This window comes from Somniosus microcephalus, chromosome 4 (genome assembly GCF_052327205.1).
Source record: "Somniosus microcephalus isolate GS21.2 chromosome 4, FLI_Smic_1.0, whole genome shotgun sequence".
NCBI lineage: Eukaryota > Metazoa > Chordata > Chondrichthyes > Squaliformes > Somniosidae > Somniosus > Somniosus microcephalus.
In genome coordinates, this window is record NC_140990.1 from 309,536,756 (window position 1) to 309,608,844 (window position 72,089).

The 72,089-nt window shown below is 44.7% G+C and overlaps 1 protein-coding gene across 1 annotated transcript; it reads right to left on the reverse strand.

Annotated features, from left to right (window-relative positions):
• Positions 1-28,356: 28,356 nt before the first annotated feature.
• On the reverse strand, positions 28,357-46,168 carry LOC147120585 (rho-related GTP-binding protein RhoE). The gene is made up of 5 exons (XM_085986709.1): positions 45,737-46,168; positions 45,309-45,396; positions 35,996-36,105; positions 32,062-32,196; positions 28,357-29,678 (listed from the first exon to the last, which is right to left on the reverse strand). The coding sequence occupies exons 1-5, from the start codon at positions 45,878-45,880 to the stop codon at positions 29,427-29,429; spliced, it is 729 nt and encodes a 242-aa protein (XP_085842835.1). The 5' UTR covers positions 45,881-46,168; the 3' UTR covers positions 28,357-29,426.
• Between the last annotated feature and the right edge of the window lie 25,921 nt (positions 46,169-72,089).

Consider the following 72,089-nt stretch of genomic DNA (forward strand, 5'->3'; position numbering starts at 1 on the left):
CACAGACCACGATGACAGTATTTGAACTGTTTCCTCTGCTATTTAGTAAGTTATAATTCTTGTGTCTCTGATAAATCTACCATTGTTTCCCACTAATTAGAAACATTACAATTAAGAAATTAAAGTTAATTTTGGCCCAATAGCTCATGCAGTTCTGCATTTTATTGTCAATCAGAAGATCACAATGTCAAGAGGAGAGTTTGCTAGACACACAACCCTACTTGCTTCAGTTAGCTGAGTTCCAACAATTCTCACCCAGCCTGTTGGGTGGTAGTCTCATGTGATAGACAGGAAAAGTTTACCTCAATCAGAAGACAGGAGGAAAAACTGACACGCCTGCTATTTGATCCCAGAGCACCACTGACGCAGACTTTCAGACTTGTCTGACTCACACTATCCAGCTTCTCCATTGAAAGTTAATTTTGTGGTAATGAGTAGCTTGTAAAGGGAGAAAAAAATGTGTAGGGAGAGGAATGAAACATGTTTATGTTCTAAGCAATCACACAAAGCATTGACTCCAGAAAAATATACCCTCTTGCATAGTTCCAGCACTGTGCTGAGACATCCACACTAATCACAGTAATTACAACTGGTCTATTTAAACATTAATGGCAGTTCAGGACATCGACTGTGGAATTTGGCAAAGAGAGTATCAATTTTTACTATGTTGTATAGGACCAGTACAGTATATTAGTTTTATTGACATCACTCCAGCAAAAATATTTTTGAGTCTACGCAATTCATTATTGAACACATGTATGGCATGTGGTCTTGCCTTCTGCTGGTTTTATTATTAGTCCAATTATGTGGTGCTGCATACTTCCGTTTCTATGGTACTATAATCTTTATTATCCTTTCATCTATATATTAACTCTACTGCGCTCTGCTTTACCGCCATATAATAATGAGAAAAGTTAAATCAAAACAGAATGTATTTAAATGAAACTACATATTGCAAAGAGTATTAACCATTTGGCTGGGCGTTTAACACAATAATTCATTCTGTGGTTAAAAAGCTTTTGAATTTGACTTATCCCTAGTGACGCCAGGAAGAACACTCAATTGCGTTCCCACTTATTAACTTACCCCAAATACCATCCCCAAATATTTAATCCGTGAGTATGCACCACTTTGTCAGCAGGAGACCTTTTAATCATCACTGACAGCAATATGTAAGTGAAAAGTATGAATTTCAATGACCCGGCATCATTGCAGCCTGAGTCACAGCCAGCAGTGCCTCAAAGCACCCCCCCCCCCCCCCCCCCAGCAGTGTCATGTCATATAGACTGTAGGTCGTCCAGATGGAGGGAGTGTGAGAAACCTCCCTTATCAGGCTGCCAAGTCAGGGCCAGTATCTGTGGTTCCTTCTCACTAGGCAGCTGGCTATGAGCGTTAATTACACACGGGACTTGTATGGAAAACTCAGCTCTTGCTGGGCATGAGGTGAACATTTTAGGCTTGTGCCAGTGTATCAGTATATTGTCTGCAAAACATATCCAACAATAAGTAAAACAAAAAAGATACAACGGTAAAAATATTGAATATAATGCTTCTACCAGAGTTGGAGTCATCCCTGCCTATAAGATCATTAGAAATGCTTTGTGGGCCACAACTAAACCACAGAGTTTCTTTCAGAAGCTGCTACAGTGTCACCAAACAAACTGGTGGGATTGTTCTGCCTGTGGTAATCTTAGCACCCATTTAGGTTTATAGAAGAATGGTTACTTTCGTGTTAAGCCTACTTTTGCTATTATTACAGCAAACTCGTGTTTCGTGCTGTTAGTTAATCACAGGGAGAACGCATTAATGGGCAAGCTGAAAATTACCAACAAAACCAATTATTAAGGGAGGGATTTGCTAAAGTAAGTCAGCGATTTTCTATCTCAAACGCCAGCATTATATGTGTGTACTATACGTCGCACTTGACGTAGAATGAAACAGTGTTTACACACAAAGCATCTTCTCGCCATGTTACAAAGCAGCAATATCTCATGTTTGTGGAATCTTCATTTTGGCAGCAGCTGTTTTTAAAAGTAGCAGAAGGAGAATACAGAGCATTATTCTTTTCAAAGAATGTACTGGCAAACAACCAACTGTTTGGGTTTAACCAACAGCAGTGTCTGCATTATATTTATGCTCAGTAAAAATGATAGTCCCATCAGTTGTTACAGCCTCAAGCTCATCCTCTGTCATTCTAACTGCATTACTTATAGCCGCAGCCATCAGCTTCATCAACTTGGCTACTATGGGGCTTCATGGGGTGATTTTGTAGATATCCTTTCTTAATAAGAGTTGGTGCTTAAGAACACCTTAGCTTAAACCTCTGAACTGTTCCCAATATTCAATATGCAATGGAACCAATGCGAATAATATATCAACATTCTTAATGCTTTTTGCTTTGCATCAGTTCAAGAGAGGTTGGATTGCATAATTTTAGTATGTTACTAAAAGTAGAAAAAACACAATATTTGGTGCAATTGTGTTTATTTAATACATTTTATTTGTATGAAATGCTCTAACGAGTGTTTTAGTGTCCCTACCTCCAAGTTCACATGGTCCTTTTAAGTGGCTCTGTTTATGCCATAAGGCGTTATAATTGGTGGCAGGACCAGGGGAAGGGAATGATATATTAACTTCACCAAGTTGCCGAAGGAAATGATTGCCAACATGTATTCACTCAATGGTTTAACTTACCACCGGTAGGACTGAAGGGCTGCAGTTGAATGCCATCATTAGCCTCTGAATTTATTGGCCAGTATACCATTTCACAGAATCACAGAATCTACAGTGCAGATAGAGGCCATTTCGGCCCATCGAGCCTGCACCGACACATATCCCACCCTATCCCCGTAACCCCACGTATTTAATCCCCTAACACTAAGGGTCAATTTATCATAGCCAAATCAACCTAACCTGCACATCTTTGGACTGTGGGAGGAAACCAGAGCACCCGGAGGAAACCCACACAGACACAGGGAGAATGTGCAAACTCCACACAGACAGTCGCCCGAGGCCAGATTTGAACCCGGGTCCCTGGCGCTGTGAGGCAACAGTGCTAACCACTATGCCACCGTGCCCCCCCAGGAGATTCAACTATTTTGCCATGGAAGATCTAGGTATAATTTATATTGAAATATATATTTTGATTACATTGAGCTGACAAGGGTTTAAAAAGCCAACCTGCAGTGAAGGTGAGGGGAGGAGGTGTACATTAAAGCAGGTGGGCTAGTCTGTAGAATGTTGCCTGTCTTCAGATCAGACAACGGGAGTCCATCCAGACCCATTTACCAATTATTTCCACATGAGTTCTCCTAACCATCTGGTCCATACATGTTGGCAATCATTTCCTTAAGCAACTTGGTGAAGTTAATATATCAACCCCTTCCCCTGGTCCTGCCGTTACTTCCACATAAGATCTGCGGAAACCCTGGAGGAGTGTAAATTACATTTGCACAATTTCTCAAAGGTTTCCACAGATCTTCCATTGATAATGGGAACCCCCATGGAAATTCAATCCCATTGTGTTGAGATGACCCTATTTATTTTGAAAGCAGTAGGAGCTAGCTGCCATGGGTCTTCATCTTGGGGAGGGGTTGGGTGGTTGGCTGTTGATAAGTTCTGCTGAGAGAGGCCACCATGAAGAAGAGAGTCAACCAGACCCGGAATAAATCGTAATCTGATTCAGTGATATGGCTGACCAAAAGAAAGTGTTACTTAGACAACTAATCAGGACAGTGTGACATCGTTTATTATTTTTTCTTACGAAGAAGGACTGTAATTAAGTTAAAAGTAAAATGTGATCTGCTATAAAAGTTATGCTGAACGTTCACTGGCTGACAGTAACATAAAACAGCTTAATAATTCATATCTGGCCTCGTATCACTAAAGTGTTAGGCAGTCCTCCTCTCAGAAGATTGCAAAGCAAACATGAGTGCATGTGTAGGTTTACAGTGACCAGTTCATGTTATATTGTTATGCCCTTTGGTCACGCTATTGGATAATGAGATATTGGGCCATACAGAAAAACTCCTGATTGTAAGGGATGCGAGGTCCACTTACAGAAGATACCAATGAGCTGAGAAAATATTTAGGGCAGACCCAAAATTTGTTAAAGCCAGGGAAATAATTCCAATGGGGACCCTCCATACCTGAGCATTTCAGAGGAGGAAAATGGAGGAATGTCAGGCCACTGATGTTTCAACATATGAGGACTGTGCCTATGCACCGTTACTCTCCTGCCAAATAATGCCAGCAAGGTGCACTTACATGGATTTGTCCAAGGACCGCTGTGTGGACAAGCTCTGATTCACCTGCGAGGCAGTGGTAGAATTGTATCACCTGCTGCAATTTTACCTGCATCCAAAGAGAAGCACAGGACTTCCAATGATTGTAAGGGTAACGGCAGCCTTTTATGCCTGAGGCTTATTGCAGGCATGTTGCACTACCACCCTGTGCGTTGGGTATCTTGGTGTTCAATGTAGGTAACCTTTCTCACATCCACCTTGAGCAGCATAATATCTGCTTCACCAGCCACCAAATGTCAGAACATAAGAACATAAGATGTAGGAGCAGGAGTCGGTCATTCGGCCCTTCGAGCCTGCTCCATCATTCAATGAGATCATGGCTGATCTTCTACCTCAACTCCACTTTCCTGCACTATCCCTAGATCCCTTGATTCCCTTAATATTCAAAAATCTATCGATCTCTGTCTTGAATATATTCAATGACTGAGCCTCCACAGCCCTCTGGGGTAGAGAATTCCAAAATATTCACCACCCGCTGAGTGAAGAAATTTCTCCTCATCTCAGCTTCTGGTGCATTCCATCATCTGCACACTGATTGAAGGTGGTGACTCCACATTGGGTTTCCATTTTGTCTGTCACTTCTTTTCCCCTCACCTCTCTCTTCAGCTTCGCCAAAGGATTTCATCAGGCTGAAGTTCCATTCATACTTTTCCAAAAGGTTTAAGAATTTCTGCCCACCAATGTTGTGACTTCCCTTTAAGTAGCCACATCCTTTGAACTGTACCTATGCTGCAATAGAAACATAGAAACATAGAAGATAGGAGCAGGAGTAGGCCATTCGGCCCCTCGAGCCTGCTCCGCCATTCAATGCGATCATGGCTGATCATCCAAATTCAGTACCCTGTCCCTGCTTTCTCCCCGTATCCCTTGATCCCCTTAGCCTTAAGAAATATATCTAACTCCTTCTTGAATATTCTTAATGAATTGGCCTCAACTGTCTTTTGTGGTAGAGAATTCCACAGGTTCACCACTCTCTGGGTGAAGAAATTCCTCCTCATCTCAGTCCCAAATGGCTTACCCCTTATCCTTAGGCTGTGACCCCTGGTTCTGGACTCCCCCACCAACGGCAACAGCCTTCCTGCACCTAGACTGTCTAGTCCTGTTAGAATTTTATAAATTTCAATGAGATCCCCTCTCATTCTTCTAAACTCTAGCGAATATAAGCCTAATCGACCCAATCTCTCTTCATACGTCATTCCTGCCATCCCAGGTATCAGTCCGGTGCATCTTTGCTGCACTCCCTCCATGGCAAGAACATCCTTCCTCAGATAAGGCGACCAAAACTGCACACAATACTCAAGGTGTGGTCTCACCAAGGCCCTGTACAACTGCAGCAAGACATCCTTGTTCCTGTACTCAAACCCTCTCGCTATGAAGGCTAACATACCATTTGCCTTCTTAACCGCCTGCTGCACCTGCATGCTTACCTTCAGCGACTGGTGCACAAGGACACCCAGGTCTCGTTGCACTTCCCCTTCTCCCAATCTATTGCTGTTCAGATAATAATCTGCCTTCCTGTTTTTGCCACCAAAGTGGATAACCTCGCATTTATCCACATTATACTGCATCTGCCATGCATCTGCCCAATCGCCCAACCTGTCCAAATCATACTGGAGTTTCTCTGCATCCTCCTCACAGCACACACATCCACCCAGCTTTGTGTCATCTGCAAACTTGGAGATATTACATCTAGTTCCCTTGTCTAGATCATTAATATATATTGTGAATAACTGGGGTCCTAGCACCGATCCCTGCGGTACCCCACTAGTCACTGCCTTCCACTTGGAAAAAGACCTGTTTATTCCAACTCTTTGCTTCCTGTCTGCCAACCAGTTCTCGATCCAAGTCAGTACCTTATCCCCAATCCCATGTGCTTTACCTTTGCACGCTAGTCTCTTATGCAGGGTCTTATCAAAAGCCTTCTGAAAGTCCAAATACACCACATCCACTGGTTCTCCCTTATCTATTCTACCAGTTACATCCTCAAAAAATTCCAGTACATTAGTCAAGCATGATTTACCTTTTGTAAATGCATGTTGACTTTGTCCGATCCTGTCACTGTTTTCCTAGTGCTCTGCTATTACATCTTTTATAATGGACTCTAGCATTTTCCCCAATACCGATGTCAGGCTTACCGGTCTATAATTCCCCATTTTTTCTCTATACGACCTTTTTTAAATAGTGGGGTTACATTAGCTACCCTGCAATCCATGGGAACTGTTCCAGAGTCTATAGAATTTTGGAAGATGACCAGCAATGCATCAACTATTTCTAGGGCCACTTCCTTAAGTACCCTAGGATGTAGATTATCAGGCCCTGGGGATTTATCGGCCTTCAATTCCTTCAATTTCCCTAACACCATTTCCCTACAAATACTGATTTCATTCAGTTCCTCCCTCTCATTAGAACCTATGTTCCCCGACATCTCTGGGAGTGTATTTGTGTCCTCCTTTGTGAAGGCAGAACCAAAGTATGTATTTAATTGGTCTGCCATGTCTTTATACCCCATTATAAATTCCCCTGATTCTGACGGCAAGGGACCTATGCTTGACTTTACCTTGGGAGACCAAACGCAGATTTGGTGACCGCTTTGCGGAACACCTCCGTCCAGTCCGTAAGGGGGACCCCGAGCTCCCGGTGGCCTGTCACTTTAATTCACCGCCCCATTCCCACTCAGACCTCACCATCCTCAGCCTCTTGCACTGTTCCACGGAAGCTCAGTGTAAGCTCAAGGAACAGCACCTCATCTTTCGATTAGGCACTCAACAGCCCTCTGGACTCAACATAGAGTTCAACAATTTCAGATCATTACCTCGGCCCCTATCACATATATATATTTTCTTTTTTTCTCCTTCCCTCCCACATGGCAGCTGTCCTTCATTCTGCCAGCGCAATTCACACCCCATCTAGAGCCATCCTTTGTTTCTTAACCTGTCCCATTACCATCTCCCCTTGCCTTGAATATCTCTTATTGTCTCTCAATGTCTCTTAATCTCTCCTGCTTTCTATCCTATCACTGATCTTCCCTTTTGTTCTTTCATCCCCTCCCCCTTATCTCAGCCCCTAAACTTGCTTTCCATTTCCTACTTTTTTCCAGTTCTGACGAAAGGTCATCGACCTGAAACCTTGGGCTGGATTTTATCAATGGAGGCGAGTAGGAGGTGGGACTACAACTTTCGGGGTTGTAGTCCCACCTCCATCGAGTTGTGGCCAACCCACTCGATTTTCCCTTGATTGACCTTGTTGAGCCCGCCCAGCGGGCTCAGCAGGCCAATTAATGGCCACCCGGCAACAGGTGACGTCACAGATTGACATTTCATCTGTCAAGAGCTTTTGACTGATGAAATATCAGCGTTTGACAGCTCTTTGAAGCTGTCAACACTGACAATCTGTACACTAAGTTAATTCCTTCCTCTCAGGCTGATTTAGAGATCTCTCCAGAACAGAAATCAGAGGCTGCAACTTTTGACAGCTTGCGGCCATTCTGCTTCCTGTGCCGGTGAGATGAGGGACTCCTGAGACCTGAAGGAAGGAAGCCTGTATTAGTAAGTAAAGGTAAGTAAAACTTATTTAAACACTTTACACACTCCAAACACACTTACCTCTGCACTCATGCACCAATCACTCATCTGAACACCGGACATCTCGAACCCTCCAAGCCCTTCAGCCCGACGGTCCGCCTCGCTAACTTGGCGTGGTTTGGAGCCATTGGGAAGCCCACACTTCAGGGATAAAAATAGGGATTAGACCAAAAACTGCCTGTTAACTATCTGTTAATGGGCAGTTAATTGGCACTAATCCCCTTCCCGCCTCGGTGAGGCGGCTCCCAGCACAGGTCAGGTACCCGCCTCCTGGGAAACGGGCATGGAGGTGGGTTGGGGCGGGATGGGTTCGTGCCCCCCAATTCTGCAATTTTAACACCCCACGCGCCTCCATTCCCGCCTCCACGGCCCAGGGAAATTCGAGCCCGTTAACTCTGTTTCTCTCTCCATGGATGCTGCCCTGGCCTGCTGAGTTTTTCCAGCGTTTTCTTTTGTTATTTTGTATCAGTTCATAACCATTCAGGATTGAATTACATTAGTACCCAGAAACCTGCCCGTGACATCTTCTAGCCTGCGATTGAATTTAATTGTTCCTTGAAGGTATTGGTCTTCTGAGGTCTCGCAAGGTTTTCTGCATAAAGGCCTTAACTAAAGAAAGAGGAAATCATATTATGAAATATGATGCATTTTGAAGACATTTCATTTCTTTTTCCCAAGACCTGAGATTGGGAAATGTGTGTTTTGTACTTTCACAGTGCTGACCTCTGTTCTGCAACCCTCACTCCTCGCTCTATAATTAGCAGTGAGTCGGGAGTAAACAGCCGAGGTCAGTTTACATGTGCGTAAACGAAATAAATCTCAAGTTTATAAGTCCAACTGCATAGAAAAATAAGCAGCTTCAAAATGTGATTTTCAACAGACTGGCTGCATTGCTAAAAAACCCTTCAACTGAAAAAAAAAATCTGCAGCACCTTCCGTGGCAGACATTGCTTGGATAGACCGGCAGATCAGTTTGAAGTTAAATTTGGGAAACAGATATATTACAGATAGGAGCCTGACCTGACCTAGGTACAGTGAAACACAAGAGTGAGAGCCGAAAATAAACTACCATTGTTTTCTCACTCTACTCATTCAAGCTATTTTGACTTATTATTTTGATTACGTCTTGAGTTTCTGAAAGGTACTCAATAATGATTAGGTCTTAACACTGTCTTGACATAATCATTATAAACATAATCATTACTTATTGTGTTATATTTGGAACAATTTCTTTTTGTACTGCATTTTAAGATCATGGTGAGATCATTATCTACTTAAAAGAAACAAACAGGACCTAATGACAATGAAATCAAAACATGTGAGTAGACATGCCAAACCTTGCATGGTAATTCCCAAATATAAGAAAAAACTTGCAATTATATAGTGCCTTACCACATCTCACAAGAGCACTGGGGTAAAAAAAGGAAAAAAGAAAGACTTGCATTTATATAGCGCCTTTCACAACCTCAGGACGTTCCAAAGTGCTTCACAGCCAATGAAGTACTTTTTGAAGTGTAGTCACTGTGGTAATTTAGGAAACGCGACAGCCAATTTGTTCACAACAAGCTCCCACAAACAGCAATGTGATAATTGTTAGATCCGTGATTCTGAGAGTATGATGTTTTTCAATAACCACACAGATGCTGTAACTTAACAATCAACAGGTATTTATTTACTGGAGGAGAGTAGTCTCAAGACTGGGGGTACAGAGGCATGCGCAAGGCTTATATACAGGTGTGGTCACTGCCAGTACTACAGTATACAGGAGCTGTAAAAGTAGTTCTGTCTTAAAGGTACATACACTACAATTCCTCCCCTTTTAGATTAGTAGTACCCCTAATATTCAAATAACAATTAACACTTTAACATGTACATTAAACAACAATAGTCCATTTATAGATTCAGTCTTTGGGGCGGCTTCCTGATCCTTTCGGGATAGCACCTTTCCTGAGGTTCTTGTTCTTGGTGCGGAGGCGATTCTGGCCCCTTTTCATCGGGTAGTTCATCGGTTTCCACTGCTACTGGTTCTGAGGTAGATGCTACCGGTATGTCGGGTTCATCCCCAGGTACTTGAGACATGGGGTTGACTCGTTCCTGTGACGCTAAGATCTGATCGGCGTGGCGTCTCACAATGTTCTCCCCGACATCCACTGTGTACATTAATGGCCCCTGCCTTGTACATATCGTTCCGGGTTGCCATTTCTCTGTTCGATAGTCCCGCGCCAAGACTGGTTGCCCTACATTGAAGCTCCTTGTTGGCTTCTCATTGATGTGCTGGAATTGTTTATCCTCAACATTTCTTCGCACATTTGGTCTGAGCAAGTCCAGACGAGATCTCAAACTTTGGTTGAAGAACATCATGGCCGGGGTCTGGTTGGTAACTGCATGTGTCGCGTTTCGGTAGGCTAATAAGAAATTGTCCACCTTATGCAGCAGTGGAATTTCATCGTCGCACATGGCCTTTATCGCCTTCTTAAAGGTTTGTACGAACCTCTCAGCCAATCCATTTGTGGCTGGATGATACGGGGCGGATGTATAATGCCTTACCCCATTCCTTCGCATAAATTTTCGAAACTCTTCGGACACAAACTGTGGTCCATTATCAGAGCAAATCTGCTCTGGCAAGCCGTTTCTGGCAAATATGGTCCGTAGGACTGCAATCGTTTTTTCTGTAGTGGTTGAGGACATTTTTATCACCTCAGGCCACTTTGAATGAGCATCCACTGCTGTTAAGAACATTGAGTCCATGAATGGACCAGCGAAATCAATATGCACCCGTTGCCATGGAGAGGAGGGCCACTCCCATGGGTGTAGAGGGGCATGTGGTGGTGCATTTTGGACCTTCTGGCATCCTAAGCAGCTCTTAGATTTGTTGATCGATTCCCGCCCACCACACATAAGCCCTAACAAGGCTTTTCATTTTCACTTCCCCCAGATGACCTTCATGTAGCTCATTTAGCACTCTCTCCCTTAACTTGGGTGGAATCACCACTCTGGATCCACACATGACTGTCCCCTGGCATACTGACAGCTGTTCTCTTCTGGATGAGAATGCTGGCAACAGTGAGTCGCCATGTGTTGGCCATCCCCTCACCGTCAAATCATATACCCGAGACAGCGTCGGATCATTGCGGGTCTCCTTCTCTATATCCGCGTTCGTTACTGGCAATCGTTCAATTATTGATGAATAAAATATCTCGATAGGGTCCACTGCTGGTGCTTCCTCCACAGTAGGCAGTGGCAGGCGCGATAGCCCATCAGCGTTTCCATGTTGTTTCGTGCCTTTATATTCTATTTCATATTGATTCGCCCCTAGAAACAGGGACCATCTTTGTAACCGTTGTGCAGTCATCACTGGAACGCCCTTCTTAGGATTAAAGATGGAGACAAGTGGTTGGTGGTCAGTCAGCAAGGTGAACTTCTGCCCATGCAGATAGTGGTTGAATTTTTTTACTCCCCATACTAGGCTGAGGGCCTCCCTGTCAATCTGGGCGTAGTTGCGCTCGGCTGAGGTTAGTGACCGAGACACAAAGGCTACTGGCCTCTCCAACCCGTCTGGGAATTTGTGTGACAGCACCGCTCCAATACCATAGGGTGATGCATCACATGCCAAATGAATTGGTAGTGCTGGGTTGAAATGGGCCAACACCTCTTTTGATGTGATCAATTCTTTACACTTCTGGAAAGCTCGTCTACGTTCGTCATTCCACTTCCATGGTACCCCTGTTTGCAGTAGGGTGTTCAGTGGGTGTAATACCGTCGACAAATTTGGTAAGAACTTATGGTAGTAGTTTATCAGCCCGAGGAACGACCTCAGTTGTGACACATTTTCCGGTGCTGGAGCCTTGACTACTGCCTCAATCTTTTCAGGGGACTTATGTAACCCCTCTTCATCGATGACGTGGCCACAATACGAGACCTGTTTCTGGAAAAACTCGCACTTGTGGCGATTAGCTCGTAGCCCATTCTCCTTTAATCTGGTGAGCACCTTCTCCAAGTTGGCGAGGTGATCACTGTCATTTTCGCCCGTGACCAGGATGTCGTCCAAATAACACTGGGTCCCTGGAATCCCTTGCAAGACTTGATCCATTGCCCTTTGTCAAACAGCCGGAGCCGATGCTACCCTGAACACCAACCGGTTATATTGATAGAGTCCTTTATGAGTGTTAATCGTAAGGTATTGTTTCGAAGCTTTTTCTACCTCCATTTGCAAGTACACCTGGGCTAGATCAATTTTGGTGAAGCGTTTACCTCCAGATAGCGAGGCGAAAATATCCTCAATTCGTGGAAGCGGATATTGTACCGTGTGAAGGACTGGGTTCCCTGTCACCTTAAAATCCCCACAGCTGCGGACCTTCTTTGGTTCCCCAGGCGTATTACTCAACGACCTCTTCATTACAGGAACGATGGGTGTAGCCCACTCACTCCAGTCTACTTTGGACAGTATTCCTGAACATTCCAACCCTTCCAGCTCTGCTTCGACAGCTGGTCTGATCGCATAAGGCACTGGTCTGGCCTTAAGAAACTTTGGGCTTGCATTTTCCTCTATTTTAATCATTGCTGTTATGCCTTTTAGTGTTCCGAGTCCCTCCTGGAACACTTCTTTTGCATCAGTTAGCATTTTTGACAGTCGTCCAGGTGTGACGTCGTCATCCTTTTTGGCCTCAACCTTCAGTGCCTGTATGGAATGCCAATCTAATTGTATCTTCCGGATCCATTCACGTCCTAGCAGTGGTGGTCCTCCATCTGGCAATACATATATATCCATTTTAGGTATTTCCTGGCCTTTATATATTACTTTCACCCTTATTTTTCCTTTGGGGTAGACTTTTTGCCCCGTGTACATCTTCAAGACAATCTCTGTAGCTTTCAAGGGTATATGTGAAAATAGCCGCTTATGGTCCCTTTGGTTTATGACTGTTAGGGCTGATCCTGTGTCCAATTCCATTTTCACTTGGACTCCGTCTATCTTGAGTGTAACCCAGATAGTCTGGTGATCCTCCATTTGGGTTACCTTATGTAGTTTCAGACAATCCAGCTCCTTGCTTCCGGAGTCTGTATCACTTTTCTGTTCATCTGAACTACTGTCCATCACCTGGTGTACCTTTTTGTACTTCTCCTGTGGAGATTTCTTACTGTTGGTTTTCTTCCCAGACCTGCAGACTCTTGCTATGTGTCCTGCTTTTCCACACTGTCTGCACACTTGGTCCTTGAACCAACAATCCTTCTGGTCATGTGTTGTTCTGCCACAGCGATAGCACTTCCCTGTTCCATAGGACATTTCATTGGTGCCATATTCTTGCGGTCTCCGTTGTATCTCTGCAGCGCCCCTTGCGGCTGCTTCGTGTGATACTGCCGTACTGAAAGCCTTGTCCAGCGTAAGATCCTTTTCTGAAAGAAGCCGTTTCTGGGTTCCTTCACTTTGCAGCCCACACACAAACTTGTCCCTTAACGTATCTGCTAGCCCCGCTCCAAACTGGCAGTGTTTCGATAGCTTGCGCAGTTCCGTTAGGTACTCAGCATTGCTTTCGTCTTTGTGTTGGTTCCTTTTATGGAACTTAAATCGTTCTGCTATCAGCAGCGGTGTGGGGTTTAAGTGGTCCTGTAGGATCTCTACTATGCTTTCGAAATTCTTGTTCACCGGCTTCTCTGGGGTTATTGGGTTTCGCAGTAACCCATAAGTTTTTGCACCCATGGAATTTAACAAAACCAGTGCTTTCCTAGCATCTGGCACTTCATTCGCCCTGCAGTACACCTCAATACGTTCCACATATGTCGCCCAATCTTCGACTTCATTGTCGAACGTAGAGATACTGCCACTCTTCGGCATCCCTGGGTGTGATTTAACTGTCAAAAATGGCATCTCCCGCGCTTCCCCTTCTTCTCCGCTGGCACAAAATGGCGTCTCCCGCGCTTTCCTTCCTTCCCGTGCTCGCCCTTCTTCTCCGCTGCGGCTTCTAAAAATGGCGTCTCCCACGCTCTTCCTTCTTCTCCGCAGCTCAATGGCGTCTCCCGCGCCCTCCCTTCTTCTCCCCACGGACACTGTTCAGCCATGGAGCCCTGGCCGTGCTCTGCGTGTTTTTTTCGTTTTTTTTTCATTTCCGCCGCTCGGTCCTGAACCTGGCTGTTGCTTTACCCTCTCTCTCTCCTTTTTTTTTTTCTCCCGACGCTGCTCGGTTTTCAACCCCCGGCTGCGCCCTGTGCGCTTCACCCTCTGTCTTACCCCGCTGCTCGGCTTTGTCTCCGCCGTCGGTCTGCTCTAGCCACCGCTGTCTGGGAAGTGTCTGCGCTGTACCTGTCGTCAGTCTCTTGCTGATCGTCGTGGCTGGGGAACCAAGCCCAGCTCTCCACAGCCTCCCCTGCGATGTTCACTCTCTGCCTGACGACTGGGCGGTTGCTCGTGATCGACGCCCGTGTTTCTGGCCTCGACTTTCTTCCACTGCCCTCCCGGAGCGAATCCTCGAAGGGAAATGCAGAGTTGCAGGTAGATTCGAATCGACACTCGTCGCCACTGTTAGATCCGTGATTCTGAGAGTATGATGTTTTTCAATAACCACACGGATGCTGTAACTTAACAATCAACAGGTATTTACTGGAGGAGGGTAGTCTCAAGACTGGGGGTACAGAGGCATGCGCAAGGCTTATATACAGGTGCAGTTACTGCCAGTACTACAGTATACAGGAGCTGTAAAAGTAGTTCTGTCTTAAAGGTACATACACTACAACAATGACCAGATAATCTGTTTCAGTTATGTTGGTTGAGGGATAAATATTGCCAGGACACCGGGTATAACTCCCCTGCTCTTCTTCGTAACAGGTTGTAATCTCTGGATTACTCCCGGTGCCACATGCTAGTAAGTATAGGAATAGGAAGATAGAACAGATGAATGCGTGGCTAAAGGGATGGTGCAGGGGGGAGGGCTTTAGTTTCCTGGATCACTGGGTCTGCTTCTGGGAAAGGTGGGACTTGTACAAGTCGGACGGTTTACACCTGAACCAGGGGGGAACCAATATCCTTGCGGGGAGGTTTGCTAGCACTGCTGGGGAGGGTTTAAACTAACTTGGCAGGGGGTTGGGGTACAGAGTGGAGCTATAGTAGGGGGTGATTTACGGCCAAATACAGAGGGAAAAACAAGTCAGCTGGGAAGGCAGAGCAAATATGTGAAGGCAAAAGAGAATATGGCAGGGCTGGAAGGCATTTATTTTAATGCAAGGAGTCTTGCAAATAAGGTGGATGAACTGAAGTTGTTGTTGAACACATGGGAGTACGATATTGTTGCTATCACGGAGACATGGTTGAGGGAGGGTCCGGACTGGCAGCTCAATATTCCGGGGTATAGAATCTTCAGGCGAGACAGAGGGGGGTGTAAAAGGGGAGGGGGTGTTGCAATATTAATTAAGGAGTCAATTACTGCTGTAAGGAGGGATGATATATTAGCGGGTTCCTCTAATGAGGCCATATGGGTAGAACTTAAAAACAAAAAGGGGGCAAGCACTTTGCTGGGAGTGTACTATAGGCCCCCAAACAGTCAGGGGGAGATAGAGGAACAGATATGTAGGCAAATCTCAGAGAAGTGCGAAAATAATAGGGTAATAATAGTGGGGGATTTCAACTTCCCCAATATAAATTGGGACAGTCAGAGTGTGAAAGGCTTAGAGGGTGCAGAATTCTTAAAGTGCATCCAGGAGAGCTTTTTGAGCCAACATGTAGAAAGTCCTACAAGAGAGGGGGCGGTACTGGACCTAATTCTGGGGAATGTAGCCGGGCAAGTGGTGGAAGTGTCAGTAGGAGAGCATTTTGGCGACAGTGACCATAATTCGGTGAGATTTAAGGTGGTCATGGAAAAAGACAAAGACGGCCCGGAAATAAGGGTTCTAAATTGGGGGAAGGCCGATTTTAATATGATAAGGCAGGATCTGGCCAAAGTGGACTGGGAGCAGCTGCTTATAGGAAAATCCACATCAAAACAGTGGGAGACTTTCAGAAGGGAAATAGAGAGAGTACAACGCCAACATGTTCCTGTAAAGGTCAAGGGTGGGACCAACAAGCAAAGGGAACCTTGGATGACAAGGGATATACAAAAATGCATTAGAAATAAAAGGGGGGCTTTTGGCAGTTACAAAAGACTAAAGACAGAAGAAGCCCTAGAGGAGTATAAAAAGTGCAGGGGCATACTTAAAAAAGAAATTAGGAGGGCGAGGAGGGGCCATGAAATAACACAGGCGAGCAAAATAAAGGAAAATCCTAAGATGTTTTATAAGTATATTAAGGGCAAGAGGATAACCAGGGAAAGGGTAGGGCCCATTAGGGACCAAAGTGGCAATCTGTGTGTAGAGCCAGAGGATGTAGGCGGGGTTTTAAATGAATTTTTTGCATCTGTGTTCACTATGGAGAAAGACGATGCAGACATAGAAATCGGGCAAGGGGACTGTGACATACTTGAACATATTAGCATCGAGAGGGAGGAGGTGCTAGCGGTTTTAGCGGGCCAAAAAGTGGATAAATCCCCAGGCCCGGACGAGATGTATCCCAGGCTGCTGTGGGAGGCAAGGGAGGAGATTGCAGGGGCTCTGACACTAATTTTCAGAACCTCTCTGGCCACAGGGGATGTACCAGAGGACTGGAGAACAGCTAACGTAGTACCATTATTCAAGAAGGGTAGCAGGGATAAACCAGGGAATTACAGGCCAGTGAGTCTAACATCTGTGGTGGGAAAATTATTGGAAAAAATTCTGAGGGACAAAATTAATCTCCACTTGGAGAGGCAAGGATTAATCGGGGATAGTCAGCATGGCTTTGTCAAGGGTAAATCATGTCTAACAAATCTGATCGAATTTTTCGAGGGGGTGACTAGTGGGGTGGATGAGGGAAATGCTGTGGATGTGGTTTACATGGACTTCAGTAAAGCTTTTGACAAAGTCCCGCATAGGAGACTGGTCAAGAAGGTAAGAGCCCATGGGATCCAGGGTGCCTTGGCGCGTTGGATCCTAAACTGGCTGAGTGGCAGGAGGCAGAGGGTGATGGTCGAAGGTTGCTTTTGTGACTGGAAGCCTGTGTCCAGTGGGGTACCTCAGGGATCGGTGCTGGGTCCCTTATTGTTTGTGATCTACATAAATGATTTGGATGAGAATGTAAAAGGTATGATCAGTAAGTTCGCAGATGACACGAAAATTGGTGGGGTGGTAAATTGCGAGGAGGAAAGCCTCCGGCTACAGGACGATATAAACGGGTTGGTCAGATGGGAGGAAAAGTGGCAAATGGAATTTAACCCTGAAAAGTGCGAGGTGATGCATTTTGGACGGACAAATAAGGCAAGGGAATACACAATGAGTGGTAGGACCCTAGGAAGTACAGAGGGTCAGAGGGACCTTGGTGTACATGTACATAGATCCCTGAAGGCAGCGGAGCAGGTAGATAAGGTGGTTAAAAAGGCATATGGGATACTTGCCTTCATTAGCCGAGGCATAGAATATAAGAGCAGGGAGGTTATGATGGAGCTGTACAAAACGCTGGTGAGGCCACAGCTGGAGTAGTGTGTGCAGTTCTGGTTGCCTCACTATAGGAAGGATGTGATTGCTTTGGAGAGGGTGCAGAGAAGATTCACCAGGATGTTACCTGGGATGGAGCGCCTCAGCTATGAAGAGAGGCTGGACAGGCTGGAGTTGTTTTCCTTGGAGCAGAGAAGGCTGAGGGGGGACCTGATTGAGGTGTACAAAATAATGAGGGGCATAGATAGGGTAGATAAAGAGGAACTTTTCCCCTTAGTGGGGGGGTCAATAACAAGGGGGCATAGATTCAGGGTAAGGGGCAGGAGATTTAGAGGGGATTTGAGGAGGAACTTTTTCACCCAGAGGGTGGTTGGAATGTGGAACTCAATGCCTGAAAGGGTGGTGGAGGCAGGAACCCTCACAACATTCAAGAAGCATTTGGATGAGCACTTGAAATGCCATTGCATACAAGGCTATGGACCAAATGCTGGAAAATGGGATTAGACTGGACAGGGATGGATGGGCGGCGCAGACACGATGGGCCGAAGGGCCTCTTTCTGTGCTGTAAAACTCTATGACTCTATGACTCTATGACTCTGAGTGCCATGAGATGTTTTATGTCCACCTGAGAGAGCAGACGGGGCCTCGGTTTAACGTCTCATCTGAAGGACGGCACCTCCAACAGTGCAGCACTCCTTCAGTATTGCACTGGAGTGTCAGCTTAGATTGTTGTGCTCAACTCTGTGGTAGTGTAGTTGTTGTTACTCGTAATCCAAAGGCATGGAGTGTAAGTTCAAATCCACTGTGAGAGTTTAGAATTTGAATTCAGTTTAAAAACTCTGGAAATAAAAAGCTGGTATCAATAAAATGTGACCAGGAAACTGTCGGATTGTCGTAAAACCCCAACTAGTTCACCAATGTCCTTTAGGGAAGGAAACCTGCCATCTTTATCTGTCCTATATGTGACTCCAAACCTAAACCAATGTGGCTGACTCATAACTGTCCACTGAAGTGGCCTAACAAGCCACTCAGCTGCATACCACCGTCAACAGATTATCTGGTCATTATCACATTGCTGTGCGCAATTTGGCTGCCGTGTTTCCCACATTACAACAGTGACTACACTCCAAAAGTACTTCATTGGCTGTAAAGCGCTTTGAGACATCTGGTGGTTGTGAAAGGCACTTGTGCTGCCTCTCCCTCTAACTTAACCTCACTGTATGTATTTAACTTACTTATATATGTATAACCTACCTGTTGGGGCCGTTGCCCCTTTAACTTACCTTTTAGGGCCATTGCCCCTTTAAGACGCGCCTTAGCGTGCTGACGTCACGTCACGTACGACGTAGCGTGCTGACGTCACGGCACGTACGACGTGACGTGCGTGGGGCGGCTGCCGGCCCGACTCGGCCTTCCAGAAAGGCCGCCGGCACAGCCCGGCCTAGCGTCTTCGGCCGCATCGACCAGCCGCCGGGAGCGACGCGATCTTCCGCTCCCGCGGCAAGCACCGGCTCAGCCTGGCCTCCAGTTCCCGCTCCCGACTGCGGCCTCAATGGCCAGAAACACGGCCAGCGACGCAACTACGCAGTCACGGGATGCCCCAAGCGCGGGCAAATGCGACCGAGCGTGATGAGGTCATCACGCTCCCCACAGGACTGCGAACCCAGTCCTCGTGGAGTCGCCGCTGGAACAGGACCTACACCACGGTGCTCCTACAGCAGCACAGGCTCCTCAGTTGTATTGTCCCCATGCTTGAGTCTTGGAAATTATTTGTCTGTAAGTATTTTAGAATGCTATAGATGATTAGTGTGCACTGCATGTTGTAGAAAAGGTTTAGTTGTAACTTTTCTCTGTCTAGCTGGTTAACTAGTAGCTGTATTTTGATACACCATGTACAGGGCTAATTTAAAGAGAATGCCTCCCAGTTTGCTAAATGTATATTTACAGTAAGCTGTGTTTCCACGTGTTTGGTAATTTACATGCTAAATGTACTGCGTTGCTCAGGCGTACCTAAATTTGTGTATACATATCAGTTATGCGCTTGTATACTAATGTGTGCTTCCATTTCTGTGTTGTATTTCAGTTTTACAATAATAAGAATCTTTCAGTAAAGTTTTACAAGAAAAGTCAAGCCTTGTGATTTTTATGGGAAGATATCAAGTTGTTCGCTATCTGTCTAGCTCTGCATAGGATCGCGTTGCGAGGGCAGAATAGTAAAAAGACAACAGCACAGTGGGCTCAGGCACAGGAAGATACCACTCAGCTACCATGAGTCTACGCTCAGGAAGACAATATACCATAGAGGACGTCGACCAGCCAATCGAGAAGCATGAGCCTTTCCGAGCAAACGATGCCAAGTCACAGTCCTCTAAAGTATCCTTTAGGTCATCTCGGCGGTCCAGCAGACCGTCGTCATCGACAGCTTCTGCAGCCGCCAAAGCATGTGCCAAGGCAAAAGCTGCCCAGGCTCAATTGTCCTTCGCTGAAAAAGAAGCTGACCTTATGAAGCAGAGAGCCGACCTCGACGCTAGTGTGATGAAGCAGACAGCACAGTCCTCTGAAGTATCCACTAGATCATCTCGGCAGTCCAGCAGACCGTCGTCATCGACAGCTTCTGCAGTCGCCAAAGCACGTGCCAAGGCAGAAGCTGCCCAGGCTCAATTGGCCCTTGCTGAAAAAGAAGCTAGTGTGATGAAGCAGAAAGCTGACCTCGACGCTAGTGTTACGAAGCAGAGAGCTGACCTCGCTGCCAGTCTCCACATTCTCCAAAGCCAGAGAGCTGCCGCTGCCACTAAAGCTAAAGCCGCAGCTTATGAAAAAGGTGAGGAGAACGAAGGCGGGGAGCCCAGCCAGGAAACATATGTTCTGGGACAGCCCCTCAGTCCAGTGCAACGTACAAGTGAGTATGTCCAACAACACTCCAAATTGTTCTCCAAGGAAACATCCAACTATCTTGACGCAGAACCAGCTACTCACCACAGTAGCAAACAGCCTGTTTTTGGAGACACTGAGCTTAAAGGAGAAGAAACAAGCAAGACTTACCTACAGAGACCTCCACAGCACTCGGCCAATCCAGCCAAGCAGTCCTCACCCGAGCCACAGGGCACACAGGACCTCGCTGGGTGCCTTATCCGCCGAGAGTTGTTGAGTTCGGGCCTTCTGGAGTTAGATGGCCGTCCTGAAAGTTGTTGGCCATGGAAAGAGTCCAACCTGAGACTACACAAGGTAACATCGAACAGTGGACAGGTGATGGAAGCCTTCCCTGCAGAGGACCATGCCAAGGATCTGAAGGATTTGCACCTTGGAGTGGATCCTCCCCCCCCTTCAACGGAGCCTGGGACTCTCCTGGAACCTGGAAACAGACAGCGTCACATTCCTGGTGTCCCGTGAAGAAAGGCCATTCACACGGAGAGGCGTCCTGTCCACAGTCAACAGTTTGTACGACCCTTTGGGGTTCGTAGCTCCCATAACAATGCAAGGAAAAGCATTAGTACGGGAACTCTCATCGGATCAGAGTGAGTGGGATGCTCCACTCCTCCCAGAAAAAGAAGCAAAAGGGAACCTACGGTTGATCAGAGACGAGATTGACATCGACGTGGGCACCGTCAAGTTCTTCACGGACAGCAAGATTGTACTTGGCTACATCCACAACTCCACAAGAAGGTTTTATGTGTATGTCTCCAACCGGGTGACTCGTATCAGACGATCCACTCACCCTGACCAGTGGTGCTATGTCTCCACAGACCTGAACCCTGCAGACCATGCTACCAGGTCTATACCAGCAGCACACCTACAGCAAAGCGGTTGGTTCTTGGGCCCCTCTTTCCTGTCTAACGTCAACACAGAGGAGACTCCTGAGTCCAATCCCTTCACCCTTGTGGAGCCTGAAGCTGATACTGAGATTCGGCCCGAAGTTACGACCCTGGTCACCAAAGCCTCAGAATCTCAGTTGGGCTCACAACGCTTCGAGCGATTCTCAAGCTGGAGAACACTCTGCCGAACCACAGCCCGACTCATTCATGTAGCAGCATCCTTCAAGGGGAATTCGGACAACATAGAACGCAAAGGATGGAAATGTTCTAAAGAAGTATCCAGCACAAGTGAACTTTCACAAGCCAAAGGTGTGATCATTCGCTCTGTCCAGCATGATGTCTTCAAGGAGGAATTCAAATGTCTTGAAGAGGGACAGACATTCCCCAAGCAAAGAGGAGAGTATTTGTCCACCCTACAGAGCCGTAGGAAATGGACAGAAGACAAGCCAAATGTCAAAGTGAGAGATGTTGTCTTGCTGAAAGACAGCCAAGCACGCAGAAATGAATGGCCAGTGGGACTGGTTGTCAAAACTCTGCCGACCAGGGACAAGAGGGTCCGCAAGGTGGAGGTGAAGATTGTCAAGGAGGGGCCTGTCAAAGTGTTTCTGAGGCCAGTCTCAGAGATCGTAGTCCTCCTTTCTGAAGTAACCTAGAGAACGGACTCTGAGTATGTTGCAGCCAAAGGACGTTTTCTTTAGGTTTATTTTGTATCTGTAGTGGTACAATGGAATTGTACCAAGCGGGGAGTGTGCTGCCTCTCCCTCTAACTTAACCTCACTGTATGTATTTAACTTACTTATATATGTATAACCTACCTGTTGGGGCCGTTGCCCCTTTAACTTATCTTTTAGGGCCATTGCCCCTTTAAGACGCGCCTTAGCGTGCTGACGTCACGTCACGTACAACGTAGCGTGCTGACGTCACGGCACGTACGACGTGACGTGCGTGGGGCGGCTGCCGGCCCAACTCGGCCTTCCAGAAAGGCCGCCGGCACAGCCCGGCCTAGCGTCTTCGGCCGCATCGACCAGCCGCCGGGAGCGACGCGATCTTCCGCTCCCGCGGCAAGCACCGGCTCAGCCTGGCCTCCAGTTCCCGCTCCCGACTGCGGCCTCAACGGCCAGAAACACGGCCAGCGACGCAACTACGCAGTCACGGGACGCCCCAAGCACGGGCAAACGCGACCGAGCGTGATGAGGTCATCACGCTCCCCACAGGACTGCGAACCCAGTCCTCGTGGAGTCGCCGCTGGAACAGGACCTACACCACGGTGCTCCTACAGCAGCACAGGCTCCTCAGTTGTATTGTCACCATGCTTGAGTCTTGGAAATTATTTGTCTGTAAGTATTTTAGAATGCTATAGATGATTAGTGTGCACTGCATGTTGTAGAAAAGCTTTAGTTGTAACTTTTCTCTGTCTAGCTGGTTAACTAGTAGCTGTATTTTGATACACCATGTACAGGGCTAATTTAAAGAGAATGCCTCCCAGTTTGCTAAATGTGTATTTACAGTAAGCTGTGTTTCCACGTGTTTGGTAATTTACATGCTAAATGTACTGCGTTGCTCAGGCGTACCTAAATTTGTGTATACATATCAGTTATGCGCTTGTATACTAATGTGTGCTTCCATTTCTGTGTTGTATTTCAGTTTTACAATAATAAGAATCTTTCAGTAAAGTTTTACAAGAAAAGTCAAGCCTTGTGATTTTTATGGGAAGATATCAAGTTGTTCGCTATCTGTCTAGCTCTGCATAGGATCGCGTTGCGAGGGCAGAATAGCACTATATAAATGCAAGTCTTTTTTTTCTTTCAGGGTAACTAGGGATGGGCAATAAATAGCAGCCTCACCAGCAATGCCCATATTCCAAGAACGAAAAAAATAGATGACACAGATAAGGGAGATTATTCAGCCCATCTTGGATCAGACAAAAAAACAACTTTTCCCCATACCCATTATTTAAGTAGACTTTTTAATGTGTCTAAGGTTTCACCTTGGCTCCTCTTCCAGGAAGACCATTTAGGATTTAAATCACTCTTTGCATGAAGAAGATCCACTTGACGTCTCCTAAACTCTTATTTCTCCAGTATTAATTTATGTCCCCTTGTTCTAATATCCTGGCTCACCTTGCAGTATTATTCTGGAATAACCTTGTCAATGCCATTTGATATTTTGCATACGTCTACAAGATTCCCTCAATGGTCCAGTTCTTTTGTAACCTATTCAGCAGTTCTTCTGTAACTTATTGCACTTACTGAGGGCAATTTTCACTGTGGGTGTCAGTGAGATACTGGCAGTTGCAGTTGGCCGCCCGTAATGGACCCCCGCCCAATTTTCCTTTCCATTGACAAAGTCAAAATTACCCCCATTAAGCATAAAGAGCTCCAGTTCCTCCAATATGTCTTTATACCTAAATACTTCGATACGAAGGATCAGCCCAACTGTTCTTCTCTGCACCTCCTCCATGGCTTGAATTGTTTCCCTTCTGTCTTAAAACCTACAATAATTACTTTAAAGTGCAGTCACTATTATTGGCCCAGAAATTCGGGTCGGGGGCTTCCCGTGGGTGCAAGCCTCCGACCTGCACTTACCTAGTGCGCCGGCCGTTGAGCTGTGGGCCTGCGTGGGATTCCGGTCCTGGGCCTCCTCCAACTGCCGGCGCGCAGTGCTTGCGTATCCCAGGGGCGCAGTTAGTTCGATGCGTCCCCTGGGATCACATGGGCCATGGAGAGCCAATGGTAGCAGGGAATGCTTCATTCATAAGTTTGACAGGAAGAGCTGTCAAACCTATAAATACTATAAGCCCCAAAACATCACAAACTTCAAATAATTTTTTTTTAATCACATTTTTAAAATAACTATAAATTACATGAAATAACTATTTTAAACAATAATTTAAATTTTTGAAAAAATTAATTACATTTTCTAACGGGGCTAAAAATAAACTTACCTTTCTTTAAAGTATTTAAAAATAATAAACCTGTGGAAAAAATGTTTTCATTTTAATTAATTCACCACTTACCTTGTTAAAAGCAGGCCTTGCGCCTGCTTTTTAAAAGTGTAACTGCTGGAGACTTACCCTCCCAAAGAAACCTGGAAAAAAAATGTAAGTTTGATGGGCACGCGCTGCCTCTCCAGCGCACGCGTTTGACCTCTGAACCCCTTCTTTCAGGGGAACGGACGTGCTGGCTTCCCGCGCATACGCAGTGCATGCACGAAACCGGCACTTTCGTTGGGCCTACGGGTGAGTACCCCGTGCGTACTCACCCGTGGAGACCCGAATTTCTGGGCCATTATGTAGGTGACCGCAACTGCCACTTTGCTCACAAACAACAAAGAAAGAAATGATCAGTTAATTGAGTTTTTGGCTGTGTTGGCTCAGGGCAAAATGTTGACCAAGAGAACTCCTTAATCCTCCATGGGATTGTTTAATATCTGCTTAAACCACTCGAATAGCCATACAGGGCCTCGTTTTAATGTCTCATCCAAAAGATAGCATCTCTGACAATCACTCTTCCAGTATCATACTGAAGCAGTGACCTAGAATACATACTCAAGCCTTGATTTGGAGCTTAAAATATCAACCTTCTGACTCAGAGGCAGGAGAGCTACCAACCAAGACAAGCTGACACTTAGCAATTACTATTGCCTAAAAATAGTAAAGTCATGATGAATTTATACAAAACATCGGTTAGGCCACAGTTAGAGTACAGTGTACAGTTGTAGGTGCTTGACTATAGAAGGTCATTAAAGCCATATAGAGTGTATAGCATTGATTCACCAGGATAATGACTGGGACAGGAAACTATAGTTATGAGGGGAGACTATTTACAATCTACATTAATGACTTGGATGAAGGGATCGAGTGTAATGTAGCCAAGTTTGCAGATGATACAAAGATGGGTGGGAAAGCAAGTTGTGCAGAGGACTCAAAGAATCTGCAAAGGGATATAGACAGGCTAGGTGAGTGGGCAAACATTTGGCAGATGGAATATAATTTGGGAAAGTGCAAGGTTAGCCACTTTGGTAGGAAAAATAAAAAAGCAAATTATTATTTAAATGGAGAGAGATTACAAAATGCTACAGTTCAGAGGGACCTGGGGGTCCTTGTGTATGAAACACAAAAAGTTAGCATGCAGGTACAGCAAGTAATCAAAAAGGCAAATGGAATGTTGGCCTTTATTTCAAGGGGGTTGGAGTATAAAAGCAGGGAAGTCCTGCTACAACTGTACAGGGTATTGGTGAGACCACACCTTGAGTACTGCGTACAGTTTTGGTCTCCTTATTTAAGGAAGGATATACTTGCATTGGAGGCAGTTCAGAGATGATTCACTTGGTTAATTCCAGAGATGAGGGGTTTGACTTATGAGGAAAGGTTGAGAATGCTGGGCTCTAAACTCATTGGAATTTAGAAGTATGAGAGGTGATCTTATTGAAACATATAAGGTACTGAGGGGGCTTGACAGGGTAGATGCAGAGAGGATGTTTCCTCTCATGGGGAAATCTAGAACTCGGGGGCACAGTCTTAGAATAAAGCATCATCCTTTTAGAACTGAGATGAGGAGGAACTTCTTCTCTCAGTGGGTCATAAATTTGTGGAATTCTCTGCCCCAGAAAGCTGTGGAGGCTGGGTCATTAAATACATTTAAAGTGGAGATAGACAAATTTTTGCAAGATAAGGGAGTGAAGGGTTGGGAAGTGGCTTTGAGCCCAAGATCAACCATGATCTTATTGAATGGCGGAGCAGGCTCGAGGGGCCAAGTGGCCTATTCCTGCTCCTTTTTCTTATGTTCTTATGACTTTAGATACTGGGACTATTTCCACTAGAGCAGAGAAGGATGAGGTGATTTAATAGAGTTTTTCAAAAATTACAAAGAATTTTGATAAGAGTTAATCAAGAAACACTATTTCCTCTGGCTTGGAAGAGTGAGGAGGGTCGAGAAAAATTCTTTACACAGATTATAGGAGCGTTTGAAAATGAAGGACAGGAAAAGATTGTCTGGCCCATGAGACCAGTCTCATGCTATCATGGTGCGACTTAAGCACTCATGGTTCCTATGCACTCTTCCCCCCTGATCAACCAGTTATGCAATCTCCTGGGAGAAGCAAAAAATCAAAGGAAAACCGTAGGCCAATTTAGGGAAAACATACTTTGGGAAATTCCTCTCCAACCCCTGAAAGTGATCAAGCACCAGGAGACTAGTGACTGGGAGACACACCCCTCCATACCCCACTTATCTTCCACATATCCATACTTACTGAATGAGCCAGACACACATTCCATAGTTCAATGACTGTGAAAGAAATACCTCCTAACGTCTAACCTAGTTCCATGTTTGTGTAACTTACACTCATGGTCCTCCCTAACCTATCCAAATGGACCAAATCTAATCATTTTATTATTTTAAAGACCTCAATCATACCTCTTGAAGTTTAGGCTTTGCTAGAGTAAAAATCCCCAGCTCCCAAAGTCGATCATGATAACTAAGGGCCATTAAACTAGGTATCAATCTAGTGGCCCTCCTCAGCCTTTTCCAGGGCCACTATCACCCACCATATGAAGGGACTAAAACTGGACACAGTATTCTAAATGAGGCCTAATCAAGGTCTTATGTAAGGAAAGAACAATAGGTTTTCTTTTATATTTACTTATCTTGGCAATACATTATAGTATATTTGTTTTTGCAATAGCCTCTCGGCAGTGGTCATGGACCCTTAGAGATCCATATATTACAACATTTAGGTCTTTCTCCTGCTCAACAGTGAATAGCAGAGCTTTGAGATGTGAAGTTTAGGAGGGGGGGGTAGTAAAAGACAATTTTAAGGATGAGCGGGATTGGTACTGGCGGGGGGGGGGGGTCGAGTGAACAGGAAGCCGCCCAGCCCTCGCTGCGTGAGTCCTGGAAGATTTTAACGCATATCAGGCTCCTGCCTGAACCCAACAGCTTCCTCACACAGGCCTCAATGCAGTCGGACCTCAATGACACAATCAGACCCCATTGCTTTCCAAATGGTGCCCTGCTCACCAGCTAAAAAGAGATGAGTCCCACTCCAGGGACTGGAGTACAAAATCTAGGCTGACATTCCAGTGCATTCTTTCGGATGAGAAGTTAAACCGAGTCCCTGTATGCTCTCAGGTGGACGCAAAAAATCCCATGTCACTATTTCAAACAACAGGGGAGCCATCCCCAGCGTCCAGGCCAATATTTCTCTGTCGATCAACAGCACTATAGCAGATTATCTGGTCATTATCACTTTGCTGTTTGTGGGAGCTTGCTGTGCACAAATTAACTGCTGGGTTTCCTAGAACAGTGCCTACACTCCAAAAGTACTTCATTGGCTGTAAAGCACTTTGGGTTGTGAAAGGCGCTATATAAATGAAAGTCTTTCTTTCGGCATCAGAATCGGAGGAGGCATTTTAACTGCCCGTTGAGGTGGTGGTGTTAAAAATCTCCCTCCTAGGTACTTAGCTTGGCTCAGTTGATAGTACTCTTACCCTCAAGTTAGAAAGTTGCAGATATAAGTCCTTCTCAAATGCAGGAGCTGGTCTTGACACTAGTGGAATACTAAGGAAATGCTGCATTGTCAGAGCCCTCTCTTCCACTGAAGTCCCACATCTAAATCATCAAGTGGATTATCCAGGCAGTAATGGCAAGATGGTAGAGGTTGATATTTTGGCAGGATGAGATCAAATGAGCTCCAAAAGCCTAGAATCATAGAATCTTACAGCATAGAAGGCCATTTGACCCATCGTGCCTGTACCGGCTCTTTCAAAGAGTATTCCAATTAGTCCCACCCCCTTGCTCTTTTCCCATAGCTCTGCAATTTTTAAAAAACTTTTCGTGTATTCAATTCCCTTTTGGAAAAACTTACTTACTCTGCTTCCACCACCCTTTCAGGTAGTGCATTCCAGATCATAACTCAACGTAAAAAAAAATTCCACATCTTGCCTCCGGTTCTTTTGTCAATCACCTTAAATCTGTGTCCTGTGGTTAGAGGCCCTTCTGCCACCGGAAACCGTTTCTCTTATTTACTATATCAAAAGCCTTTGTAATTTTGAACACCATTATCAAATCACCTCTTAACCTTCTCTGCTCTCAGGAGAGCAATCCCAGCTTCTCTAGTCTCTCCACATAACTGCGGCCTAGTTGAGCTAAACCTATCTTATGAGCATAAGTGTTTGTATTACTCAACATATTCTACCTGCATACCAAGAAATAATGTTCAAAGCTGCGATCAACAGAGTTTTTTTTTTTTTTTTTATTTGGCAAAGAAATACGTATTCTTTGTAATAGATCATAAGCTTTAATAAGCTCAGATTAAAAATACAGTTTAGTGATCAGGTACAGAATAGTCTGCTCATTATAAACAGCTTGAATAACTCTAATTGGTGGTTTTTAAACAAAGAATTATTGCAATAATTTACATCAATACTGGATTACAGTTTCCAAGAAAAAATACTATACTTCAATAAATACTGCCAAAACATTAGAATGGACTTACAAACTTCAACATTCAAAAAAAATTGTAAGACGCTCTACAGTTTTTGAAAACATTTTATAATTTAAGTTTACAATACCTAATACAGAGAAGCTTTAGCCAGCCATTATATAATACCACCCTAAAGCATCATGATGCACCAATGATAAAGCATTGTTTAGTGAAGAAACCAACTGTTCAGTGGTGTAGAAACACTGGAATGACCTCATTTTTGCAATGATGATGGACAAAGTGCAACTACAGCGCTCATTATATGTTCAATATTATTTGGACAATATTGCCCCACCACAAGTCCTTATGAATACAGCATCCCCGAAAACTTCCAAGAATGAAGTATAATTGTTATTTTGCTTGCTGGTTTAAATTATTTTTTTTCCTTGCTCGCCCTCCCCCTCCTAACAAGCTCTTGTGCCTTCTATTACTGGTACGAGGCCCTCGCAAGTCTTTGACCTGGCATCCCTTAGGAGTTCCAGGGATTCATAAGATTATCTTTCTCACATATTCCGATGACAGCATCTACACCCAGCTTTTTCAGGCCAAGTCATTCCACTTGCTGAACCCCAAGGTCCCACACATTTAAAAAAAGGTGAAGGATAGCTTTTCAAAGGCTATTTGAGACACGTCGGTATGTAAATGATGCTGTGCACTGCACGTAGTCCTTTCCTTTTTTGTCAAAAAAGCCTTTCATTCCACGTCATTGTAACTTCATCTGACTGTCTCAATCTGTTCCCCCAACCCCACCATCCTCACATCACAGTACAGCTTCGTGCCTTGTCCTTCCGCAAATCGGGAGACACTGTGGATAGTTCGGGTCTGCTGGGCACATGTGAAATCCTTTTTGTGGCTCGCTTTGATTGGTTGCGTTTGACGTTTTTGTTTGGCTTGTTTACGCAAGCCAGCGTAGCCACGTGAAAAATGTCTCTCACGCTGTTCTCTGATGACAACGATGAGCACTCAATATACGTTGCCGCGCCAATCTGCTTGGCCATGTTGGTGCCCTGAAGAGACAACAAATTGTGGATTAAGTGATAGATCGATGGCACGCCCACAAGGACGTCTTTACATTTAAAGCCCAGCTGGAAGCTCAGTGTCCAATTCATTTAGGATCAAAGTGGAATCTTTTTAATAAATCGATACAATAGGTTGTACAGTCAACCTTCTCAATAAAGTGTCTATCAAAAAGCACATTCTACAGTCATTTCATGATGTGGAGTTTTTTTGTTTTGGGTCTATAGAGGGGCAACTGTAAACAGCGAATAATATATAAAAGTGCTATAGTGGGAGGCTATTACGTTAAAGGAAACATTTTCAATATTTCAAGCAGTTGACGTATCCATCAATGCTTATACTCTGAATGAGTGAAGGTCATTCATGCCATCAAGCCCACACTTTCCACAAACCCTCAAGAATTGCCCTACAAACATACATTAGGAATCTTGTAGCAGTACATACTAGGAATGTATAGCTTTGCAACTGTGCATGGAGACCAATAAGAGATTCTGTCCTTGTTCCACCTACCACCCACGCGAGTACAATACTCTTTATATAAAAAGTTCTGATCTATGTTGCAAGGAGAAGATTATGTTTAAGCATTATTGACCATATCACATTAAGCAGGTTTTCAGACATATTTTCAACGTCCCTTATCCATGTGCTACTGCAGTGGAATTTGCTTCTCCCTCCACCACCGCAGCATGTCTATTTGAAGGACATTAGAGTGGAGAGAATTGAATTAACTAGCATCTTTAATTGACCATGGAGGAGCAGTGAAATATTTTTACCCTCGATGAAAATCAAGTTTGGACAGTATATATGCATTTGAACAGAATATTGGGTTTCATTCCCTCTGCTATTTTTAGTGCATCTTATGAATGTGCATAAATTCTTATGTGCACTATTTAATACTATTCATCAAAAAAAAAATGTTTTAATGCTATTTCACTGCATTAAAATAGACCAGAATTTATGCAAATCTGTTAAAATGGCAACCAAAAAAAAATGTAGAGAATTAAATGCCCAGATTAGTTCCATTAAAAATTGTTTTTCTTTTCTGCTATCAATCTTCATCAGTAGCAGACCCGAGATCGCTGACTACGTAAACATTAAACCGATCTAAAAATGAAACTAAGATGCGGTAATGCTGATGAAGCACCACTCTGCAGCTGTGATGTAATGTGTGGCTATAATTTGAAAGCCATCAGGCACGGATGCAGCTGAGCTGCCAAAGGATTGGAATGTTAAAAAAACAATTCAAATGCTGCAGGGCCACCCCTCCTGTTGTTATATTGGGATATTACACTGAATTTAACTGGTACAAAAATACCTGCACAAAAGCAGATGAACTTTACTGTGGTTCAGCTGCTCCACCTCCAATGAGACCCTCTCAGCTAGTTAGTCTGATGCTGGAAGGGGACTGGGGCAGTGTTTCAGTATATACTGCAGCAAGATGCCAGTGTGCATCATAATGCCACTACATACGCTGAACCTGCCTTACTTACTGGGGTAATTGTGGCCATTTCTTCGCCCTACCTACTAACACAGATGTTCGCTAGTAAGCTTAATTATGCAGCTGGGTGAGGTGGGCTGCTCCGAACATCATGGCGTGGCTGGTTATGGTCCCAACCTATGGTCTTCTTAGTGCTGCCATCATGGCTTTATTCAGGTATGTAATTTTATAAATGTACAGGAAACTTTGTGATATCTGGCACCGACGGGACCGAGCTGTTGCCGTCCCATCAAAACTGCCGGACAAACCAGCGCTAATGTTGAAACATACGGAGCTTTTGAACTCCGTATCTGGCAACAAACCCTGTTGCCAACAGCTTCTAAACAGTCGGCCATAACTTGCAAGCGTCTCTGTAGCTCAGCAACAGCTTCAGCGAGACCTTGCAGAGCCTGACTAGTGAAAAAAAAAAGCAACAAAAAGAAAAATAACCCTAACGAAACGGCTCCTGATTTTTGCCGGTGGCTCGAGCATTCCGGACAGTTAACCTCCGGTTAAACCAAAGTTTCTTGTAATGAGCAACTACCCATCTTCAGGGCAGTGTTGCTATGGCCGTGACACCGTGCTTCAGTAGAGCAGTTTATTCAGATTGTTTAATGGGAAACCTGTACATATAAATGTCTTTCTTTTATAGAGATATTTAGATAACGCCCTGAAACTCAAAAGTACCAATGGACATGTGACATTGTGCGCACGAGCTCTCACATGCTCCATGGAACTCCCAGTTTCAAAGAACTGTGTGTGTGCTAGAACCGATGATGCTGGGTTCATTGTTTCTCTTGGGTCAAGTGCAAGCTTGAACGAGAAGCACACCATCGACACTCATTCCTTTGTACCAGCACAATGGCCGTCATTGAGTAATGGAAATCAATACATACCTGATCATAGGACACCGGATTCTGTCGGTGATTGGACAGTTCCACCAAGGTCGTCAGGTCCGTGCGCAGATCAGATTTGCAGCCAACCAACAAGGTCTTTGTGTTCGGGCAGAATTCCTGGATCTCACCTTTCCACTGAAAAGACAGGAAACAAAGATAATGAGGCTTTATATGAAATTAAAGTCCATTTCTTTTCAAAGTCACTGCTTGTGATTGCAGTATGCATTTTAAGAAAAATATTAAATTATGCTTAAATAGCTCTTTGTTTAACAACAGAAGACTACAGGCAGCATGTTAACGCTTAGGATCATATTCTCTAAGCAAAAGTGCGTAAAAAGTAGTTTAATTGTAGAGGATATCAATGGTTTGGCTCAGTGTTGATTACCATAATATAACAATGAATTACTGTACTTTAAACCATTCGAGAAGAAAAGACAAGACTGGCCTGAGTGCCAAGCAGGCCTTGTGGCAAGTCAAATTACGTCAATTTGCATTTAATCATTTACCACAAAACTGGAAACAATGCACAGCTGGATTAATGAACTTTGTGACATTTATAATGTTTAGGGTGCTCGTTACAGATGAGTCACGACTGACTGCTTTTTTTGTCATTGTTACTGCGACTGGAATTGAATTGCAGGAAGCGCACATTTCAAAGCTATGCATTAGTGAGATTTCAACAACGTGTCTTTATATAGCACCTTTAAATTAGGAAAACGGCCCAAGGCGCTCCACAGGAGCGTAATCAGACCAAAATTGACACCGAGCCAAAGAAGGTAGAAGGTGACTAAATGCTTGGTCAACGAGGTAGGTTTTTAAGGAGCATCTTAAAAAGGAGAGATAAAAAGAGGGAATTCTAGAGCTTAGGGCCTAGATGGCTGAAGGCATGGCCGCCAATGGTGAGGCAAAGGCACCAGAGGCGTAAAAGGTAGTTTCGATAGTTGGAGTTAAGTGGTGAAGGGGGATGGAATCATTGGGGAGAGTTCTTGGAGGAGGTTACAGATAGCAAGGGGCAAGGAGGGATTGGAGCACAAGGGTGGGAATTTTTAAAAATCGAGGCGCTGCTGGACTGGAAGCAAATGTAAGTCAGTCAGTGAGCCCAGGGGTGAGCAGGACATGTTGCAAGTTAGGATACAGGCAGAGTTTTGGATGAGCTCAATTTAGAGGGTGGAAGTGGAGAGGCCGGCCAGGAGAGTATTGAGCTAGTTGTGTCTGGCAGTAACAAAAGCATGGAAGTGGGTTTCAGCAGAAGATAAAGCTGAAGCAGGGATAGATATTAGAGGTGGAAGTAGACAGTCTTTGTGATAGAGGGTCAGAAGCTCAGCTCCGGGTCAAATAGGACGCAGAGGTTGCAAATAGTCTGGTTCAGCCTGAGACAGTGGCCGTGGAAGGGGATGGAATAAGGAAATTCCAAGTATAAAAATACAAGTGTCACGATTATACATCAGTGATTAAACAAGAAATGGTTCCTATTAATATGATCCAAATGTGATGCCCTAACACAAATGACCAGCGTTCATGATCGGAATTGTAAATTAAATCCAGTGAATTAGCTATTGGGTTAGTATTTTCCACACTGCAATTGGACAGTTTACCAAAAAGAAGGGAGTTTAAAACAATCACTAGGTGGTTGAAATTCCTCAGTGTGCCATTTTTACGTCACTGGTGGATAGGCTGCCGTTAAATTCCTGAAGGTACTATTCTACCAAAGTAACGGGTCGCCGGGTTAAAACAGTGCACACAGGAACTTCGCTCAACCCGGTCGAGCTCCAGCTGGGATAGCATGGTAATAAACAAACACGAGTTGTGTTACTTGCTGCCTGTATGCATCAATCTAAAAACACAAGATACTGCTTTTTGTCATATACATGAAATGTGATCATGTTGGTAGAAAACAGTCTCGCATCAAGACTTTCACTTGAAGGGCAGGTGAAAGACCAAAAGGAAAAAAAAACTCAAAATGTTTGTTTTTAGTTTCTGTGCCATTTGGATTGGTAAACGAACAAATGGCACGTGGGAGGGGAGTGGAGGCTGCAGGTCACCCTGTGAGAACAGAACATTTTGAATTCTATTTAGAGCTGTTCAAAGATAGAACAGTTCTGAACAGTAACAGCATGTACAACAGCTTCTGAAAACATGTGCAGAACAGACCGTACCATCGAGAGGCAGCAGGTCACCAGCCACTCTTTTACAAAGGGAGAAGGCTGTTAAAACATCATACTTTCTACCTTTTTTGGCCTTTAATCCCTTGTGATTGTGGGGGGGGGGGGGGGGGGGGGCGGAAGGAATTACCCAATGTCTGATTATAGAAATTCATTTCTGTAGAATTTATTTTCCATCTCTGACAAAATTATTCCAAATTACTGGGAACATTGCACAGCAAATCACAATTGAAAGTCAGAGAAAGTAAGTTGAGAGCCACAGGATTTTAACAACGCTTGAAAATGTGGGCCAGCTGCCCCTCAATCCTGATGTTAGATGTCCTGCAGGATGTGACTTAAATAAAAACAGAACATGCTGGAGAAACTCAGCAGGTCAGGCAGCATCTGACGAAAGGTCATCGACCTGAAATATTAACTCTGTTTCTCTCTTCACAGATGCTGCCTGACCTGCTGACTTTCTCCAGCATTTTCTGTTTTTATTTGAGATTTCCAGCATCTGCGGTATTTTCTTTTTGTATTAGGGTGACTAACAAATACCTCCCTCGCGCAACTTTCCCTGTGCAGTCATGCTAAGGACTGGCAGGCAGACATGGCACAGCATGCACGGCTTTGCTTATCTATTTGGAGTCTTCCCGGTGACTCAGACACTGAGCTCATGCGGCAATGAGTCAAAATTCACAGCTGTACTCCAGACTGCAAACAAACGCGAGCCCCTCCAGCAGCAAGAATTCAAAGCAATGTACACAAAGCTATTCTTCGAAGGTTTATTAAAAGAAGGTACAGCTGCCTTCTTACCACAATAACCTGAACAGAAGGTTGTTGTGTTTGCAGTGATGTTTGCTGCAGTTAAATTTAATCTAGGTTACTGGAAGAAAGCAGATTGTAGATTCATTGATTTTTGCTTGCATCCACTTTAGTTTGTTATCCCTCTTGATTTCATTTTAAAAAGGGCAGTTGACAGCTTGCGATGGACTGCATGGAGATTGTAATAGGATACTGAAACAGATTCATAAATGTAGAATACAAGAGTCAAAACCCATCAACACCAGCACCTAAATTGTTAAAGCAGGCAAGCAAGAAAATGCCTTTGGGCACAGTATTCATTGTGAAGAATTCTAGCATACTCAAATGCATGCATCTTCCTTCAGAACTCTTAATATTTCTTATTCCACTGCTTTATGCTTCCAAACGATTATTTGATAGCTTCAAGGCAGACACTGTTGTGTTGAAAGTTCCACTCCAATTATGTCAGCACGTTCCACGGTGGCGAACTTCATTTCCGGGGAGTGCCAGCCACACAATCTATGACTTCATGGGAACAGGCAAGTCAGGATGTCAGTGCAGAAATTATACAGCAAGGACTTCCTTTGGTGAATGCATTTGTTTCAGCTTCAAAAAAGGCAGTACTATATGTTCTCTACATGCTTTCAGAAACTGTTTGACTTGCCAGTACAATATCCAATAAACAATGCCAAGTAGGATTCAAAAAAGGTGGGTTTTCACTGTAAACATAGCAGGACTAATTTGCTGAACAAAAGTAAGGAGAAAACAAAATGGTCAACCGAGTGTTTTTCAAGTGAAGGTGGTTGAGGTGTTCCGCTCTGGGCTATAACTCCACTTAGGAAACAGTAGTGAGAGTTTGGTTCCTCTACACTTTATGACAACTACATTATGGGATAAAACAATGCCCCTTTCTGCCAATTAATTTCTCACTCTAATCACAATTAAACATTGCGTGTGTTAAAAAGAAATAGGCTTTTTGGTGCACCTACCTTCTTAAGCACACTGTCAAGGGTCTCCGGGCGACTTATATCGAAACAAATCAAAACAGCATCAGAATCTGGGTAGGAAAGCGGTCGGACATTATCGTAGTAGGGAGATCCTGGACAGAAAACAAACCCAAACTGTTAGTGGTACAACATTCTTTGCGCAAAGCACATACATTAAACTGCAGCATAACAAGCAAAGTCTCATCTGCCCCAATCTGGCATTCTTCAGTTGAACACCCCTTAAATATGAAACCGTAGAATTCCCCTGGTAGCTCATTTCAGGCACAGCATTTAAAAAAAAAACATGCAGACAGCTCAGGGGAAGAATGTAATTTGGATCCTCAAGGCTGGCAAGACAGAAACTGTTAACACTCATTACCGTAAAACAGATATGTCAAAAAAATAAATGCATTAGTTAAACACCAGAGAGTCTTCAGTATATTTAATCGGCATATGTTCAAATACACTAATGACAGCCCTTCAAATTCATGCCACTTGAATGACAACTCCAGTGTTATGGCACTAAAATACAAATAAAGAAGTACTTGCATTTATATAGCGCCTTATACACATCTTCACGAGCTTCCAAAGCATATCACAGCCAATGAAGTACTTTTGAAATATTAGAGTTGCTAACCCTCCCGGATTGCCCGGGAGACTCCTTGGAATGGGGCATGAATCACCCAGGCATTGCTGCTAGCAGCCCGGAAGAACTGTGGCCTAAACTCACCGTAGCAGTGGCCCATCCCCGCACTCTGACGTCAACAGCTGCTGCCATGGAGAAGCCTCCAGCTTGGTGACAGTCACCTCTCCCTCTTCCCCCTCCCCCCATACCTTTAGTTTTCCCTCATTCCCCACCTCCTGATTCTTGGAGCTTCTTGCACAACAGCTGCCGGCAGGAAACCACGAGCAAAGATACTTAACTACAGGGACCTAACCTTTATAAAGGTAAATGCAGTAATGTTTGCAGACATCACACGTGGCCAGATATCACGTGATCAAACCTCCAGGAATACCGCCAACCAGAGTTGACAAGCTAGTTGCAATGTAGACAAACATGGCAGCCAATTTCTGCACAGCATGATCTGACAAACAATAATGAGATAATCAGATCATCTGTTTTAGTGATGTTGTCCGGTGGATACACGTTGACCAGGACACCAGACGATCTCCCTTGCTCTTCATTGGATAGCACAATTTACATCCATCTGAGCTGGCAGGGAAGGCCTCATCTATACCTTTGTTACCTCTAGACTTGACTATTCCAATGCTCTCCTGGCCAGCCTCCCATCTTCCATAAACTTGAGCCCATTCAAAACTCTGCTGTCCATATCCTAACTCGCACCATGTCCCATTCACCCATCGCCCCGGTGCTTTCTGGCCTACATTGGCTCTTGATCCGACAACACGTCAATTTTAAAATTCTCATCCTGGTTTTCAAATTCCTCCATGGCCTAACCCCTCCCTATCTCTAACTTCCTCCAGCCCTACAACCCGCAGCGATCTCGATGCTCCTACAATTCTGGCCTCGAGCACATCCCCGATTTTAATCGTTCCACCATTGGTGGCCGTGCGTTCAGCAGTCTAGGCCCAGAGCTCTAGAATTCCCTCCGTAAACTTCTCCAGTTCTCTCTCCTCCTTAAAACACACCTCTCGCTTGTCCTAATATCTCGTGTCTTGGTGTCAAAATGTTTGATAACACTCCTGTGAAGCACCTTGGGATGTTTTACTATGTTAAAGACGTGATGTTAAAGGCACTACATAAATGAGAGTTGGTTATTGGTATAACATCTCTTTCTTCACCTCCGACAGTGTTAACATTCCCTCAGTACTGCACTGAAGTGTCAACCTAGATTGTGTGAAGTCTCTGGAGTAGGTTTGACTTAGAGGAAAGAGTGCTACCACAGAGTCTTTATTAGGCAAAAATGGCTAAAAATAAAGTACTCTGTAGTAACTAAAATGAGAAAATCACATTCAAGTACATATATTTGTTACAATTAATAGCTGGATATGTTTTTCCCCTCCCCAAAAAATGGACAATATAATAAAGATGGTTTTCCCTTGCTTTAGGTACTGTACAAACAACCAGAGTGACCTTATAGAACAGAATGGCCTTCTACTGTAAAGAGTCCATTCCAATTGTAATTTGCAGCAACGTGTTCATTACATCAGGTCTGATGAGTAATGAGTGAGAAGGAGGCACTGCAAAGCCTGGCAGCCTAAGAAACTGGATTAAAACAGGTTCATGGGCCGTAGTCTTGCTGGCAACCCTCCCAGGATCCACTGATTTGCAGCTAGCATAACCCAGCGCCCATACAGCCACTTATAGCACAGAATGGCCTACTGAAGAGTCCATTCTAATTGTAGTTTGCCACATATCTGATAATGAATTATTTTTACTAGAATTAATTTTGAAAATTGGTTCCATTAACCACTGCCTTTATTCCTATTAAACCAATAATTTCAGCTCCCAATTTTGTGGATATCTTGTAAACACTGCATGAAATCTGTGCCTGGATGGTCAAAACTGCACTATTTCATAATATGGCTGAGCACATTTTAACCTGCGCCCAATAAAGTTATTACATTAAATTTATAACAGGAATTGACTCTAGTATCACCATTGCCATTTGTCGAAGGACTGGGCGTGGGCGAAGAATGAAAGATTAAAATCACAAGTGAAGTCAAGCTCTGAAAGGCTAGCATTAGCCATTGAATGCAGAATGATCACTTCAGCACAAAGGATCGGCTTAGTGCATTGGGCTTAGAAACCACATTAAAATGAGAGGCAAGTTATTAGCTGCTGACAGGAGTGTCTGACTGCTCTGTCTTTCCATTTTACAGGATTTTCCATTTGCTTCCTGACAAATAACACTGCTCTCTACACTGTAGCTTAGAATTGTAACATCCATCAATCAAACCAACTGGACTCAGGATCTGACGCATGCAGTGGTAGAGTCCTCATTCAGTTGGCGAGTCAGTCTAGCTCAATGGATTGGTTCAATTATTTTATTTATTACTTTTAAAATTCAGTCTCATCTTCCCAATCTTACCAAATGCTTAACTTTCCTGTAGTCTTCAGTGGATTAGTGGCAAGTCTTTAGTGCTGTCTGACTGGCCTGTTCAGAATGGGGCTTCTGTTGTATTGTGTATTGTCACTGGTATATGGGAGCATGAGCAAAGAAAGAGCCACATTCCGGAGTTCAGAATGCCATGGGAACTAAACAGGCACGGACCACAAAAATCTCCTTCTACACTCGAGTGGAATTTGGCAAGTGTTCAGATCACTCAAATAAAAACAGAGTACCACTGATCTGGAATCTCAGAATCCAGCTCAATATCCATTTTTAAGGGAACGAGCATTACAACATACTATTGAGAGGTCAGTACCAGTGGGCATTCCAGAGTTCCACCCAGATCATACAATTCTTGCAGCTACTCTTAACCACTTTAAATTGGCTCCCCTCTTACAACACTAATATGGTTTTAGTTCAGATTACCAACCAGTCCCGATACACAGATCTGGGTGAGCACTCCGGTATCAACCACCTGCATTAGAACTAAAGGGAGATCCTATACTTAACATTTTCTTTAAAAAAAAAAAAAATCACAATTTTAAAAGAGTGGGCAATACATGATCTAGAGACACAGATCTCATTTCACATATTCTGCACTCTCATGCAATACTTACATTTAAACACTGAACTAGATAGGATAATGCATTTCACAGACCATCTTTATAATTCAGTAATTAATTCAATCCTTCCAGCTGCATATACGGCACAATTAGAATTCCCCCAGTGAACCAAAAGCTAATTTACTTTGAAGCTTCACAGATGTTCCCGTGTGAAATTAAACAATACAATGAAAATATTGCCTGATCTCTCATACTGATCACCTGAGAATAACATTTAACACGGTTGCACATGGCTGCTGGAAGTGCTTTTAGTGAGGAAATAAAGTGGGGGACTCAATAATCCACTAATACTTTATAATCTCTCACTGCGTCTTTTGTCACCATCGAGCTTCAAGCTAAACTCTTGCAGTCGGATGAAGGGGCATGGGTGAGGTTCAAACTAGTGAAAGGCAATATATCTGCAGCTGCAAGGAAGCGACTGGGTTGTGTTTAATCAAGTTACAGGTCTGAAGGAACTGAACAACATTTATGCAGTTGTTAAAGCTAAGCTGGGGAGGGGGATGAAAAAATTCACTGAAGATCAAAAGAGGAATCATGATGTGAGATACTCTTTGTGTAAACATGGCAACACAATGCAGTGCAGCAGTTCAGTTCTGTAATATGTTGTAGCATAATTGGAAGCTTAAGGTTCATCACACCTGGTAATTCTACAAGGACTTCAGTGAAAATTGTTCAAAAAAATCTCCTCCCCCACACATCTTAAAACACGAGAAGCACTAGTTAGATACTGACTCGTGAACCATCAAGTATCAATTATGCCTAGAAAATAGCTAAGCAATGACGAGTTGGTGAGGAAAACCGAATATAAAATTTATAGATGGGCATTTTGAAATTTCACTAACTGTACATGTGTGTGTGCACATGTGTGGATGTGCAATGCTTTAAACTCCACAGCCTAGCAGCCCACACAGGCTGGGCTATCAATAAATATCTTCAGTCCAAGATTAGAGCGCCACACTGAAATAGGACCATACCATGTCACTGGGGGCTTACTGTCCATAATAGAACTGAATGTCTTCAATAGAACTGAATTCAACTTCATATCTGGCCTGAGCTTCAGTTGTAACATGAAATTCATGCTAGTATACTGATACAACAATCTCATCTCAACTTTTGCAGGAAAATCCATTGGTGTATGGGTGCTATTTGATAACCAGCCTCAGTCATGAACCCAATGTGGCTAGTCAACAATGCACAAGCCTTCCACAACCAATTCATTCAACCTGGTTTGAATGAAATGCTGTCAGTACAGCAGCTATAGTTCAAGGGAGGCAAATAAGCCCAAGAATCTGCTCCCTATGGAAAACCATGAACCAATATTGATGAACAGGGTGGCATAGTGGTTAGCACTGTTGCCTCACAGCGCCAGGGACCCGGGTTCGAATCCGGCCTCGGGTGACTGTGTGTGGAGTTTGCACATTCTCCCAGTGTTTGCGTGGGTTTTCTCCGGGTGCTCCAGTTTCCTCCCACAGTCCAATGATGTGCGGGTTAGGTTGATTGGCTATGATAAATTGACCCTTAGTGTTAGGGGGATTAAATACGTGGGGTTATGGGGATAGGGTGGGATATGTGTTGGTGTAGGGGTTACAGGGATCGGGTGGGATATGTGTCGGTGCAGGCTCAATGGGCCGAAATGGCCTCTATCTGCACTGCGGGGTTTCTGTGACAGCTATAAACTATCAAGTATTTAAGGTTTCCAAACTACCTTGAGCTATCATGCAGGCATTATGCACATTATTTTACTGTAATCCATTTACAAAGGGACATGAAAACATTAATTCAAGCAGTTAAAATTAAAAAGTCTGATGCTATACACACTGGCTAATTACTACAGGGTATTGAAGATCAAAGAATCTTCAGCAGACCCCATTGTCTACAGAGCAGTCACCCCATTCAAGATAAGATCGGATATGGATCATGTGTTCTTCAACTATCTTCTTGTAGAGGACTGGATAAGAGAATATTGATTTGGGTCACCATTTCATTGATCATTTATCTTGTCTTAACTAGGCCCAAACAACTGCACTCTGTCTGCAAGATAAGTTTATCTTCACAATGCACAGAATCTCAGAACTTCTGTCCCAAAGGTAATTAGCTGCTGCCAACAAACTGAATGCCCTTCGTACTTACAATGTACTGCACCAGGCCGATAGAGTTCTAAATGTAAATACCAATTCTTGCTGTAGTACCAATATCAAGGCGGCTATGCATAAGGCTATTACTTATTTTCAATCATCTGGCCAAAGTCTTATTTCTAAAACCATCACTACATTTTCCAATAACATTACACACACAAACAAAAAAAGGACAAACCATTTGGGTTGCTAGATAAGCTTCGTATGTTTTGCAATATCATCCTGACACTCTTCAGTATGACTAACATGCACCACTCCACACACATACACCATTTGAAATCTTAGGGACATTCATAGAGAATTTCACTATAGTTTCCAGGAGTAAAAAAGTTAACCATGTGCTCCAAGATTCAAGTATTGCTAGTAAATCTTTCATCAACTGTATACTTTTTCAGCAATAAAGTGGTAACGCAATGCTTGCAAAGTGTGGCACCTTATCTGTAAGAAATAGTGAGATCAGTTCCTTAAAGGCTGTAAGCAAGAATAGCTCAAGAATCTTGTAATGGAATCATCTATATTGTCAATTTGTGCGCAATCCAATTAGAAATCTTTTGTTTCACCCACTGACCAGAGACATTAAACTGTCCCAAGTATTTGAGACTCAAGAGACTGTTGTACCTTGGGTTGCCATTAGGTTAAGACTTTTTAAACAAATATAATTTAATTAAGAGCATAACTGCAATGCAGAGGAGGATATTTTCCAGCTATGAATCATAATCCAGATGTATTTGCATGAAAAAAAGTCCATTTAGAAAGGACAGAATAATATGATCACTGCTGGACCTCTGAAATGTAGTGGTACAGCTTCTGATTAACAACCAATCCATTGTCAGTGTTCATGTGAAATTGAGAAGCAGGGATGCTGAAATCTCACGATTCTGGACATTCTAGTCTCATGGTAAAGCCATTGCTCTGGTATTAGAAAGCCTTAAGCAAGTGCGCTAAAAATAACCACCTAAGGTTTCAAAAGCTGTTTGAAAGCTTTTGTCTTGCTTCAGTAGGGAATGCTTACTGTGTTTTGAATGACACTGCTAGTTTAATGGAGCAGCACATTTAAGAGGGACAAGTAATTAGCTGGCCCATGATGGCCAGCGCTGTGACCCACAGAGGATTCAGCCAAAAATCAGGTTAGTAGCGAGAGAATTTAGCCAATTATGGACTAAATAAAATTATCTGGCGGAACTCCGTGCAGTTGAAGGATACCCAAGTCATTGATATTCCCAGCACATCACTCCTCAAAGAAAACTAACACTTTGATGAGGCTATTATATAATTAGCTTTAAACCAGTAGAACGGCATTTTAAATCCACCCCATATTTTAATATGTGTTCCAATATTTTCAAAATATTGGAAAATAAATTCTAAGCAAACACTCAATTTAACATTTTAATTCAGTCCATTTCTTCATTTTATTCTAAAATTCAAAATGCTAAGTGCTTTAAGTTGCAAGTCTCCAGGGTGCCCCATTATTGTAAGACATTAGCCAAATGTCTTTCTGAACTCTCTCTACAGTTAATTGCTAGATACTTTTTAATTAAATGGAAACAGATATGTAGTTGCCAATTTAGTTACACCTAACTTACCAAAGAGACTGTTCGAAGAAGTCAATCACAGATTTAATCATAGGAGTTTGAAGCGGTCTGCCCTTTAAATATAATTTATTACTAGTCTGAATTTCAATACCCAATATTAATAGGCATATTTTAAAAAGTAGTATCACTTTATACAGAAGAAATCCAGTGCAATGGGTTCACACAGTGGGAGTCTTAAGAAAAAATGTTGGGGGGCGGGGGGGGGGAGGCAAAGAGGAAAATCAGAAATCTTATCCCCTCTTAATGAACGAATTGTATTGTTTACAATGTTGCTGGTGTCTTTGGAATAGTGTCGAGTAAATACGATTTCTGGAGTTATCAAACATCTCTTATGTGGGGCCTCATTCTCTGGAGAGGAGAGAAAGAAAGTACACAATGACAACTGATTTATATAGGAGGAGATATTGTCCTCTCGCTGCCTCTGCTGGTAAAGAGACTGATTTACGCTCCGGACAGTCTTTATGGCTTGTCAACGCAATTCCTGAAATACCAGTCTGGAAAGAAAAAATTCCAGCACTGTTAGCTCACATACATGGAAACCATTTGAAGAATGACCAAGCCTCTGCAAGCAATCAAACTCCCTTGATGGAGCAATCGGGGCAGTTATCTCAGCTCCTCGGCCACCTTCCAGTCCTTGACGTGCCTTTAAACACAGTACTTTAATGCTTGCACATGCTGTCTTTTAAAGACACCGGTTTCTACCAAACCGCAAGCTGAGGACTTTGGACCATCCTATCGATGTCGATTCCAACTCTCTTCTAAAATGTTATAACAATTATTGCATGAAACGCACCTACCCGGGTATTCACGGTCATGTTAAGCAAGTGCTTACAAGAAGCTCCAACAAATACAATACGGTGTAAACGGACAGTCACTGACTTCAGTGATTTGAGATGCAATTAAATCCATCAGTAAGCGTGTTCATGTTTACATTTAAGAACACGACATCAAAATGTCTTTATATAAACATTTAAGTCCCTTAACGAAATCTCCAGGGTATTAAGGGGCATTTCTCCCAATTTAACCCACCCCTCTCGCCGTGTTGAGCGAAGTTAGATCGCCTTTAAATAAATACTTTGTGGTTGAACCAGAGATCCTCCTTCGCCGAAACGAATCGAGAGAATCTCCTGACTTCACATTCCCCGGTTCCAATCCTTTGATCGGAAAACCTTAAGGCAACGGCAGTGGGATAACGCTCGGAACATCCGATTTCTCGGTGTGGTGTACTTTATTTTTTAAAAAAACACAATTCTCGCTTGTAAACCAGTAATAAAGCCTGGGTCTATCTGCCTGCCCACTGACCTGGACTGCCCAGGGACACTGGTGCAATTACCCGCGCCGTCCTTTAGCGGAATAAACCAGCCCGTGTCCATTCCCAAACTATGCACTAAAACCAGCCTCATTGGAGATAAATATATTCTTGCCGAGAGCGCGTCCTTGGCCACTGGGACTTAAAATGTACTTGGAATGTCATCGGTCTCCTAAACCCCGATCTCAACCAGAAGAACCGTACTAAAAAAAAAACTGGGTTTTTTGGCAGCCCTGCCTCCGATCTATCTTTTCTTTCCAGTTTTGAAGAAGGGTTCGACCCGAAACGTCAACTCAAATTTCTCTCCACAGATGTTGCCTGACCTGCTGAGTTTTTCTAGCATTTTCTGTTGTTATACTGGTTTCTTAAGCTAGTAGGTCGGCGTGTTACTGAGCTGATCCCCCAAGTTTCTGCCGGTCAAGTAACGCAGCTTATTCGACAGAGGGGTTCCAGATGCTCGGTACAGCGCCTAACATTCCTGGAGCTCTCGTCATCCGCCGCACAATGCGAACTCCGGGAGAGGAAGGGGGGAAATAAAGATTTTTTTTTTTTTTTTAAATCCAAGAGCTGGGATGTTTCTTACCTGAAGTATCCCAGAGACTCAGTTCTATCCTTTGTGTTTCAATTTCAAAGCTGGCTGTGTAATTTTCGAAGACGGTGGGCACATAGCTCTAAACACAAAGAACCAGAGCGATTTTGAAGTACAGATTTTTTTTTTTTAAAACAAGGAAAACAGTCCAAGAAGCAGAAAGTGCTAAAAACAAGCGTGCATGTAACAATTACACAGCCGCTGTCAAAAGATTAAGTCGTCATTAAAAAGCTGCAGTTAAATCATTTAAAACGAATACCAGTTACATGAAAGTAGATTAACAGCACCTGCTAGTAAATGTTAAAAACACAATAACATGACAAAAAGGTGCGTAGGATCCTCATTTATTATAATCATAACTGGAAAGAGCAATAATAATATCACACACACAATCATTAAGTAAATCAGATCCGGTAGCATACCTCTGGGAAACAATCCTTGGCAAAAACGTGCAGCAAAGCGGTTTTTCCACATTGGCTATCTCCCACCACAACTATTTTGCATTTCACGGTTTGATTATCCATCGCGTTTTTATTAAGCTTCTGGCTTGGCCTTCTTTCCTTCATTGACGTGAATTTGGAGGGAGGTTAAAAAAATATATAAAACTTCGCTGGGTTGAAAATGTTAACAGCAAACAGAAATAATCGCCGGTGGGAAAAGTAGAAGGCGAGGTGCGGAACGCCGACTTCTTCCCTAAAAAAGGAGAGCCTTGGATCTGTCTTGCGCCCTTCCTTCCTTCCTTCCCTGCCTAGCTAGCACTGCAAACTGCCCACAACTGTTTCTGCTTAGGGTTTGCGCACCTCCTAATATAACATCGCGCTGTCACCAGTGACGGGGGAACAATTTGCTCCACGCCTTCTCCATATATGGACCATGGGTGGCTTTGGAACAGCCGAGTGTTCCTAGTGCACAGGGGAGGGGAGGGGAGGGGCGGCCGCTGGTGCTTGTCGTCCGCAGGCGCTGATTGGCTGCCGGCTCAGCCTATTGAGAATGTGGCCGCGGCCCCCGGTGTTGCCGTTTACGCCCCTTCCAAGTGTCGATTGGCTACTGGCTGAGCGGGACCCGAGCCGTTGCGGATCGCCATTGGCTGTTCTGGCTTGTCAAATCACGCCAGCCGGGGGTTCGGCGTGAGTCGTCACTCCTCCGCCACGCGACGCAGACCAGTGTTTTTCGGGAATAAAAAAACAGAAAATGTTGGAAATACTCAGCAGGTCATTTCATTTATCTTTCCTCTGCACTTTCCACAATAATGGTGCACCAGGACTCGCCGTAGACACGCACATGCACCGGTAACACAAAAAGTGTCACGATTGCGTGCAATTTAAATGTGGCAATTGCCAAATTTAGTCCCGTTGTTCCGACCGAGGCAGATATGCCTTGTGGTGACTATAGTTTCATGTGATAATTTTTATATTAAAAAAGGTATTACCACTCACTCCATAGATTTTCTTTCCTCCTTGCAGAGATTAAATGGTCCTGCTTCGGATAAACTCGGAGCATGTGTTTAATATCACACTTGGCCCGATATGGATACAGGCTATGCAGAATATTGGAGCAGATGGGCGCACCATTATTGTGGAAAGTGCAGAGAACTCCCTCGGAAGATGGTGCACCGAATCAGGATTGTAATGTTTCGTATCTTCGAAAAGGTGTTGCATATGTAATTTTGCTCTTAACCTTAGTTAAGTACAGACTGCTCGTACGCAATTCTTTGCAGCAGAATACGGAGACTTAAATTACTCATTTACTCCTAATAATGCTACTTGCAATACATTTTGGATCGTTAAGACACAGCTTTATAAATCAATCTAATCGCTTGGTTGTGCCCTGTTTCCTTGACGCGGGAGGTAGTGAGGGATTTAGAAGGAAATAATAGAAAATCTGAAAATTAAAAGGAAATTAGAAAATGATGGGAATACACAGCAGATCCCTCAGCATCTGAAATGGGGAGGAAAGGCAGGCTCACAAGGTACAATAGGACAAATAACATTTATCGGACAAGGATTAGAAACCATACGTAGACAGCAGGCGAACAGAAATGAGCGGTTTGCCCAGACACGATCCACTCGAAAAGTGCAGAACAAAATTCCCCCAGTTTTACGGGACTGTGAGCACAAATCGCATCTAACTGTCGCCCTCTGCAGGCGGAATGAAGGTCTGTACTGGAGCCCGGGGAGGGTTGAAAGCAGCAGCTTGTTAACTCAGGGAGCAAAGCCGGAGGAAGCAGCTCTGTTGAGAAAATGAAGGGCAGTAAATAGAGAGACAGCCCGGGTAGCTAAACAGTAAGAGGCACAATGCAAATAGAAGGAAGGACAGAGAGAAACGCCGCGGAGTAGGAAATGATACTTGTGAGCAAGGCACAACAAAGAAATGGACAGTAAAAGTTCAAGACAGAGGGCAGGGAGAGTGAGATCAAAGAGCCGTTTGTTTGAAGCAGATATTAAAGCAGGAATGTAGAAACTGAAGCGCCAGGGGGTGGGGAAATTCCCGCTGACAGACTCGAGGCGGGGACAATGGGACCGCACAGTATCTGTTTTAAGGAGGTGGAGAAACGTGCAGTTGCTTTATTGGAAATGACCGTCTGTGTTCCATGACGTGAACGCGTGCAATGTTTAAGCAGCCGAAGAACTGAGGATATATTTGGGATTTCGCTCCCTGGGTGGTTCAGTCGCTAAATTTGGAACAGACCAGGGAAATCACCAGCCCATTTCAGGGGGTTGCGCCGCTCCCAGGGGCGGCACAGCGGCTCCCCGCCAGCCGCGGGATCCCCGGGGACAAAGGCAGGAGCCGATTAGATAGCAACCAATTCACAGGGGTCACTCGGGACATCTCCCGCTTTCTCAACAGGCCAGTCCGCCCCTGAACCGTGCAATGGATGTAACCTCAACTTGTTTGCACCCCTAACCCATTCAAAATGGTAAATATTTTAGTTAAAGACTTGCATTTATATAGCGCCTTTCACGACCTCGGGACGCACCAAACCCTTTTGCAGCCAATGAAGTACTTTTGGAGTGTTGTCATGTAGCAAAGGCGGCAGCCAATTTACGCGCAGCAAGACCCCACAAACAGCATTGTGTTAATGACCAGATCATCTGTTTTTTAAAGTGGTGGATGAGGGATAAATATTGGCCAGGACACACGGAAAACTCCCCTCCTCTTTGAAATAATGCAATGGGATCTTTTACATCCACCTGAGAGCAGCCAGTGCCTCGGTTTAACATCTCACCCAAAGGACAGCACCTCTGGCAGTGTAGCACTCCCTTAGTACGGCCCTGTATTTTATTTTTCATTCACGGGATGTCCCTAATTGCCCTTGAGAAGAGGGCAGTTAAGAGTCAACCACATTGCTGTGGGTTTGGAGTCACATATAGGCCAGACCAGGTAAGGATGGCAGATTTCCTTCCCTAAAGGACATTAGTGAACCAGATGTTTTTTTTACAACAATCCAGTAGTTTCATGGTCACCATTACTGATACTAGTTTTTAATTCAAGATTTATTTAATTGAATTTAAATTCCCCCCCTGCCTGTGGTGGGATTTGAACTTGCATCACCAGATCATTAGTCCAGGCCTCATGATTACGATTCAGTAACATAACCACTATGCTACCGTACCCACTAAGTGTTATTATTAGTATCACATGTATTAGGATTGTAGAGATCCGGCCTTTATTAAGTGAATTTCACTATAATACTTTTAATCAGCTGAAACACTTGCATCTGATGCTGCATACAACACCTTGAATACGTTTCGATGGAATATTCACACTATGTCACCAGTATCAGCTGTGGCTCAGTTGGGAGCACACTCGCCTCTGAGACAGAAGGTTGTGGGTTTAATTCCCACTCCAGGGACTTGAGCACATAAAGCGAGGCTGAGTGCAGTGCTGAGGGAGTGCTGCACTGTCGAAGGTGCCGTCTTTCAGATGGGACGTTAAACTGAGGCCCTGTCTGCCCTCTCAGGTGGACATAAAAGATCCCAAGGCACTATTTTGAAGAAGAGCAGGGGAGTTCTCCCCGGTGTCCTGGGCCAATATTTATCCTTCAACTAACAAAAACAGATTATCTGGTCATTATCACATTGCCGTTTGTGGGACCTTGCTGTGCACAAATTGGCTGCCACGTTTCCTACATTACAACAGTGACTCCACTTCAAAAATATTTCATTGGCTATAAAGCGCTTTGTGATGTCCAGTGGTCGTGAAGGGCGAGTCTTTTTTGGTGAAGCCAGTGTTTTCCTTGAAAGGGAGAGCATTAACGTGTGTTACTTTAGGTCATAAGTCTTATACTTCTTTGGTCGGACATATGTTCCTTTCTTACTGCTTCTCCTGCTCACACCCTGAAACAAAATAACATCAGCCTGACAAACACTTGCCATTTGTGTTTCTCACTTAGGATTTATATTCCAATACACAGCGGTTAGCTCAGGCACTGATAGTAACAGCTGCTGAAAGGAGTGTTATGCTGTAACTTTCATTATCCATCAGCTGTTAGTTAAAATACAAAATATTTAAAATAAATTAATTGCAAGTAGAAATTAGTGAGCTCTTGCACATGTAATTTGCAGATAGTTGAAGGCAACTGCATCTTCTTATCCAGCTGAAACTGAACCTGCCCCCCAGGCAGTGCATGGTAGGGTGATAAACTCACTTCTCTCAGGAGAGAGGAGGAGATTACATTAGGCTCATTAAAATCTATCTTTTTGAAAATGGTAGTCCTCGGAGAAAAAAAAATGGCGGCGCACACGGACACAGCGGCTTTGTCTCTCCCGAGACTGAGCGTTTTCACCCTCCTTCTGAGTCTCTTCTGGACTCTGCTGATACGGGAATTGAGGGCAGACCTACTGTACAGCCGGCAGACGCTCCTCGACATCGGGGCCGACTGCGTGTGGCTCACACTCGGCAACATCGATCTGCCTCCCGACATCGCCCGACCCCCGGGACCAGCGTGGCGTCCTTCCCCAGCCGGAAGTCGGCGCAGACCGCGCAGGGAACGCAAGCAGAAGCGGGGCAAGAGGGCCGGTATCCAAAACAGGCTGAAGAGGGCTCCACACAAACCCTCCCTCCCAAGTATTTTCCTGGCCAACGTCAGGTCACTAGAAAACAAAATGGATGAGATCAAACTTGATCTCTCCTCACAGAAAAGGACAAAGGAATGCTGCGCCATGATCTTCACAGAGACCTGGTTGAACAACGGCACCCCTGACACCACCATCCAACTAGAAGGACGCACGGTCTTCCGCGCCGACAGAACTGCAGACTCCGGTAAGAGCAAGGGAGGCGGTTTGTGCATTTACACTAACAATGCCTGGTGCACTAACACTGACATAATCGATAGATCCTGCTCGGCTGATTTGGAATTCCTCATGGTAAGGTGCAGACCCTTCTACCTGCCTCGGGAATTCACGGCTGTTATCATCACTGCGGTCTACATCCCACCACACGCTAATGCCAAACTAGCACTGAAGGACCTCTACAGGGCCATCAACGAACAACAAACTGCGCACCCAGACAGAGCTTTTATCATCGTGGGGGACTTCAATCACATAAACCTAAAAACTGTACTACCAAAATTCCACCAGAATGTTTCCTGCCCCACAAGAGGGGAGAACACACTGGATCAAGTCTACACGAGCATTGTAGATGCTTATAAGGCCATTCCCTGCCCCCACCTTGGGAAGTCTGACCACCTCTCCCTGTTTCTAGCCCCGGCATACAAACCGCTCATCAAAAGAGTGAGAACATCAGTGAGATCAGTGAAAGTATGGCCAGAGGGGGCAGTCTCGGAGCTTCAGGATTGCTTCGAACGCACTGATTGGGGCATGTTTGCCCATAATGACATCGAGGAATACGCATCCACAGTGCTATTCTACATTAACAGTTGCGTCGAGGTCGTCACGACCCATAAAAATATCAGGACATACCCCAACCAGAAACCCTGGATGAACGGAGAGGTCCGCTCGCTGTTGAAAGCACGCGACGCAGCATTTAAATCTGGTGACGCGGCAGCTTACAGTGCAGCTAGGACCAACCTAAAAAAGGGTATCAGGACTGCCAAAAGGAAACAGACACTGCGGATAGAGGATCATTTCCACAACAACTCGGACCCCAGGCGCATGTGGCAAGGCATCCAGTCCATCACTGACTACAAGGGCAAAAACACCAGCCCCCCGGTTAGCGATGCCTCCCTTCCGGAGGAGCTTAACAACTTCTACGCTCGCTTCGACAGGGACAACAGGGAGCCGGCTACCAAAGCCTTGCCACCCCCGGAAGACCAGGTGCTCACTCTGTCGACCTCCGACGTAAGGGGTGTTCTACGCGGAGTGAACACACGAAAGGCTGCTGGACCGGATAGCATCCCTGGACGGGTACTCAAGGAATGTGCTGATCAGCTGGCTGATGTCTTCACCGCCATCTTCAATCTGTCATTGGCCCAGGCAGTAGTCCCTACCGCTACCATTATTCCTGTGCCAAAACAAACGGCTGTGACGTGCCTGGACGACTATCGACCTGTCGCACTCACACCCATCATAATGAAGTGTTTCGAGAGACTGGTCCTGGCTCACATCAAAGCCAGTGTTCCCGCCTCTCTTGACCAACACCAGTTTGCCTATCGTGCAAACAGATCAACGAAGGATGCAATCACAACTGCTCTACACTCGGCACTGAATCACTTAGATGGTAAAGAGACCTACATCAGAATGCTGTTCATAGACTACAGCTCAGCATTCAACACTATCGTCCCCAACAAGCTGGCCACCAAACTCCAAACTCTTGGCCTGAACACTTCCCTCTGCAACTGGACCCTGGACTTCCTAACAAACAGACCCCAGGCTGTCAAATTAGGTAACCACACCTCCCCCCCACTGACCCTGAACACGGGGGCCCCACAAGGATGTGTGCTGAGCCCCCTCCTCTACTCCCTCTTCACCCACGACTGTGTGGCTGTTCATGGTTCCAACACCATCATCAAGTTTGCGGATGATACCATGGTAGTAGGCCAGATCACCAACAACGATGAGTCAGCCTACAGGGAGGAGGTGAAGTGGTGCGCCGATAACAACCTGGCCCTTAACATCAAGAAAACCAAAGAAATCATTGTGGACTTCAGGAAGTCTAAAGGCGGAAGTCACACCCCCATCCACATCAATGGGGCTGTGGTGGAAAGGGTGGACAGCTTTAAGTTCCTCGGAGTCCACATCACGGAAGACCTCTCCTGGTCCCTCAATACCTCCTCTCTGGTGAAGAAGGCCCAGCAGCGCCTATATTTCCTAAGGAGGCTGAAGGGATGTAACCTGTCACCCCTGATCCTCTCTAACTTTTACCGCTGCACAATAGAGAGCATCCTGACAAACTGTATCACAGTATGGTATGGCAGCTGTAGCTACTATGACCGGAAAGCCCTGCAGCGGGTAGTCAAAACTGCCCAACGCATTACCGGCACCCGGCTACCGACCATAGAGCACATATACCAGAAACGCTGTTTACGGAGGTCACGGTCCATCATCAAAGACCCTACCCACCCCAGCCACAGTCTGTTCACCCTCCTGCCATCTGGGAGACGCTACAGATGCATTCGCACCCGCACGACCAGATTTAGGAACAGCTTCTTTCCCAGGGCTGTCATCCTACTGAACTCCACAAATAAACTCTAAAGCCTGCACATCTGCCAATGCACTTTATTATGGTTATGTTTATGTTAATGTATTACAAGCCAAATGTATGTTGAATGTTTAAATGTCTTAATCTAAATGTACACTCTCGGGAGCCGCAAGCCTACATTTCGTTGTACTGCACTTGTGCACTAACAATGACAATAAAAGTTGATTTGATTTGATATACGGCTGTATCCCACTCTCTTTTTTTTAAAAACATAAAGAAGGCATTCAAAATGGTATCTTGCGAAGAGAGTTAACTGCAGTGCTACTCATTTACAACAGAAAAGTGCCCTCACTTTAATTATATAAATTGACACTTGTTAACTGCAGTGGTGTGATACGTTAACGCAGCAAAGCTCTGCTTTGGTGAAGTGAGGTGGGGGGTGGGGTGGGGGAAGAAATACACAATCAACCCCAACAAGAGAAAGTGTGTCACAAAGGGAGGAGGAGGAGTCTTTCCTGCACTGTTGATTTGTGCCTTCTCACGACTGGCTTACAGTGTGACTGGTGAAGGTCTAGTAGGGGTTAAATATTGGCAAGACTGAAACCATTGTCTTCAATCCCCACCACCAACTCTATTCCCTAGCCACCGATTCCATCCCCCTCACAGGCCACTCTCTGAACCAGCCTGTTCACAACCTTGGCGTTTTATTAGACCCTGAGCTAAGCTTACGAGCCCCTATCCTCTCCATCACCATGACTGCCTACTTCTGCCTCTGTAATATTGCCTGTCTATGCCTCTCCCTCAGTCCATCTGTTGCTGAAACCCTCATCCATGCATTTGTTACCTTCAGACTTGACTAGTCCAACGCTCTCCTGGCCGGCCTTCCATCTTCCACCCTCCATAAACTTGAGCTTACCCAAAACACCGCTGTCTGTATCCTAAGCTGCAGTAAGTCCCATTCTCCCATCACCCCTGTGCTCGCTGACCTACATTGGCTCCCGGTACAGCAACGCCTCAAATTTAAAATACTTATCCTTGTGTTCAAATCTCTACATGGCCTCGCCCCTCCCTTTCTCTATAACCTCCTCCAGCCGTACAACCGCCTGGGAAAACTGCGTTCCTCCAATTCTGGCCTCTTGTGCATCCCTGATTTCCTTTGCCCCACCATTGGTGGCCGTGCCTTCAGCTGTCTAGGCCTTAAGCTCTGGAATTCCCTCCCTAATCCTTTTCACCTCTCTACCTCTCTCCTCCTTTCAGATGCTCCTAAAAACCTACCTCTTTGACCAAGCTTTTGCTCACCTGTCCTAATAGTTCCTTATGGGGTTCAGTGTCAAATTATGCCTGATAACGCTCCTTTGAAGCGCCTAGGAACACTTTACTATGTTAAAGGCACTATATAAATGGAAGTTATTGTTCACCCATTCATGAACTCAGATGATGATACCATATGACTCCGACATCACAAGTACTGAGGAGAAATCGAGTGACTCGATGGAATAAAAAAAAGCATTGTTTACTTTTATGTCAGAATAGTCATATGCTGAGCCGATGTGCTGCACCCTAGAGTAGTGAGAGGTCAATTAGTGCCTGCAACTTTTTATGAAGTGAGTTCCTGAACTCAATAGGTTATAATGGGCAATGCTGAATGGAAATTAGTATGTACCTCATGGGCAGAAAGAAAAATCGGAGATTGAAACCAAGGACATCATTTATATAGTTGAGGCCAGCAGGCAGCACAGCCATTCAGTCTCTTGCACAAGAAATGGTGTGAGGGACAATGAGGAGAAAAAAGAAACTGAAAAAAATAATTAAAATAAATCATCTATGTACTTGTGCTGATGTTACTATGTTATCTTTTAAATATATTTCTTTAGAGTTTCAAGATACTACAGAACAAGTGATCTGACTGACTGCGATCCAACATTATCTATTGTAATCTCCACTAGCGGCAAAAGTGAATGATTCAAATGGACTAATACCCACCCCACAAGTTCTGCCTATGTATAAATAAGACAGGGTGGGGTGCATTCCAAGGCAGTAACACACCTGCCGGTTGCTATGAGATTGACTGTGATTTTCCGTGATGACACGCACTGCCCAGTATATATTTGATTCCATGAGTAAATAGGAAAAGAAATTTGTGCAAAAGTCATTTTTCCACATTATTAATCTTGTTTATTGCTTAGAATTTCACATTATTAATTATAATTAATGTAAATTTTTGAATACAAGTCGAATATAATGCCAGAAATATGCTTATCGCACAGTTAATGTAGCACAGCCATTGGAAAGTGTTTTGCCATCTATTTGTTTGTTCACAGTGCATCGTGTAGTCAAGTGGATGTCTCAATGCCAATTGCAGTTAAACATCTGTGTCACTGTAAAAATCACAGATCAAAATAATGTTTATTAAATTCAATCGCCATTCATTTCTGGGGGGTTTCTCCATTTACGCCGTTTTAATCTGGGGTTTCCATGGATCTTCCGCTGAAGTTAAGTTGGACGATCGAGAGAACCCTCGTAGAAATTCTACCCCTATAGTTCTTTTTTCCCTCTGTCTGTTTCAACTGATTTAAAATAATTGTGTTGAAATGATGAGTGCGGGTGACATAATTGGGAGGACTGACTTGGAAGAGCTACTGAATCCAATAGTGTCAGGGAGATGAATGAACCTATGCTGCTGAAGTGACAACTGCTGTAGCAGTCTGGGTTAATGATTGTATCTGCTGATGTTAATTCAGTTCTCACACTGCAAGACTCACGCCAGCCAATTTCCCAGAAGACACCATCAGTGTCTCTTGTTTCAATGTTTGCTTAAGATTAACAGAAAAGCAGAAAGAAGCAAAAAGATATTGAATTGAGTCAAAATCCTCTGTAACCATTTGATTTTTCAAAGAAGGACTGCGACTGAGAGCCAATTGTTAAGCCATATTGCAGTATAAGCAATGAGATGGAAGCTCTCAGAATCCCTTCTAGATAGGTACCCCATCATTCCTGCCTTATACTGATTCCACTATAATGAAAGCGTAATCAGGTCTCTCCTCTCCCTGCTATGTCAGGCCACCTTTGTAGCAGTCCCACTTCCCTTTTGAATGCCACCGTCACTCATAATATGTTGCACAGTTATAAAACAGTGTAACGGTAAAAGTTGATCAGTAGTGGTGGCAGCATTATAATAACAGGTAAGTCAATGTCGATAGATTTTTGAATATTAAGGGAATCAAGGGATATGGGGATAGTGCAGGAAAGTGGAGATGAGGTAGAAGATCAGCCATGATCTTATTGAATGACGGAGCAGGCTCGAAGGGCCAAATAGACGACTCTTGCTCCTATTTCTTATGTTCTTAATGCAGCAACACTTATTTGTATCTGACATGTCCACTCATAAGGGATAGAGAGGGTGGGCGCATTACAAATTAAATAACAGATCATTTTGTTTGAGAACTTTGTATTGGAAATCAGGGGTACTACTGTAATGAGGTGCAGTGTATAACCTAAATCTCTAATATCTTACACCACAAGGTTGTTTAAATCAATTACGTCCGTCTCTTTAAACCCAAGTTGGCTTGCTCAACAAATCTGTGTGTGTTGATTTACCACCTACGGTAAAGAGGTCACAGAATCCCAGGCAGTTCACAGAAAATATGATGAGCTATCTCATCATTGGCAGGAGTAGGACAGCACATTCATGATAAGGTATCTTGTCGTTGGAAAGTAAAAGGATAAAGAGTGCTACTTTGAAATAATTACTGTAACCAGAAAAGAATAGGTGATTTTAGTGGGCGCAGGCTGTCATATATGCTGACACGAAGGAAAATAGGCGTAGGTCCTCGATCCTGCTGTCCCATTCAATTAGATCATGGCTGATCTGTACCTCAACTCCATTTACCCACCTTAGCTCCATAACATTTAATACCGTTACCTAAGAAAAACCTATCAATCTCAGCCTTGAAAAATTCAATTGGCCCAGCATCCACAGCCTTTTGGGGGAGAGAATTCCAGATTTCTACTCCCCTTTTTGTGAAAAGCTGCTTCCTGATTTCGCTCCTGAGTGGCCTGGCTTTAATTTTACCATGGTGCCCTCTTGTTCTGGAATTCCCCATCTGAGGAAATCGTTTCTCTGTATCGAACCTATCGAATCCCTTTATCGTTTTATACACCTCGATTAGATCACAACTCGATCTTCTAAACTCAAGGGAATGCAAACTAAGTTTATGCAACCTGTCCTCAAAATTTCATAAAATCATAGAATAATAGAAACTTACAGCGCAGAAGGAGGCCATTCAGCCCATCGTGCCTGTGCTGGCTCTTTGAAAGAGCAGTCGGGCTCTGTCCCACATTCTCGCCTTCTGTCCGTAACCCTGTGTGTTCCTCATCCTCCGGTACCTGCCCAACTCCCTCTTAAAATTATTCATGTAAGAAGTCACACAACACCAGGTTATAGTCCAACAGCTTTATTTGAAATCACAAGCTTTCGGAGCGCTGCTCCTTCTTCAGGTGAAGTGGAGAAATGCATAAAGACACAGCTTATATAGTCAGAGAATCATGTCAGATGTTTACAGGTAATGTTTCCAACTGCCATTTATCACACCTCGGCAGAGAGATAATCACAGCAATCAAAGGTGTGAATGGTGTCCAAACAGGTCAGTCAGGAAAACATTACATCAAAGAACAATGAGGCGGGGTCACAAGGGGTCAAATATTGCAGATACTGGGGTCTGTATGAAAAACAAAAAAACAGACAAAAAACATTTTTTTTGCTGGAAATCACAGCAGGTCCGGCCGCATCTGTGTAGACGATGACGGCATCGCTGCGACAGCCTCAGTACTCAACACCAACAACAGCCAATCACCAGACGCCATCCTACAACTCATCCGCTTCATCCTTGACCACAATGTCTTCACCTTCGACAACCAGTTCTTTACCCAAACACACGGAACAGCCATGGGGACCAAATTCGCACCCCAATACGCAAACATCTTCATGCACAAGTTCGAGCAAGACTTCTTCGCTGCACAGGATCTCCAACCAACGCTATACACCAGATACATTGACGACATTTTCTTCCTATGGACCCACGGCGAAGAATCACTGAAAAGACTACACGATAACATCAACAAGTTCCATCCCACCATCAAACTCACCATGGACTACTCCTCAGAATCGGTTTCATTCCTGGACACACGAATCTCCATCAAAGACGGACACCTCAGCACTTCACTCCACCGCAAGCCCACAGACAACCTCACGATGCTTCACTTCTCCAGCTTCCACCCCAACCACGTTAAAGAAGCCATCCCCTATGGACAAGCCCTACGAATACACAGGATCTGCTCAGACGAGGAGGAACGCGATGGACACCTACAGACACTGAAAGACGCCCTTGTAAGAACGGGATATGACGCTCGACTCGTTGATCGACAGTTCCGACGGGCCACAGCGAAAAATCGCATAGACCTCCTCAGAAGACAAACACGGGACACAACCAACAGAGTACCCTTCGTCATCTAGTACTTCCCCGGAGCGGAGAAACTACGCCATGTTCTTCGCAGCCTTCAACATGTCATTGATGACGACGAACACCTCGCTAAGGCCATCCCCACACCTCCACTACTCGCTTTCAAACAGCCACCTAACCTCAAACAGACCATCGTTCGCAGCAAATTACCCAGCTTTCAGGAGAACAGCGACCATGACACCACACAACCCTGCCACAGCAACCTCTGCAAGACATGCCAGATCATCAACACAGATACCATCATCACACGTGAGGACACCACCCACCAGGTACATGGTACATACTCATGTGACTCGGCCAACGTTGTCTACCTCATACATTGCAGGAAAGGATGCCCCGGAGCATGGTACATCGGCGAGACCATGCAGACACTGCGACAACGGATGAACGGACACCGCGCAACAATCACCAGGCAGGAGTGTTCCCTCCCAGTCGGGGAACACTTCAGCAGTCAAGGACATTCAGCCTCCGATCTTCGGGTAAGCATTCTCCAAGGTGGCCTTCGAGACACACGACAACGCAAAATCGTCGAGCAGAAACTGATAGCCAAGTTCCGCACCCATGAGGACGGCCTCAACCGAGATCTTGGGTTCATGTCACGCTACATGTAACCCCACCTGACGCAGGGTCATCCAGACTCGAGTTGACATTGGCTTGTTCTCTCTACACAGATGCGGCCGGACCTGCTGTGATTTCCAGCAAAAAAAATGTTTTTTGTCTGTTTTTTTGTTTTTCATACAGACCCCAGCATCTGCAATATTTGACCCCTTGTGACCCCACCTCATTGTTCTTTGATGTAATGTTTTCCTGACTGACCTGTTTGGACACCATTCACACCTTTGATTGCTGTGATTATCTCTCTGCCGAGGTGTGATAAATGGCAGTTGGAAACATTACCTGTAAACATCTGACATGATTCTCTGACTATATAAGCTGTGTCTTTATGCATTTCTCCACTCCACCTGACGAAGGAGCAGCGCTCCGAAAGCTTGTGATTTCAAATAAAGCTGTTGGACTATAGCCTGGTGTTGTGTGACTTCTTACATTTGTCCACCCCAGTCCAACTCCGGCATCGCCACACCAAAATTATTTATGGAATCAGCTTCCAGCACCTTTTCAGGTAGAGCATTCCAGAGCCCGACAACTCTCTGAGTGAAAAAATTCTCCTCATCTCTCCTCTAGATCTTTTTCCAATGATTTTAAATCAGTGACCTCTGGTTATTGACCCACTCGCCAGAGGGAATAGTTTTTCTCTATTTACTCTATCAAAACCTCTCATCATCTTGAAAACCTCTATCAGGTCACCTCGTCACCTTCTCTGTTCCAAGGAGAACAGTCCGAACTTTTCCAACCTCTCCTCATAACTGAAGTCCCTCATCCCTGGTAACATCCTGGTAAACCTCCTCTGTACCCTTTCTAAGACCGTTACATCTTTCCTCAAGTGTGGGGCCCAGAATTGTCCACAATACTCCAGCTGAGGCCTAACCAGTCATTTATAAAGTTCTAGCGTGATCTCTTTGCTTTTATATTCTATTCCTGTATTTATAAATCCAAGTAACCCATATGCTTATTTACTCACCTCATCAACTTGCCCTGCCACCTTTAAGGATTTGTGTATATGGACACCAAGGTCTCTCTGCTCATCTACACTTTTCAAAATCGTGCCATTTATAGTATACTGTCTTTCCATATTAGTCCTCACACTTCTCCGCATTGAACTCCATCTGCCATGCTTCTGCCCATTTCACCATCCTGCCTATGTCATCCTGAAGTCTACAACTATCCTCATCACTATTTATTAAGTTCCATATCATCTGCAAACTTTATAATGCTGCCCCCTACACCTGAGTCTAGGTCATTTATAAAAGCTGAAAAGAACAATGAACCCATTGGGGAACACCACTACAAACCACCTCCCAGTCTGAAAAACATCCATCCACCACCACCCTCCGCTTCCTGTCAAGGAGTCAATTCCGTATCCATACCGCCACTTTCCCCTTAATTGTAAGGGCTTCCATCTTCTTAACAAGCCTCCTGTGTGGCACTTTGTGAATGCTCTCTGAAAGTCCATTTTTACAACATCTACTGCATTACCTTGATCAACCATTTCTGTTACCTCATCAAATAATTCAATTATGTTAGTCAGACACTGTTTGCCTTTAGCAAATCCACGCTGGCTGTAGTGTATGTACTTTGCAGAAGGAACTATATTCTGCAGCCCCTGTATACTGCAGTACCAGTAGTGACCACCCCTGTATATAAGCCTGTGTAGTAACTTTGCATAGTAGTTCCAGTTTGTCTCCACTCAGTAAAGACCTGTTGTAACCAACTCCTGCAGTCCGTGTCTCAATTACACACGGACATAATACTGGTGACGAGCAGATCCGAACTTACCTACAGTTCTGCACCACCTCATGGGGATCCATCCCTGAAGCGAAGTTGTTAGAGGTCGAGGCCAGAAGGAAGAAAGAAAAAAAAAACAAACAGAAGAAACGGGCGTCGACCGTGGGCAACCGCCTCTGATTCATCAGAGTTGAAAATTTGCAGGAGAGGCTGTCGAGAGCGGGGCTTGGTTATCCTGTCTATGGTGTTCCAGCTAATCGGGCTGGTGGCAGGTAGTACACTGATCCTTCCTGGGCTGCGGCGGGCTAGAGCTCGATCGGGTGGCTTTTCAACGGGGCCGAGCAGCGTTGTCGGGAAGAGGAGAGAGAGAGAGAGGGTGGAGCACACAGGGCGCGGCCGATGCTACGAAGCCGGGCAGCGTACAGACCCGAGAAGAGGGAGGAAAGTGTCCCGTAGGGTTGCTCTGATGACGGGGAAATAAAAGAAATTACAAGCGCAGAAAGCCGCGAGGAGCTGCAGTTTGCCACGGGAACCGCGGAGAGCGGCGTTAGCAGCAGCGCGGGGGGAAGTGCGCGAAGACCATAGGGCGTCTCCATCAAGGCATAAAACGCCAGCAACAGCGCTAGCAGCAGCGGAGAAGACGGAAAGCGCGGGAGGCGCCATCTTAATCCAGCAGGGAAGAAGGTAAAGTGCGGGAGGTGCCATTTTGTTAAATCGGGGAAGAAGGCAAAGCGCGGGAGGCGCCTTCTTAGATTTCCAAGATGCCGAAGACTGGCAATATCACTGCCTTCGATAATGCAATAGAAGACTGGACCATTTATGTGGAAAGAGTTGAAGTATATTGCAAGGCAAACGAAGTAGCCGATGAGAAAAAGGCATCGGTACTACTAAACTTAATGGGCGCAAGAACGTACGGCTTATTGCGGAACCTGATCACTCCAGCCAAACCGATGGCGAAGAGTTTTAATGAAATTGTTGATATCCTACAGGAACACCTAAATCCTACACCGCTGCTGATAGCAGAAAGATTTAAATTCCACAGGAGAAATCAGCATAAAGATGAGAGCAATGCTGATTACCTTACAGAACTACGCAAGCTATCAAAGCACTGCCAGTTCGGAGCAGGACTGACAGATACTCTACGGGACAAATTTGCCTGTGGACTCCTGAGTGAAGGAACCCAGAAGAGGTTACTCTCAGAGAAAGAGCTGACGCTAGATAAGGCTTTCAGCGTGGCAGTATCGTACGAAGCAGCAGCAAGGGGAGCTGCGGAAATACAGCAAAAGCCACAGGAATACGGCACCCACGAAATGACACGGGGATTTGAAAAATGTTATCGCTGCGGCAGAACAACCCATGACCAGAAGGACTGCTGGTCCAAGGACAAAATATGCAGGCAATGCGGAAAGATGGGACACATTGCATGAGTTTGCAGGTCTGGGAAGAAGACTAACAACAACAAAAAGGCTACTAAGGAACAGTACAGGAAAGTACTAAAGATGACGGACAGTAGTTCCGAAGACCAGAAGAGCGATAGTGAATCCGGGAACAAGAGACTAAGCTGTCTCAAACTTCACAACGTAATCGCAAAAGAGGATCACCGAACCATGTGGGTCACCCTCACGATAGCAGGGTCCCAAGTCAAAATGGAATTGGATACAGGATCAGCCCTGACCGTCATGAATCGACGAGACTACGAGCGGCTATTCTCACACATACCCTTGAAAGAGACATCCATTGTCTTGAAGACGTATACGGGGCAGAAAGTATACCCCAGAGGGAAAATAAGGGTGCCTGTCGAATACAATGGCAAGGAAATACAGAAATTGTATCTGTACATACTGCAAGATGGTGGACCACCGTTATTGGGACATGAATGGATCAGAAAGATAAGTTTAGACTGGCACTCCATTCAGGCACTGACGGTGGCTGGTAAAAAGGATGACGACGTCACACCTGGACAATTGTCAAAAATCTTAGCTAACGCCAAAGAGGTATTTCAACAAGAACTGGGAACTCTTAAAGGCGTAACCGCCTCGATAAAAATTGAAGAGAATGCAATTCCCAAGTTTTTCAAAGCAAGACCGGTACCGTATGCAATTCGCCCAGCTGTCGAGGCAGAGCTGGAGAATCTGGAGAATGCAGGCGTGTTATCTAAGGTAGACTGGATCGAGTGGGCGACACCCATCGTTCCTGTCATGAAGAAAACGTTAAACAATAAGTCTGAGGAGCCAAGGAAGGTTCGCATCTGTGGGGACTTCAAGGTGACGGTGAACCCAGTCCTTCACACAGTACAATATCCTCTCCCGAGGATAGAAGATATTTTCGCCTCACTACCTGGAGGGAAGCGTTTTACAAAAATTGACCTAGCACAAGCATATTTGCAGATGGAGGTTGAAGAATCCTCTAGGAAGTATCTCACGATAAACACTCACAAAGGTCTTTACCAGTATAATCAACTGGTATTCGGAGTAGCATCAGCTCCGGCGATATGGCAAAGAGCGATGGAACAAGTCCTGCAAGGGATTCCGGGGACTCAGTGTTACTTGGATGACATCCTAGTGACAGGTGAAGATGACAGTGAACACTTTGCCAACCTAGAGCAGGTGCTCACTAGACTAAGAGAACATGGGCTACGAGCCAATCACCCCAAGTGCGAGTTTTTTAAGAAACAGATATCGTATTGTGGCCACGTGATTGATGAAGAGGGGTTACATAAGTCCCCTGACAAAATTGAAGCGGTGGTTAAGGCTCCAGCGCCTGAAAATGTGTCGCAACTGAGGTCATTCCTCGGATTGGTGAATTACTACCATAAGTTTTTGCCGAATTTGTCCACAATTCTGCACCCACTGAACGCCCTACTAGAAACTGGAGTAGCATGGAAATGGAGCGATGAATGTAAGCGGGCCTTTCAGAAGAGTAAAGACCTAATCACTTCAAGAGAAGTATTGGCTCACTACAACTCATCACTACCGATAAGACTGGTGTGTGATGCGTCTCCCTACGGCATTGGAGCGGTACTGTCACATAAATTCCTTGATGGTTCAGAGAGGCCGATAGCTTTTGCGTCACGCTCGTTAACTTCAGCCGAGCGTAACTACGCCCAGATTGACAGAGAGGCCCTCAGCCTGGTATGGGGGGTGAAGAAGTTCAATCACTACCTGCACGGTCAGAAATTTACTCTACTAACTGACCATCAACCTCTTGTCTCCATTTTCAACCCTCAGAAGGATGTCCCGATAATGACAGCACAATGGCTACAGAGGTGGTCCCTTTTCCTAGGGGCACACCAATATGACATCGAGTACAAAGGAACTAAACAGCATGGGAATGCTGATGGATTGTTGCGCCTACCGTTGCCGACGGTGGAAGATGCACCTGCAGTGGATCCTGTGGAGATATTCCACTCGACCATAGTCGAATGTCTACCTGTGACGAATGCAAACATAGAAAAGGAAACACGAAATGACCCGACACTCTCCTGGGTCTATGATTTAACGGTGAAGGGATGGCCAGCACATGGCGAACCACTGTTGCCAGCATTCTCGCCGAGAAGAGAATAGCTGTCAGTGTGCAGAGGAACCTTGATGTTTGGATCCAGAGTAGTAATTCCACCCAAATTGAAGGATAGAGTGCTCAATGAGCTTCATGAGGGTCATCTGGGAGGGGTAAAAATGAAGAACTTAGCCAGAGCGTTTGTGTGGTGGCCTGGAATCGATAGAGAAATCGAAGAGATGACCAAGAGCTTTACAGGATGCCAGAAGGTCCAAAACGCCCCACCACAAGCCCCTCTACATCCATGGGAGTAGCCCTCATCTCCATGGCAAAGGGTGCACATTGATTTTGCTGGTCCATTTATGGACTCGATGTTTTTAATTGCGGTGGATGCAAATTCAAAGTGGCCAGAGGTAATAAAAATGTCCTCAACCACCACAGAAAAAACTATCACAGTCTTACGAACCATATTCGCCAGAAATGGGCTGCCTGAACAGATTTGCTCCGACAATGGACCACAGTTTGTGTCTGAAGAGTTCCGGAGGTTCTTAAAGAACAATGGTGTTAAGCATTACACATCCGCCCCATATCATCCAGCCACCAATGGATTGGCTGAGAGGTTCGTTCAAACATTCAAGAAGGCTATCAAGGCAATGTGTAATGAAGACATACCCCTACAACACAAGGTGGATAACTTCTTGTTTGCCTACCGGAATGCGACACATGCGGTTACCAACCAACCTCCAGCCATGATGTTCTTCAATCGAAGACTAAGATGCCGCTTGGATTTGGTTAAGCCAAACATCAGCAGAGATGTGGAGAACAGGCAGTTTCAGAATATGAATGAAAGGCCGACCAGGAATTTTAAGATAGGTCAACTAGTTTTGGCTCGGGACTACCGCACAGAGAAATGGCAGCCAGGAACGATCTGCACACGGCAAGGACCCCTAATGTATACCGTGGATGTTGGAGAGAGCATTGTAAGACGCCATGCTGACCAGATTCTAGAGTCACTGGAAAACGTCAATTCCACACCACGATCCGATACACCTGGTGATGAAACCGAAGCACCAATTGCATCTACCTCAGAATCGGTGATATTGGAAGCAGACGAACCAAACAACGACGTTGATCCCGAATCAACTTTGCCAGAAGAACCTGATACCCCAAAGAGGCATTATCCAGACAGAATCAGGAAGCCTCCTCAAAGACTGAACTTATAATTGCTTAACTTCAGCTAATGTATCTAGCAACTGTAATTGTAAATATGTTATTTAATTATTAATCGAATGTTATGTACTGTTTAGCTAAAAGGGGAGGAATTGTAGTGTATGTACTTTGCAGAAGGAACTATATTCTGCAGCCCCTGTATACTGCAGTACCAGTAGTGACCACCCCTGTATATAAGCCTGTGTAGTAACTTTGCATAGTAGTTCCAGTTTGTCTCCACTCAGTAAAGACCTGTTGTAACCAACTCCTGCAGCCCGTGTCTCAATTACACACGGACATAATACTGGCTATCCTTGATTAACCCATGCCTTTCCAAATGAAAGCTTATTTTGTCCCTGATAATGGTTTCCAATAACTTCTCTACCACCGATATTAGGCTGACTGGCCTGTAGTTTCCCGGTTTATCCCTCTCCCCTTTCTTGAATAGTGGTACAACATTAGCTACCCTCCAGTCCTCCAGCACTACTCCTGTATCCAATGAGGATTGAAAGATTGTGACCGATGCCTCTGCTATTTCTACCTTTGCTTCTTTCAGCAACCTAGAATGCATTCCATCTGGACCAGGTGACTTACCAACTTTCAGTAATGCTAATCTTTTTAGTATGTCCTCTCTATCTATTGCTATCCCATTCCTAACTTTCCTCTCTTTTAGTGTAACCTTCACATCAGCTGCTTCCTTTGTGTACACAATTGTAAAGTGCTCATCTAATACTTTAGCCATGCCCTCTGCCTCTACATGAAGGTTTCCCTTTGGGTCCTTAATAGGCCCAACTTTTTTCATAGCTAATCACTTACACTTTATATGTTTATAAAATGTTTTAAGACTTAATTTAATGTTGCCTGCTAATCTTTTCTCGTAACCGTTCCTTTCCTCCTGTATTAACTTTTTCAATTCCCTCCTGTACTTTCCATAATCTTCCTGGTTAGTAACTGAAACTTGCTCCTGACATTTGTTATAAGCCTCCCTTTTCTGTTTTATTTTAACTTTTATTTCCTTTGTCATCCAGGGCACATTAGCTTTGGGTGCTCTACCTTTTCCCTTCAAAGGAATATGCCTAGTTTGTACCTGAACTATCTATTCCCTGAATGCTTTCCATTGCTCTGTTACTGCTTTACCCTGCTTTTTTTTCTAAACTAACCCTTCATGCTCTGCTATCATTCTGATGAATCTGTGCTGTACTCCCTCCAAGGCCAATACATCTTTCCTGAGGATTGGAGCAAAAAAAAAAAACATTCCCTCTATCATATGTACTATTTAACAAGCATGTGGTCCTCTTCCCACCCTTGCTCCTCCACTTTTTAAGTCTCTGAAATCCCCTCCTCTGCTGCCATGGACTGCACTACCTTTAACAGCTGATTGGAAATGCATGCAAGGAGTATAAGTTGACTTGTCCTTGAAGTTTCCTGCCCTACCTCTCATGATGTACTTCATTTCTGATTGATGTCCTCCCCCTTTCCCCCACGGCAACGTGACTAAGATCAAGAACTACAACAGATAACGCAAACATTCTGATGTAATAAAACTCACTACACACTTGGTTTGAGTATAAAGCAAGGCTTTAATCAACTTGTTTCAGAACATGGAGGTCTAGTTGTACTTCACTAGTTCCTTGTCTTACAAAATGTCCCTGGGAAGCTGGGCCCATGCCCGAGTATTTATACTCCTTGGACAGCGCCACCAGCTGGCCGTCCAGCATTATTTCATGAGTAGTTTCTTGATGATGATGAGATTTATAACACATTCCAAGGTGATTATGCTCCACACGAGCCTTCTACCACTCTACTTTATCTCACCCTATCAGCATATCCTCTATTCCTTTCTCCCTCATGGATTTATCAAGCTTTCCCTTAAATGTATCTATGCTAGCCACCTCAACTACACCATGTGGTAGCAAGTTCGACTTTCTAACCACTCTTTGGGTAAATAAGTTTCTCCTGAATTCCTTTTTCGATTTCAGATAAGATAATTTTGCAATAAAAACAGAAAATGCTGGAGATACTCAACAGGTCAGGCAGCATCTGTGGAGAGAGAAACAGGGTTAAATGTCATCGACCTGAAACCTTAACTCTGTTTCTCTCTTCACAGATGCTGCCTGACCTGCTGAGTATCTCCAGAATTTTCTGTTTTTATTTCAGATTTCCAGCATCTGCAGTACTTTCTTTTTGTATTAGAAGATAATTTTGCAATTGAATTCAGACGTGGAGAGTTCAAAATTCAGATCCTTCGAATTAAAGTTTGAACATTGTTGCTGCACTGATAATCAAGAAAACAATGTTTAGTAGCCTGGATGTATGCCAAGCCATTCCTCTTGCCAGATAGCACAGGTCAGAATCTACGAATCTGAACTAGCATGAATTTTCAATGGCATAACTTCTTTTGTGTATATGATGAAATACACAGTGAAGGCTTATATGTTTTACTTAATGGAAAGTTGCAGCTAAAGTGATTTAGTCAATAGGGAATTCATACAATCAGTGTAGATAGTGCTTCTGGATTTCCAATTCTGATTTAAATCATAGAAATACCCATTTTGGAGATTTGACTAAATATATATATTTTTAAATGGCTCTAATTATCCATGTAAGATGTTTAAAGGGTTGCTGGGACTTACTTAGCTCTCTTTTAAACAAGAAATTCCATTACCAGAATGGTTCTGGGGATGGGGGATTTTAGTTACAAGGACAGGTTGGAGAAGCTGGATTTGTTTTCATGAGAACAAAGGAGGTTGAGGGGTGATTTGATAGAGATGTACAAAATTATGGCAGGTTTGGATAGGCTAGACAGGGAAAGGCTGTTCCCACTAGTTGATGGTACAAGGACTAGGTGACACAGATTTAAAGTTTTGGGCAAGAGATACAGGGGGGATGTGAGGAAAAGCTTTTTTATACAGCGAGTGGTGATGACCTGGAATTCGCTGCCGACGGAAGTGGTGGAAGTGGACACACTCAATGTTTTCAAGGAGAGACTGGATAGGCACTTGAGGGAAATAAACTTGCAGGGCTACAGAGATAGAGTGGGGGAATGGGACTGACTGGATTGCCCTACAGAGATGACTCGATGACTCTATGACTTGTACTGTTTAGGACTGTTTGTCTTAACGTAAGGGAGGAAACTCAAAGCAGAGATCAGGTCTTAAAAGAGTATACAGTATTCATAAACTCAAATATGAATACATTTTCAGAGACTCCAATTCCAGTGTGGAGACTTGTTTGACTTGAATATGAATTGGAGAGTTCTGGTCATTGAGTGGACATCATGAATGGCATGAATCGGGCGCACACTGCCCACCGCAATTGATTCTCTGATACTTTAGACTCTTCTCATTCTGGAAGTCCATGAAGGAGTGACTGCCCTTGACATCAAGGCAGCATTTGACCGAGTGTGGCATCAAGGAGCACAAGTAAAATTAAAGCCAATGGAAATCAGGGGGAAACCGCTCCACTGGCTGGAGTCATACCTAGCACAAAAGAAGATGGTTGTGGTTGTTGGAGGCCAATCATCTCAGCCCCAGGACATCGCTGCAGGACATCCACAGGGCAGTGTCCTAGGCACAACCATCTTCAGCTGCTTCATCAATAAACTTCCCTCCATCATAAGGTCAGAAGTGGGGATGTTCGCTGATGATTGCACAGTATTCAGTTCCATTCACAACTCCTCAGATAATGAAGCAGTCCATGCCCGCATGCAACAAAACCTGGACGACATTCAGGCTTGGGCTGATAAGTGGCAAGTAACATTCACACCACGCAAGTAACATTCACACCACACAAGTGCCAGGCAATAGCTATCTCCAACAAGCAAGAGTCTAACCACTGCCCCTAGACATTCAACGGCATTACCATCACCGAATCCCCCATCGTCAACATCCTGGGGGTCACCATTCACCAGAAACTTAACTGGACCAGCCACATAAATACTGTGGCTACAGGAGCAGGTCAGAGGCTGGGTATTCTGTGGCGAGTGTCTCACCTCCTGAATCCCCAAAGCTTTTCCACCATCTACAAGGCACAAGTCAGGAGTGTGATGGAATACTCTCCACTTGCCTGGATGAGTGCAGCTTGAACAACACTCAAGAAGCTCGACACCATCCAAGACAAAGCAGCCCGCTTGATTGGTACCCCATCCACCACCTTAAACATTCACTCCCTCCACCACTGGCATACCGTGGCTGCAGTGTGTCCCATCTACAAGATGCACTGCAGCAACTCACCAAGGTTTCTTCAGCAGCACCTCCCAAACCTGCGACCTCTACCACCTAGAAGTACAAGGGCAGCAGGCGCATGGGAACAACACCACCTCCAAGTTCCCCTCCAAGTCATACACCATCCTGACTTGGAAATATTTCGCCGATCCTTCATCGTCGTTGGGTCAAAATCCTGGAACTTCCTTCCTAACAGCACTGTGGGAGTACCTTCACCACGCGGACTGCGGCGGTTCAAGAAGGCGGCTCACCACCATCTTCTCAAGGGCAATTAGGGATGGGCAATAAATGCTGGCCTTGCCAGTGATGCCCACATCCTAGGAATGAATAAAAAAAAGGAAAATCAGGCGGGTTGTTAAACAGATAGCTGACCCACTCCCACCTGGTGAGAACAGTTAAAATTGATCCCTTTATGTTAATCCTTATAGGACTAGAAGGCTTCTTTCCCCCAGTACATTTTGCAGGCTTACTTAGACTCCCAAATGTTGTTGGACTTACAAGAATAAATTAAGGAGTTATTGATCAGTTATGTTAACATTTGTAGCAAGGAAGATGCTTGAAAGCATTTTATGGAATGCTATCAGTTTTCATCTAAAGAGAGCAGATGCAATAAGAAGTACAGTAGTTAAAATGTTTCTAGAAATAATAGGTGATGCATCACAAATCTATTGGAATTCTTTAAGGAGGTAACCAAATCAGTGGGCAAAGACTCACCGTTCAAATATATGGAAGAGTGTGAAGTTGCTCTCCTTACCTTTTGTTAAGTACAACATCTTCTGGATTTCACTCGCCCACTACACACGTCTCTGAACTTGGAGAACAATCTGACGATGCTCCATGCTGACTCCACCCTACCTACGTCAACTTTATTCCAACACGGGACCTCTGACTTTAACTCTGGACTCCCTCCTATTGTCTCCTATCTATTCCCAGTTACTACCAGGATATATGTATCCAAATAATTGCAACCTAACCAGGCCTATGTAACTTGAGGTTCCCTGTGCTCATTTGCTTGTGCGTTTTGGCTGCTGCTCCGGACCCGAGCCCATCACTTCTATTTCCCCTTTTTTCTCCATCTTTTGTTCTTCTTTTCTCTTTACTCCTCCTAGGCCCCTCGCTCCTGTCGTCATGCCTCCTTTCATTTCTCCCCTCTCGGATACGCTGCCCTCCCAAATCCCAACCCTTCAGCACTCCTCGGCCTTCGTACTCTCTTGCCGCTGCCCGAGGCTTGATTCCTTGTTAGATAAGCCTAGAGCTTCCCTCTGTGCCTCTCTTGGCAAACTCTGAATGGCTCATCGAGGCACTCGTCACTGCCTCCTTATGAGCAGAAACCCCAAGTGCCCCATCCTACCCTCTCACCGACCTTCCTGGAGTGGGCCTTTGGCGTAGCGGTAGCATCCCCGCCGCTGGGCCAGAAGGTGTAGGGTTTCGAACCCCGTTCCAGACAGTCCCGGCAAGTGGAGTCGGAGCTCCGGCTCTAAATTCTGGGTTGACATCCAGCGGGATACTTGTGGGTGTGGGTGGCCCCCCACCTCGTATGGGTTGTGGGAGCCCATAAAACCCTCTCGCCATAGGACTAACCACCCTAATGGCTGGTACGAAGATGGTTACGGTCACGGAAGGGGCGTTAACGCAGCCAGAAATCCTTCCACTACTTCATACAGTTCCCCAAAGGGAACAGTGTGAAGACACTTACGACGACGATGACAACTGACCTTCCTGCCCAGTGCATCCGCTGGGGCTTAATCATTCCAACCTGCTTCCCGTCCCACTCACCTCTCCCAATGCTGACCCTGTAGAGTCAGCCAACAGATCGGCTATCACTGCCCCTCTTCGCATCTCCCTCCAGGATGTCCAATCACAAGTCCCTTGACATCCATGAGCTTATTGTGGATGATTGCATCGGCATCATGGCCTTGACGGAAACCTGGCTGACAGGTGATAACCAATGTTCCCACTAAGCTGTGCAGGAGGCAGTGCAGCTTATGGGGGACATTGGTGATGACACCTTCCCTCTTAATGAAGCTGCCACTCCTGCCTATATTTTCCAGCATTTGCCCTGCACAAACTGCCGCAGTGGCAGTGTGGCTCTTATCACCAAATCAAACCTTGGTCTGTCCCCCTACTCCTCTGGCACCTTCTCCCCCTTTGAGCATCCTTCCTTGTTCTGCCCCTCTTGCCTCTCATTTAAAATCCTCATTCTCTATCGCCCACCCAAATACCATGCCAAGTTTCTCACTGAGATATCTTCACTGCTTTCCTCCCTCAACCTCTCCACTGAGTGATTTCTCATCCTCGGTGATTTCAACATCCATCTTAACTCATCATGCTCTCTCTCCTCTGAGTTCACCGCTCTCCTATCCTCCATTAATCTCTCCCTCCATATA

Bases quoted from the DNA above. Each gene is read 5' to 3' on its own strand.
- LOC147120585 (XM_085986709.1), bottom strand. From the start codon at position 45,880: ATGAAGGAAAGAAGGCCAAGCCAGAAGCTTAATAAAAACGCGATGGAT. The intron at 45,397-45,736 runs GTATGCTACCGG...CTTTGTGTTTAG, and splicing joins CCAAGGATTGTTTCCCAGAG to AGCTATGTGCCCACCGTCTT. The intron at 29,679-32,061 runs GTATGTATTGAT...TTGTCTCTTCAG, and splicing joins ATCCGGTGTCCTATGATCAG to GGCACCAACATGGCCAAGCA.